We start from the raw sequence: 72089 nt of genomic DNA, 5'->3' as shown, positions 1-72089 counted from the left end.
TTTAAATAATGACAGGGCATTTAACTTTTGATTTAATTTTTTTAATTTGTAGACATTTTCTTTTACTTTTTGAACATGGCAAACGACTGTTGAATGGTCACATAATGCCAAAAAAATTGTTGCAAGATGGAATTGTCCTTGGGCCCTCCCACCCACCCTTATGTTGTTGAAATAGGACATGCACACTTTAACAAACCAATCATTTCAGCGACAGGGCCTACCAAACAACTGTGACTGAAATGATTGGTTTGTTTGGGCCCCCACACCAAAAAAACAATTCATCTCTCCCTGTACAAACTAAACAGGCTCTACTGAGGAAAGATGTCGTCCTCATACTCAACCTCTGATTCCTCTCCCCCTATAGTGTGTACTTCCTCCTCCTCACACATTATCAATTCGTCCTCGCTGGACTCCACAACCACAGGTCCCTCTGTACTATCTGGAGGGCTGTGCTGTACTTCATTGAGGAATTGATTATTAATTTTTATAAACATCATTTTTTCAACGTTGTGAGGAAGCAACCTCCTTCGCCGCTCACTGACCAGGTTCTCCGCTGCACTAAAAACTCTTTCTGAGTACACACTGGAGGGGGGACAACTCAGGTAAAATAGAGCCAGTTTGTACAGGGGCTTCCAAACTGCCTTTTTTTCCTGCCAGTAACAATATGGACTGTCTGACATGTCTATTTGGATGGTGTCAGCAAAATAATCCTCCACCATTTTTTCAATTGTGACAGCATCCAATGCAGCGATAGTAGACATGTCTGCAATGGTTGGCAGGTCCTTCAGTCCGGACCAGATGTTATCAGCATCCCCGCCAGCGGCTCTTTTAGGAAAACTGAGCTTTTTCCTCGCAGCCATAGATGTGGAAGAAAATGAGGGTGGAGCTGTTGGCATGTCAAGGTCCTCTTCAGAGGACAATCTCCTGACCAGAAGGTCTTTGCACCGCTGTAGACTTGTGTCCGCCGGAAACAGAGACACAACATACGCTTTAAACCGAGGATCGAGCACGGTGGCCAGAATGTATTCCTCTGACTTTAAAAGAGTGACCACCCTCGGATCCTGGCAAAGCGTACGAAGGGCTACATCCACAAGAGCTATATGCTTGGTGTAATCGCAATGGTTTACCAGCTCCTCCCTCACTTTCTCTAGCTGCTTCTGCAACAGCCTGATCAGGGGAATGACCTGACTCAAGCTGGCAGTGTCGGAACTGACTTCTCGTGTGGCAAGTTCAAACGGCTGGAGAACCTTGCACAACACGGAAATCAGTCTCCACTGCGCTTGACTCATCCCCACTCCTTTGCCTAAGTCGTAGGTGGCTGTGTAGGCCTGAATGGCCTTTTGCTGCTCCTCCATCCTCTGCAGCATATAGAGGGTGGAGTTCCAGCGCGTCACAACCTCTTGTTTGAGGTGATGGCAGGGCAGGTTCATGCTTTTTAGATGTGCCTCTAGTCTGCGGTATGCACTGGCTGAATGCCGAAAGTATCCAGCAATTTTGCGTGCCACCGCAAGCATCTCCTGCACACCCCTGTCACTCTTGAGGTAATGCTGCACCACCAAATTAATGGTGTGGGCAAAACATGGGACGTGCTGGAAATTGCCCATATTTAATGCCCGCACAATGTTACTGGCATTGTCTGACACCACAAATCCCCATGAGAGTCTAAGTGGGGTAAGCCAGTGGGAGATAATTTCCCTCAGTTTCTCTAATATGTTGTCAGCGTTGTGCCTCTTATTAAAGCCTGTAATACACAATGTTGCCTGCCTTTGCACGAGCAGCCATTTTGTAGATGCTGCTACTGATGCAGCTGTTGCTGCGGAAGGCGATGCATCTACCCAGTGGGCTGTCACAGTCATATAGTCCTTAGTTTGCCCAGAACCACTTGTCCACATGTCCGTGGTTAAGTGGACAGTGGGTACAACCGCATTTTTCAGAGCACTGAGGACACTTGATCGTACTTCTCTGTACATTTTTGGTATCGCCTGCCTAGTGAAGTGGAATCTCGACGGGATTTGGTACCGGGGACACAATACCTCCATCAACCCTCTAAATCCCACTCCACTGATGACGGACACCGGGCGCACGCCTAACACCGACATTGCAGTTACAGCCGCAGTTATACGCTTTGCAATAAGGTGACTACTATCGTATTTTGTGGTCATGGCAAACGACTGTTGGACGGTCAATTGTTTTGTGAAAGACTTAGCGGTCTTACGACTTCCCCTCTGGGAAGATGACCGACTAACAGCAGCAACAGCAGCAGTGGCAGTAGTAGGCGTACCGCTGCAGGATTCCTCTGATAAATCCCGTATTGGAGAGGACTCAGTCTGGCTGCTGACTTGGGCTGCAGGACTGAATCTGATGGAGATCGTGGAGGAAGTTGACGAGGAGGGTGTTGCTGGTGTGTATCCAACTGGACCACGGGATTTAGGTGTCCCTGTACCGATGACGGTCCTAGCCCCAGTTCCTGAACTAACCACTGAACTATGAAGGTTATTCAGGTGTCGTATAAGGGAGGATGTCCCTAGGTGGGCAAGATCCTTACCCCTGCTTATTTGAGCTTTACACAAGCTACATATGGCCATACATTGGTTGTCCGGATTTGGATAAAAATAACTCCAGACCGAAGAGGTGCATTTTTTGGTCTTCTGACCAGGCATGACGATGGGCTTTTTCATCCCATGGACATCAGCTGTTTCTCCCACTGGTGCCTCATTTACAATAACCACATCACCATCCTCATCATCAAGTTCCTCCACAGCGCCAGCTACATCATCAATAGCCTCCTCCCTAGCCACCTCTTCCCGTACAGTGATGGGAAGGTCAGGCTTGACAACCACCAACACCCTTGGACTCGCCTTGGGGATTTGTGATAATTTCTCTTTAGAAGGCAGAGCTGTTTGCTGTTTTGTTGCTGACAGCATAACTCTCTTCAATTTTTTATAGGGGGGGGAGGAGGAGGAGGGCTAAGATCCTTGGGTGAAGCTGGACCACTAGTCATGAACACGGGCCAGGGCCTAAGCCGTTCCTTGCCACTACGTGTCGTAAATGGCATATTGCCAACTTTACGTTTCTCCTCAGATAATTTTAAGTTTCTCTTTTTGCTATTTTTTGAGAACTTGGGCTTTTTGGATTTTACATGCCCTGTAGAGTTGGGCATCGGGCTTGGAAGACGACGTTGATGGCATTTCATCGTCTATGTCATGACTAGTGGCAGCAGCTTCAGCATTAGGAGGAAGGTCTTGATCTTTCCCTACTTTATCCTCCAAATTTTTGCTCTCCATTATATGTAGCACAAGATACTGCAGAATGTGTGAACTTGGTAATATTGCAGTACCAATGGGCTTATACTGCAGGATTGGTTTTGCAAATTTTGTTGTAATTAAAAAAAAAATTAATTAGTTTTTGGAAATTTTTTTTATAACTTTTTTTCAATTTTTTAAACACTTGGGAATATTGGGGAAATAACTATGCCCTTAGAAGCACAGAGCACAGGACACAGGACCACTGGACTGAACAGGACACAGCACACAGGACCCAGCAGCACCACTGAACTCAAAATTGACAGAGCACAGCACACAGCACCACTGGACTGATACTGCAGAACACAGCACAGCACAGCACAGCACAGCACAGAACTAAACAGCACAGCACGAGATCTACCAGGACAGAGGACCACCTAACACACCCTCCCTCTACCCTGATCAATGCCCGAGTGAAGATGGCGACGACTAGCGGGGAATTTATAGGATCCGAGTATCGCGAGATCCAACAGCGGGATTATGACTCCGAGCCTCGGTTTCAAGTTTTCATTTGGCGCCAATACCCGGATCTGTCTCGGATCCGACTCGGATCAGCAACGTTCGGGTGGGCTCGGATTCAGGAAATCCGAGTGCGCTCATCTCTAATACTTACCAACTCAGAGGGGGCGTGACTGGAGGGCGGGACGAGGCCAATTCCATCATTTTGGCCCCGCCCCCCGCGAAACCGTAATTTACGCCGTGGGGCGGGGCCAAAATGACGCGATTGGCCTCGCCCCGCCCCCTCCCGCCCTCCAAAATGGCGTGATTCACCGAGAATCGCGGTGAGATCGGGATGCGGGAGAAATTCCAGCTCGGGAGTCTCCTGGACTTTCCGGGACAGTTGGCAAGTATGATTAAGCGCTCATCAGGTAAACCAAAGCAAGGTGCCCATGTAGCGGTAGGCAGCACAACAAAATAGGAAATAAAGGCAGTTCTGATGATTTCTGACTTTCATTAGTTATACCAGAAACAATGTGAAACAAGCAGTAATTTAATTTAAACCGAGGACATGATAATAATAGTACCATGAGGTGTTTTCACTTAGCCCTCCATGCGTATAAAAATCTGGATACAGCAGGGGGCGCTGTCTACACAAACCCATAAATCTCTGCACCATTGCACAAACAAAGATAGGCTGCTCAGTGTAAATTATATGCTTAGTAAATGCCCTGTAGTGTCATACCACAATTTCCTTTTTCTGCCCAGAGCTAAGATTACACAGCTGCTGCCTCTGCCACATACCCTTCTTCTCCCTACTTATAAATTGAATTCCTATATCAAAATTCATTAGAAATGTATAAAATACAGAGTGTAGCTGTCAGGTTCCTGAAAATAAATTGCACACATATTGCAATTTAATATTAAAATCATAAATCTCAGCTTAGCCGTGGAGATCTTATCATTTTTTTTTCCTTTTTTTTTTTATTTTTTTTAAAGAAAATGCTTATTTTTTTGCAAACACGGCACTCTCGGATGCACAGGGTCAAACTGACAATTATTCAAGATACCTTCAAAATGTCAGGCTGATCGCTGCCAAAAAGACAGCTAGGTATTTACAAGCAATTCCACTCATGTTCTCTAGTTTCTTCAGTAGTCCATCATGAAAATGGCAATTTAATGAAGACAAGTACAGCATGTTCATTTCGTATTCTCTCAACACATCGTGGGAGTTTTTGGGGCTCACTATGTCTATTAATTCTATATCATAACTTAGAGGCTGTTCATTTTTATTAATAATATATTTAAACCTGACTTTGCTTACTGGGCTCTATCTATGTAACCTGGCCTTTAATCATCATCATCATCATCATCAACATTTATTTATATAGCGTCAGCAAAATCCGTAGCGCTTTACAATTGGGGACAAACACTGTAATAAACAAACTGGGTAAAACAGAGAAAGAGGTAAGAATGATCTGTGGCAGAAATAATTCCTCTCTCTCCCCCCATCCTTCTTCTTCGTCACCAATAAACACATCTTATCACACAAAAGTCATGTTATTAAGAGTTAATTCACAGCCATCCCCTGTTAATTTGCTTTTAAGCCTCTAACTTGCACCTGAAAAAATGTATTTAAAATAATATCAATGGATTCTTATGGGCTTGTTCACACCATTGCATTAAAATGTTTGAACATCTTTAATTCGGACAAAGAGAGAAAAGTTGTGGTATATCAGATCATAGACTAATAATCTATCTTTGTCATTTTGTCACCCATGTACCATATAAGGAGGTCCACGTACGTGCCGGTGTGGATGAAAAACAAACTTTGTTGTAAACAAAAAATTTAATTCCGCATTCATAATTTTAGACTGCTGAACAACCTATTTCTCCTGCGCTAACGTGCGCTATCAGTACAATAAATTATACATTAAACCTTCAAGTGTTCTCTGAAAACCCACTTCTTCAGGCAAGCTTATAATATTCCTCAACCAATCAATTCATTGAAAAAAAAATGGAAAATGCGTTAAAAATGCAACTAAAAATCACTCAATAGTTTTCATTAATTTTCCCACTTTTCCCAGCACATAAATGTTAACGAGCCCTTAATGTCCATTTGATAAAGCACAGAAACTTATAGTGAAGGGTTTTGGGGCTTAGCTGAATTTTATATATTAAAGCAATTTCGGATGGTATTATAAATCCTTAGAACTTTCTTCATGTATTCTTCTCTATAGCAGCCCCATTTTCAAGGGACATACTAAAAGTCCTAAAGTACTCGGTTGCCCCCAGGTCTGAATTCATAGTAGTAGACGTATATTAAACACAATATTGCTGGTGGGGTTGACAAGACATAGAAGGAGGTAGCAGACAGCAGCAAGAGGAGCAGGATACAGCCCAAAATACAGGCCTAAGGTCAGGGCAGGATGAGTTCTGAGTGAAGTCAAAAAACCAGCTGAGGTTAGGGCTGGGTTCAGTAGAATAATCAGTAGTACAGGTTAATTTATGGCCGGCAAAGGTCAAGGCTATATCCAGTTAACAGGACAAGGCAGGGCAGGATGAGGTTAATAGGAGAACCAGAAAACAGGCAGTGGTCAAGGACAGGAGACAACTGCAAAATCAAAGGTTACTTCAGATCAGTATTAACAGCACACTCAGGGTAGTATAGGCTATTACCAGATAAATAGGAAGGGTTTGTATTCACAGAGGGACCAATGAGAGGAACCCGGCCTGATTAGATGCACTAGTGCAGCAGGCTATAATGCACAAGATGAACTGCTGCCTCTCAACCAGGCCTGACGCCAGCAGTACACAAAGTTGTTGGTTGCTGTTACTTAGCAACCAGCTTGGAACGAGGCGGCATCTGTTGCAGCCTGATTGGTCTGAGAAGCCAGTTGCCGTTACTAGGCAACCAGAATAATGGCAGAAATAGATGCAACCCAATGACTTGATAGACTTGATAGACTTCCTGCTTCATACGCAGCCACGCCCTGAGGTAGTTTCTACCTCCTCCTCTCTTTCCCATGTCACTCATATTCTCTCAGTTATGATGTTTCATAGGTCATGGACCCGTGTAAAGGGTGCTAAGGGAGACAAAGCCACACAGACTACAATCCCCTACCACAGGTACCCACCTGATCCTGAGGGACAGCTATGGACACACCGTCCCTGCTGCTGCTCACGTCCTGAAACACCCGGGTCTGCTCGTAGTCAGCTGCTCCACAGGCCTCACCCGTGGCCGACCCCTGGCTGATACGCCCACCTACTGGGGGCACGGGACTTTAGGTGCCCTTTCAGATGATTAGAGGAGCTTTGTAAGCCACTCTTACTTAAATATAACTAAGCTACTCACTATCGAGGGACCAAGTGCCCCACTACGTTGAAGGCCGAATGCCTGCCTATGACTATCAGGACCTAATGTCCTCTTTTACCACAGCGGCCTGTCGTCCTTTTAACCACATGGGCCTACTGCCCTACTAACAGCTATATGGGCCTACTGCCCTGCTAACAGGGACCTACTGTCCCTCCTTAACACTAACAAGGGCCTCACGCCCTACTTAGAAAGAGCTATGCTCCCGGCTAAGCACTATGGGACTGACCCCCAACTCTACCTATAGGGCATTTTGCCAACTGTTAGGCCTAATGCCTAATTAACTTGACGGACCTACTGCCCACTATTAACTATGGGGCCTTGTGCCCTTTGGTAACTATGGGGTCTTGTGCCCTTTTTGCTATCTATGGGGCCTTGTGCCCTTTATATCTATGGGACCTTGTGCCCTTTATAACTATGGGGCCTTGTGGCCTGGAGTGACCAGCCCTACTATGGGGCCACCCTAACTGAGGCTCAGGCCTAGCGCCTGTGTGCGGCTTGGGCTTAGTGCCAGCTGTGAGCAGAGTGAGATTTTATTGGAAGTAAAGGTGTATGGGAATGCGGGCGGGGGCCCTGTAGTGGGGGTGCCCACAACGGTCCTACCTTCTTCCGAGGTCTTCAGGAGGCTTCGCCAAGGGTCCCCTAAGCTGCTGCGGCCCTCAATTCTCTGCCGCCGCCGTCCTCAATTCAGCGTCGCCGTCTTCTTTGCTTGACCTCAGCGAGTCTTTAGAGTACAGAGTTGCTTTCAGCCCTAACAAGGGCTCTCTGTCTCCTCTATCTGTCTGCCGTCTTCTGTCTTCTCTGCCGTCTTCTGTCTTCTTTCTCCCGTGCTTCTTCTTCTCATTCCAGTTGCACGCGTCGTCTTCTTCCTCCTTGCTTGCGCCCACAGTTCCACAACGTCCGTCTTTTTCTCTCTCCACCAATGACTGATTAAAATGGCGCAGCCGCGTGTTAGTGGTCACGGCGGCCGCGGGCACCGCCGCGACTCTCTGGGCTTCCCTGCTGGCGTCCCGGCCGTCGCTATGACGACCTGGACGTCACTTCCGGTTTCTGCGCCCCGGTTGCCTGGGCAGCAACCAGGACGCTCTAGGCTCCCTGTCGCTGCGCCCGGCCAGCTGGTTAACAGACGGGCGCGCACGTACAGGGCTAGTTAGGATAAGAGCCAATCATGGCTATTTCAGGTGTTGTAGGAGGCAGTCTATGTTGGGCTATTTATTATGCAGCTGAGCTCTGCATTACTATTGGCCACCAGCACTACTATCAATTAATCTACCGCTGTGGATACTTGTAGGGCTCTATTTTGATTGGCTCCTTGTACTATTTAAGGCAGTGAGGACTGAGCCTCACTGCCGGTTATAGCGTTCTGTTACAGTTCTGCTGCCTGCTCCTGTGCCTATCTTTGGTGTTGAAACCTGTGATTGATTACCCGTGTATGACCTTTGCCTGTTCCTGGATTCTGAACCTGTGCTTCTGACCCTGATCTATTGCCTGTACCCAGATTCTGAACCTCTGCTAGTGACCCTGACTTATCGCCTGTCCCTGGATCCTGAACCTTTGCCTGTGACCTTGACCCTTCTGCCTGTACCTGACATACCCTCTGGTGCTCTGTCCAGTCCGCTGATCTCTGGCCTACCGCTACTCCGTGTGCTACCTCCTGTACCTGTGCGCTGCCCTGTAAGCATAAACTCATACTACTCTGAGTATAAGACCTGGTGGCATCTGAGTACCTGTGAGCATAACCAGTCTCTACAGGAAAAGTCAGCTGCTAAAGGTGAAGACCTCTTCTACCTGTTCTATGAGTTTATGCCGCACTGGTGGCCATAACACCGTGATGGCTTAAATAGCTGCCGACGTCCAAACAGGGCCAATCACGCCAAAATTTAAAAGACCGAGCGGGGAGCCCTGACTGGCTCCCCGTCCCAGCCATTCCGGATGGTGTCTCTGTGGAGCCGCTACAGACTGCAAGGGACCCCCCTTCCCCCCGATGCATCCCATCCAGGTAAATCCCCCACACCAGCTCCGGCCCTCCAACCCGGGTCCGTGGCTGTCACTCTCTCACCACACTTCTCCCCAGCTCATTCCAGCCTTATATTGCTAAACCTGGTGTGTGTCCTCTGGGTTCTCGTGCTAGGGCCACACATTTAGTCTCTGAGAGGTGTGAATACACCAGAGGGGGTGTTACACATAACAATCTTCATACAGATTACAGTGATAATAACAAGGTGTTACATAAAAGACAATTTGAAAGAGACAGTAAGCTGACAGAGTCATTTTACAGCAACATCAGAAAAGGAGAGAATACCACTTAAATTTACAAAAAAATAAAATTCTCTTGGCAGATGAATCCAGTTGTAGAGATTCATCTGCAGGTTTTCCACTTTGACTTTTACACTGGTAAAAGTGATGATCGTATAGTAAATGTGACAAAAAAAAAAGAGCACTGAGAAAATAAATCTTAGCAAACATTTACACAAAGAATGACTGAACAGTCTGCTTGCAGCTAATAATAGATTTCACCTAGAGAGCTAAGTGTATATGATATCATCACTCTTCAATGTGCGCTAATGATTAGTAGGAATTTACTGTGTGCAGCAGCTTCCTTCTTCTGAGTCTATGCAGACTTTGGACTTGAACTTATTTTTTGATTCATCAACCACAAACTTGCCACTGAACTCTGGTTTGGATACTCATATCCAGAGCACCTAAAATATGTGGCAGACAGATCGGATAAAATATTTTCATAGTCAATTCCTATTTTTAAGGAAGTGACTAAGATATGGTCATTGAATTATTTTGTTTTTCTGTGAACTAGTGTAATATGGAGCTAAAATGTCTATGCATTCCCAATGAAGCTGATTTCACCTTTCCATGCAGAATACCCCCCCCCCCCCCCCCCCCGATCAAACCAGGATCGAACATTTTTGCTCCTCATTCTTGAATTGTCTCATCTTTCACCCAGGGGCATACATAGACATTTGTGGGCTCATAGCAGGTTTTGTAAGGGCCCCTATTACCTGCCCAAATGTGAAAAAAACACATATACACAGAGGGCTTTTATATATGGGGTGCCCTACTAAGCTTTAGCCCCGTAAGAGCTGCACAGTAGAATTACAGATATAAATATAAAATATATACGAATGGGGCAGTCTGCTTCCCCTGCAATTCTGTGGCCCTATGCCTGAGCCTACATGGCCTTTCCACAAACCAGTTTAGTTTGTGGTAGGGTCCAGGATTGTCTGTAACATTCACAATGTGATTTGTTTACGTATTCCTGTATTGCTGCTCCTACAACCATTCAAATGTTGTAGTGTGGTTTAGTTCTGTTAGTATCAGTGACAAACAGGGTTAAAGTCCGGTATCCATTCTTTCTTACAATTTGAAGCGTGTCCTGTCTGCAGTGAAGTTCCGTTTTTGCTCTGAATATCAGGGTGTTTCTGTGCTGTATTTGTCATGCTCCTCCAGATTTCTTTCATTCCCCCTGCGGTGTATTCTCGTTACATATAGGAAAAATTGCAAGTCTCGGTGCGGCATGCAAAACCCTACGCGTTTTATTCTAGTACACGACTTTTTCAGGGAAACGCATAGGGTTTTACAATGACCCATTGACTCTTACAATTCTAAGCATCTTGCTCCCATTTGACACCACCGGGCTTCCATCAGCTGAACAACCGGAGTTCAGAGAGTGGACAGGAACAACGAAAAAGAACAAACCTCGATCCCCTGGAACCCTGATGTAGAGGGACAGCAGCTTACTATTGTTGTACAATGCTGATGAGTCTTAACACTGATGTAAGTGCAACCTTTTAAACTTGTAATAAATATATAAGCATCACTTAACTAATGCACTTTCTTTTTTTCCCCATATGTGATGAGAATACACCAAGTAAATGAAACGCGCAGTCTTCAAAACAGCGACGCAATGTAAATGCTCCTAATGCAAATACTAGTGGGCACAGGGTCATTGGAAATAATGGGTTCCATTCGCATACCTATTGTCATGCTTTTACTCACCTTCCAACATTCTCAGCAGTCAGGACAAACATTCTAGCACAGGCCTGGCTAACCTGTGGCTCTCCAGGTGTTGTGAAACTACACATCCCAGCATGCTTTGCCAGTAGGTTACCAACAGATAACTGGCAGGGTATGCTGGGGCTTGTAGTTTCAAAACATCTGGAGAGCCACAAGTTGGCCAGGTCTGTTCTAACAGAAATGTCCCCCCAGGACCAGGACTGTCCCATCTAAGTGGAGGCCGTTGGGAGGTATGATACCACAGTCTATGTTTTCAGCTTTTGTCTGGCCACACCAGACTGGTAAAAGATTATATTTGTTTGGTTTCTATGGGTTAAAGCATACCATTGCTGCTTGCATATGTTAATTATTGACTTGCACATACACTGTATTCCCCAAAACATGTTCCAGACCATCCACAAAATGTTTACATTTATCAGAATATTATAATCCATTCATCGACCCTCTAAAAATAGAACTTTGAATTATATACATTTTTTTAAAATAATATCTGTGTTTGTAATCAGTCATTTTATTAGATTGACTCAATATTGGCAGGCATGCATTTATACACACTTGAGACCATGAACTAGAGGAAATTATGGACTGATACAAAAGGACTCAATGCAAATGGGTCATGATGACAGGTCTGACAGCATAGATAACGGCATTGGAGTGTAACGGCTAAAGCTCGCAGCTATGAATTTAGAAAAAGACAGTGGGGTGCTGTTGAATGTAACGCAGCGGATCAGTACTCAGTGATATAATATCCTCACTGGTGTCTCATGTGGAAAATGTAAAACTTTATAGGCCATACTGAAGCTATGTATCATATATACCCAAAAACTAATGAGTGAGAAACTCATGTGACCCAGCTGTGAATAGAAGATTGGATGCGTAAAGACGATGGAACCCAATAGTCTCCGGATAATGTGGCTGCAAATATAAAATAAAATAGCTAGCTTTAATTAAAGGTATATAACAGCACATTTGTTCAACATAGTAGAAGCACAGTTTGACCAAGTAGAAAATAATTCACTTATCATGTTAAGTGTGTAAGTAGTTTATGCACCTAATTTATGAAAATAAAATAAAAAGAAAATGAAGATTCAACACTTACAAACATTAATAATATAATATTTAGTTATTAAAAAAATCTAATCCTAAAAACGATAAAAACACAAATATAATTAACAACTGTAAGGACCGCACATAACATAATATAAAATAGATATAAAAAAGCAAATGAATGAGAAATGGTTTATAAAATCCAACTGATTATTGTATTAGTTACTAATACAAACAAATGGAAGCGATGGTTTGTTTGTTAACTGTTTAAATATGTAAAACTGTGTGTAGCAAAATCCAGAATGGGTATATATTTGCAAAGTAAAATATAAATTCCATAGATCGATGAATTTTTACGTTTTTTTTTTACAGTGAGTCATAATCATATACTGTACTGTTTTGATGTCTTCAAGGAATTCCCATTACCAGTCAAAAAACAGACTTTTGCATCTGTGGACTTTTCGAAGGTGTGGTGTCCTCAATGTTTTGTTACCAGCACACTTAGCAGGCTGCATGAGACTGCTTCCAGGAAACAGGACAATTGAGGATCATACAATGGTAGGACAGCCCCCATTTGACTTATGAAGTCTGGTGCAGAATTTATTTAGGAAAAAAAAATCTCCAGTTGTGTGGTTCATTGCTGGCACCAAATTAGAATAATAAATAATAGTATTCTATAGTCACTAAAGACTGTAACATGGATATACCGTGGTCCTTTAAGGGTGCAGGACGCGCCACATTTTGTGTACTATAAAATGTTAATTCTTTTTTTAGTACTGCTTTTATAGAAGGTGTGAGGTTAGTACTTTTAAAAATGTTGAACGACATACCTCCTACATATAAACTTTCACATTATATCTATGACGTCCTGGTGCTTTGAGGCCTATTAGGAGAAAGCGCTATATAAATAAAATTATTATTTTTATTATTTTTATTATTATTATTACTAGATTGGTTTGGGTGCTCAGTGGAAGATAGGCCACACACAGAAAAGAAGTCACGTATACAAAAATAGTACTTTACAAACTCATCTGCAGACTGGTATCTGACAAACGTCTTGGGCCCCAATGGACCGAATCATCATCATCATCATTTATTTATATAGCGCCACTAATTCTGCAGCTTTTTAAATCAAAGAAAATGCCGCGTCAGTCATCACGTACACCTGACCTGTAGTGGGTGCAAGTGATACGCCTGAAAACAAGCACACAGATAAGAGAGCCAGGATTTGAATCTGTCTACTTTGGCCCTTACTATTCATGGCCCAGGTTAGTCCGCCCCTTTCTTCCCCTGTTCCACCTCTCAAGTCATAGACATCATCAGCTATTTATATAGCGCCACTAATTCCCCAGCTCTGTACAGAGAACTCACTCACATCAGTCCCTGCCCCATTGGAGCTTACAGTCTAAATTCCCTAATATAGACACACACTCACACACAGACAGAGAGGGAGAGACTAGGGTCAATTTTGATAGCAGCCAAATAACCTACTAGTATGTTTTTGGAGTGCGGGAGGAAACCGGAGCACCCGGAGGAAACTCACGCAAACACAGGGAGAACATACAAACTCCACACAGATAAGGCCATGGTCAGGAATTGAACTCATGACCCCAGTGCTGTGAGGCAGAAGTGCTAACCACTAGGCCACTGGGCTGCCCTCATAGAATAGAGAGATATAGCAACACGTCATCTTTGCAAGTTTTATGTGATTATATGCCTTTAAGAAGTATGGGCTTTTTACTAGTTACTCTAACACAATAAAGCAAATCACTTGATATATGCATCACATGAGCCTTTGAAAATGATGTAGGCTGAACCCGATTGGTCCAGGTAACCATCAGATATTTACTTTCTACCAATATATAGAATAAATATGTTTCTTAGCCACTCTTCCCGGGGCTTCTGACATTAGTTTGCATGCATCCAATCACCTATTATCACTGGATGAGGTGTGTCCACCATCTAAATACAGGGCCCCCTCACTGGTCACGACAGTCTAAAGGTAAAAACTAACTCTAATTTAAAATCCAGCTTCCTTTATCCCCCAACAATGTTTACATTTGCATGTTTTCGAAACTCCGCTCCACATGGCTTTTTGAAGGGGTCACGGCAATCTTTGTCATGCATTTTGTTTTCATTACAATCAGAACTGTATAGCGGAACGGAGGCAGGAATGAGCGCTACTGAGGGTGAAGATATGAAGGTGGAGGGGCCATCACATCTGTGTCTGTGCCATCCTTGTCTTACTCGCTGATTCTCAGCCCTTACCATGGGAATATATTAAGTATAAAACTTAATACATTTTTCTTTCATGTCTTCTTTTTACTTTGTAGAAGAACTATTCTCTTATTCTCTTTTATACCTCCCCCTGTCACAATTTTACAAACCTCCTCCCCCCCCCCCAAAGTCTTGCGCCCTAGGCTTCAGCCTAGTTAGCATATTGCATAGTCAGACCCTTTCTCTGTAGCTTGCAGTATTTCACATTTTCTTTCATCAGGTTTCTTTAATACATGATACACTCAGCGCTTCAACACTCAGGGCTTAATTCAGCTTCGAACGCAGCTTCCGTGCAAATTGCGTTTTTAAAATAAGCTTGGAATTAAGTGTGCCTGTATTTAAATACAAGTGATTCTGAAGATACATTTCCATTTGATTCTGAGTGTAAGAACGCTCTCCCTTAATGGTACATGCCATATACAGACAGACAGAACAGACCGCAGGATACGCACATACATACGTACAATTTCAAGTCCCATCAGAACACATGAAAAAAAAAAATGTATAAAAGACATGACCAACTTACTGTACTGTAATCATTAAGAAAAATATGTGTTTTAAAAAACAACATTTTTTCCACATTATACATAAATTATGGTGTTCTTAATGCGTACTGTACATACAATCCATTTCTCTATTTCCTCTTCTTTGCATACACACGTTCTGTGCTATCTAGTGGCCGGCATACGTGTAGTTATTAGTACACAGACAATGCCATGACAATCATCACTGTCAGTTGGCTCTTACTGTACACTGCCTCCGTTCATCTGCCCCTTCCCTCCTCCGTTCAACTGCCCCTTCCCTCCTACGTTCAACTGCCCCTTCCCTCCTATGTTCATCTGCCCCTTCCCTCCTACGTTCATCTGCCCCTTCCCTCCTCCGTTCATCTGCCCCTTCCCTCCTACATTCAACTGCCCCTTCCCTCCTACATTCATCTGCCCCTTCCCTCCTCCGTTCATCTGCCCCTTCCCTCCTCCGTTCATCTGCCCCTTCCCTCCTCCGTTCAACTGCCCCTTCCCTCCTACGTTCATCTGCCCCTTCCCTCCTATGTTCATCTGCCCCTTCCCTCCTTCCGTTCATCAGTCCCTTCCCTCCTCCGTTCATCTGCCCCTTCCCTCCTCCGTTCATCTGCCCCTTCCCTCCTCTGTTAATCTGCCCCTTCCCTCCTCCGTTCATCTGCCCCTTCCCTCCTTCCGTTCATCTGTTCCTTCCCTCCTACGTTCATCTGCCCCTTCCCTCCTCTGTTCATCTGTCCCTTCCCTCCTTCCGTTCATCTGCCCCTTCCTTCCTCCGTTCAACTGCCCCTTCCCTCCTACGTTCATCTGCCCCTTCCCTCTTCCATTCATCTGCCCCTTCCCTCCTACGTTCATCTGCTCCTTCCCTCCTCCGTTCATCTGCCCCTTCCCTTCTCAGTTCATCTGCCCATTCCCTCCTTTGTTCATCTGCCCCTTCCCTCCTCCGTTCAACTGCCTCTTCCCTCCTACGTTCATCTGCCCCTTCCCTCCTCCGTTCATCTGCCTCTTCCCTTCTCCATTCATCTGCCCCTTCCTTCCTCCGTTCATCTGTCCCTTCCCTCCTCCGTTCATCTGCCCCTTCCCTCTTCCGTTTCGCCCTTCAAATCGTAGGCAGTTGTAAGTGTCATTTCCGTTCGACCAAGAAGTGCATTCATTGGCTTAAGGTCCATTTCTGAGCACTGTGTACATCACCCAGTAGCAGCTCAGTCTCTCCCACCTCGGGGTCCTGAGGGTAACTCAGCAAACCAATGCTTAATAGTTTGTTTTTCTGGGTGCTACATGCTTTAGAGAATGGAGGTTCAGGGAAGGTTTTTAATGTGACACACTGAACATATGTTTGTTTCACTGGCTAGGGAGGGATTCACCTACAGGAGACTCCTTGACGTGTCAAGTGAGCTTAATCCCAATATAGCTATATTGTGCACGAAATTCTCCTTTATGTATATGCTGACACATAGTGATTTATATATTGTTTGTTTGTGAGCGCCGGACAACAACTTTCCTTTGTTTGCACATTGGTCTCAGTTGTCCTTGGCTGCCGTCTCAAATGATTTAATTCAATTGTACACATTTCATTCATTTAAAGAAGCGCGCCTTTACTCTTTCAGCAAACTGGTGTGCCTGCACCTCATCATCAGCTAGTTATATAGCGCCACTAGTTCCTCAGCACACATGAAGGCTTAATAACACTGAAGTAGATGTGGTGCACATGCAGCCGGTGTAGCGGTGTACAGTTACCAGTGATGAAACAACTGGATGCCAGGACATCTATAAATGAACAAACGACAAAGTGGTTTTATGCAAGTACAGTTTTTTTTACCTTTTTTTCTCTGCAATACATAATACTTAATTGCAGGAAGCCAGTTTCTAGTATGCAACTGAATCACTGTCTATCTGTCTCATTACATCGCACTACAGCAGTAATGGACAGTCCACCGCACAGGCTGGATGGCATCTCTCGGCTCAGTGAATGATCCAACCCCAAGCTCTAACTCCAGACCTAACATTGGCCGAAGTCCTAACCCAAAATCTCGAGCTCAAAGATCACAGGTCCTTAAAGTCCCCGACCTTGTCTACCCATATTCAAAAAAATGTAAGAAACCCTCACACAGAATAATTTGTACCTGTAAATTGATCTCCGTGGCAGCACGGTGGCTAAGTGGTTAGAACTTCTGCCTTACAGCACTGGGGTCATGAGTTCAATTCCCAACCATGGCCTTATCTGTGTAGAGTTTGTATGTTCTCCCTGTGTTTGCGTGGCTTTCCTCCGGGTGCTCCGGTTTCCTCCCACACTCCAAAAACATACTGGTAGGTTAATTACCCGCTAACAAATTGACCCTAGTCTGTCTGTGTGTGTGTCTCTGTATTTATGTTAGGGAATTTAGACTGTAAGCCCCAATGGGGCAGGGACTGATGTGAGTGAGTTCTCTGTACAGCGCTGCGGAATTAGTAGCACTTTATAAATAAATGGTAATAATAAATAATAATAAAAATGTGATACACTCCAATGCTTGTGACGAGAGAAGTTAGAAGCCCCAAAAAATTATGTTTGCCCGAATGCAGCTGCATATTCAAAAATCGTGGTTTCTGCTGTAATATTGGCGTTTTGCTCTAATTCACCAGTCTGAACCGATGAATTGTGATTTGCCTCCCAAGTTTTAAAAATTCAATTGTTTCTGCAGTGCGGAGATATATACAAAATAAGGAACGCCCCTAAAAATGCACATTTACCACCCCTTTATTTTTATATAATTTTAATAACCTCACGCTGCAACATGAAAACATGTTTTGCATGGCTCTGTGAAAATAGGCACAGTCTGCACTTAGCAGAGGACTGATTACATCAGTTGGTGCAGACTCGCCATCTTTCCCTGCAAAGGGGAGTTTACACTGTGCCCCTTCGGTCAGTAATTTATTTGCTTTTACATAACACACTTATTGTTATTGTGAAATGCAAAATTATGCATTATCCATTGTTGATGCATTTTCAGATTTGCCTTGCCCTCACCCCCACCTAAAGCAGACTGCCATGAATGAAAGTCAAATAAGGGGTGTTGAGGTGGGCATAAGACAAGTTGGCGGGGGGTTGAGGTGGAATCTGAGCACAAGCAGGGGGAGCATTCTACAAATAGGGGTGCAAAGGGGATTATAATGCAAGTTGGGACCATAAAAGTGGGTAAGGGGACCATGGCATGCCAGCTAGTTTCTCTAACAGGTGAGGGGGTGACATGTTAACAACGATGGGAAACCTCAAAATAGGTGATATAAGGCAGACGAAGTTGTAAACTGCAGTGTATGGCAAAGTGGTCGACCTAAATGTTCTGCTGCTTAAGTTGTAGTTCAGTTTTAAAGTTCAGAGTTAGATTTATCGAACCTTCTAATGTGGAAAGAAAAGGTGTTGCCCATAGCAACCACTCAGATTCTAGCTTTTATTTATCTAGTACATTCTAGAACATGATAGCTAAAAATCTGATTAGTTGCTATGGCTCCACTGTTCCTTTTTAGAACTTTTGATAAATCTACCTATAAGTCTGCTGGGAAAGGAAGGCAGCTGTGGGTTTAACTGTACCTGTGGGGCAAACGGCTAAGCATGCCCCCTGTGGTAAAAATGTCCCTCGCTAGAAGCTTTTGGGGCCCCTTGCAGTTACACCCCAGCATATAAGTAACATATACAGTGACTCTGCTGAGCTGATTAAATGCTTAGAGTTTACATGTAGTCAAATGAAGAATGAAGAATTACGTTTAGTTGTTATTTTCTGTGCAAGTGTTTTCAGTATAACAGAAATCTGAGTGTCTGGGAGGACACTTGCGCGGTTTTCTTTTATAAGACGGGATATCTTCTGACATGATTCAGATTTCATAATAGTCCATCAGAAAAAAATCCCTGAATAAAACTGCTCATTAGTGTGGAAGGATTGATTGCGGATGTGTACCGGCAGGTGGCGCTGCAGGTCTTCTGTTTCTGGCTGCGGTGGATTAGGAACACTGTTCCCTTCCCCCTTCCATGAGTGTGTCCAAACTGCTTCCAGTGTCCTCTCTATGTCAGCCTCCTGCAGAGATGGCAGCCTCACTCCGTGCCCCCCCTAAATAGATCTGCCCTTTCCTACAGCGATAGCGGGCATGTAAAGAGGGATTTTTCCCTGATCACAACTAGTGTCATAGATGCCACAATCTGTGTTCCTCAGTAGCCTCTATACTTCTATAGATAGGCAACCTGTGGCTCTTCAGCTGTTGTGGAACTACTGGTCCCAGCATTCCCTGCCAGCCTCACAACAGCTGGAAAACCACTGGTAGCCTAAGCCTGAAATAGTAAAGAGTGATGGCCAATGTACACCTGTAACTTGAACCGCTAGTGTCGCCAGGTGCAATTACTTGGGCTAAATTAAATCATTGCTGCACACCAGTTATTTTATTCAGCATAGATCATTCCACATGGCAAATAATGGTACACCGATAATTCAATTTACCCATTGTTATTAAAATGCAAGCATTAGTGTGCTGCAATTATTTTAATCATGACACTTTATCACATGTATCATATAAGATTAGGAACAAGAGCATTGTCCTGAATTAGGTGAAGTTAGTAGGTGTTGTGTCACTAATAATTAATATTATACATAGATTGCATAGGCTGTCTCTTGTATTCCATAGCTTGACGTGTTTTCACAGCCATGCTGAGCCCTGTACAATTGACACACTTTCTCCCCTCTAAAAGTCCACTATGTAAATAATTACCTGCAGTGATATGTTATTTCTGAACAAAAGAAGGTCCTATAAGTACTTTGCTTTGTTTGGTGGTTAAAGTGCTGCCATTGTTGTTTTTGCATACAATGTCATGTTTTATACTAATATGTATCATATAATTAATAAGCCCTTTTAGGTAAAGGTCCCAGCACAGCAAATACACATGATTTTCCTGCGGATTTATTGTGATACATTTGTGTCGAGTTTCTAAATAACATAAGTACACTTTGATTATAGTATGAATCTGGGTATGTTATTTATTTATGAAGTTGCTGTTATAATCCAGTGAGCCATTGCCCCATATTGTTGTACTTATTCTACTAGGTAAGCACCCACTGCAGCTCAAATAACAATATGTGACACTCGAGATTCTATATTGGAACTAACAGAAATCGTGTGACCAATTACTGAACTCACATGTTAACTCTTTATATCCCCAGAATAGAGCCGGTTATCACATAGTTAATATGAGTGACTGGCGGAGAGTAAAAATATAATGAAATAAAATAAATGGAGTTTTTAGGCAGTTTGGTGGAAGAATTGAGCACTGCATATCCATCAGTTATAAGAATCTATAAATCAATGTTCTGGCGTATATAGAGATGTAATATCCATATGGTAGGTTGTTGGAATCTTGGTGTGTGGGATCAGCAACTTAATGAGAGAAAATAAACGCGAATGTTCCTTTAAAACATACAGACTATCAGCAGCAGAGATATATTTATCATGTATGAATGATATGCTCTTAAGGATGGGGAACACGTGTGTTTCTGCAAGTCTATTAATACCTTGTGTGTGGTCTTATTATCACATATTAAATATGGATCCATGTACACTAGCAGTGAGCCTGACTGTCAATCATGGGGCTGTCGCTGACGTCAAACACCTATAGTCTGATCTTCCATTATTCTCTTAAATTTTCCATTCTGGAGCAGTTTTCTTTCCTCTTTCAATTTTCTAATCACGTAGAAAAGTCATTGCATATAGTACACCACTATATATAGTCGTTTATATACCACTTAACCAGAAAGGTTTGGAAGTGAACACAATAAGCCATTTATTAAAAAGAAACGTTTATGCAGGAAATAAAAGTTTTTCCTCTAAATGAGTTGGTGGTGAGTCCCTATGGAAAGCAATATTGTAATGTAACGGGATCAAGGTTTATCGGAGTAATCCAGGCAGTTGAACACAACATAAGAACACTCTCCACATCCACTCAGCCTTTGATCTCTGTATATTTTGTGCAACACAAAAATCAGAGGTTATGCTCCATAAATCCAAGCTTTTCATGTATCGTCCCCCACATAGGAGAGGATTAGCAGGCATCTAACTTTTGCCCTTTCTGTGAAGCACTAAAGTCTATATTTGCACTTTGTTAACAACTTTTCCACAGCTCATGAATAGGAGAACAACTTGTAGGATGACCTGTCCTGTACAGAATTCACCTTAGCCCCTCTAATAAAAATACTGTACACTTCTTAGCTTTGTTATTAGCAGGAGCACGTATTGCTCCAATTCAAATTTGCGCAATGCGCAATGATGCGCAAATCGTCATAACGCACACAGACACGCTGCACTAAAAACGCTTAACAATCAATCTGCTGCTAAGCATAATTCTGTTCGTTTAACTGAAACAATATACCAAAATTCACTCCAATCTAACTTCCCCACTCTTATAGCGGAAACAGAAATTTGGATGTGACCCCAGATTCCTATATGCTAGGAATACGCTCTGGGATCATTCTTCGGGGACTATTAATGAGCTCTGTAGTAGAAGTTTGTGTCCAGTCTTGTAAAGCTGTATTAGCGAATAGTGTATAGTGATAGCGTTACATGTTATAGAAATAATAATTAATAATTTGTCAAACAATTCGTAAACAAACAGAAAACTGTTTTCAGTGGGTGCAAATATTAAATTACCCACAGTCATGTTCACAATTCATTACTAGCCAAAATTATATGATTCGCTATTTGCATCTACTTAATTTTTCTGGGAACTGTAATTATTGTATCACAGTGTATAATGATGTTTGTCATTTGACAAACATCACGATTGTTTTAATTACATCCAGGCTTTTGATATACTGCCGTGTATAAGCTGAATACATATTCCCAAAAACATTTTATTGTACAAAATATTATTACTTTTCTGGTAAATAAATTTGTCATTGAACATTTTCTGTACCGGTCTATATTCGTTCATATATTTCTTAGGCAATTCATGTGGTTTCGATGAATCAATGCCGTTTTAATTCAAACACACACCTTGCACCCATTAAATTGCAGCATATATTTTGATTCGATAAGCAGAAATTTCCGATGATTACTAATTAATTTAAAGACAATTGACTGTGAGATATTTTTCCAAACTTTAATCATTTGATTGTTACTAAATGTCCAAACATGAAGTTTTAATCTCGTTTGTTGGTAAACGGTACAAATGCAACAATTAAGTTTTCTTTATTTTATTTGATTCAAACATTTCGTTCAAATATAATTATCTGTCTAACGGTTTCTTATGCTATACATTTTATTATGAAAGCACACGTTCTACCCAGATAAGTACAGATATGTATTCCAAGTGCTTTTAGTAAATAAATAGCATTTATTTTTCTATTATTAGGAAAAGATCGCGTTGCAGAATTAAATCGTCGGACAATGGCAATTTACAAGAACATTTATTTATATGATGTTTAAAAATAAATATCAGAACATAATGTGATTATAGGTAAGTGTATATAAGTAATTTTGTTGGTAGGGGAAAAATTATTAATAGAAGGTGTAATATATGTTTTTTTATTTTAACAAGTCTACTGATGTGATATACAGATTATAGAGGTGACATCCCAAGACATGATCGGTCACTTCATACCGAGAAATATGCAGTATATGTCTCTCACTGCACAATAAGTTGCATATATTAGATGTCACTATAAAACTGTTTCTTGTTACATAGTATAAAACGTTCTGTCGAGTTTGGTTAAATGTAACACTATGCGATTTGTGATTTAATCTACAATGAAATCCTTTTATCATCTTTCAATGATAGACAATATTGCTGAGCTACTTTTTTTTTCTGTATATGTTGGTAATCTAATGTATCAGCTTCACTTTTGGCAAATACTAAGTAATATGATGAAACCCACTCCCACTCTCTAGGGTCAGTCTGTTCTATTATATAAGACGGAAGGATGCTTAACATGTATAATCTGTTCCCTTTATCTGTTTTTGCCTGTTGGAATAAGGCATTTTTTATGGGATAGTTGTCTGTGCAAAAACAGGATCCCCCCCCAAAGTTAGATGGAATTTACCATAAAGAGTTATTGCAGATAGTAGCTAGTTTGGGGCATGTTTTTGAAAGCAGTTCAACAATAATGTGACTATATATCTCATATAGAAGTGAAAAATTACAGACCTCGAGGATAATGTTTTGACTCCAATGAACTAAAAGTAATTCCGAACACAGCACTCCATAAAACATTCTTCTCAAAATACACTCTCATTCTGCTATTATAGTTGGCATGGCACAGAATTAGTTATAAATAGCTTTAGCCAGCCAGCCAGCAAATGATCGGCGTTATAGAGTAGGGGGATTTTTTGCTTTAGCAATGGGAGGTGTATTTCCCAATGCAAAGGCCACTTTAGGTTGTGTGGTGCAGAACAGGAACGGTCCCCTTTAAGATCCAGTTGCTATCCAAACAGAAGTAAACACAGCGAGCCATTAGACAAGCTGTACAGTGAAAGGGCGTGGCCAGCTGTAGTCCAAGGGGCGGGGATAGAATTTTACAACTGCTAACGTTCCAGTGGGAGTGGCCAAAAACTATGTTTGCAGCTGGAGGGCGTGGCCAGGGGAACAAGCCACTCAGGGCTGAAATGTGATGGATCCGAGAGGCTGATCTCAGACTTGCACCAAACTTAGCAAGAGTGAAAGCAGGAGAGAGGAGAGGGGGGATCAGTGAGAACAGGGGACCGGTCTGCAGCTCTACAACCTACAGGACTAGACTTTCCCTTGACACTGCAATCACTGCACTCACTGCTCAGCAGAGCACTGCTTCTGCAGCTTGTCAACCCTGCCACTGGGGCAGGCATGGAGGAGCTTAACTAACTAAACTTTACATGCTGGACCAATGGTGTGGATCTAATGCAAAGGCAGAGTGGTTTAGGATCTGTCCTGGAGACTGTGGAGTGAAGGGGAAGAGCGGACTGTGGTAGGTAAGTCACGAGTGTCTCTCTGAATGATGAAACCTTGCAAAGTTGTAACTGCTCCAGCGTGTGGGAGGCAGGAATACACGGCATGGCCTGAGATTACAGGAAAATGCTTCAATCCACTTCACAGTGTACCCAGGGCATGATACAATCTCCATTTAAATCCACTAACTAAACAGTGCATAGAAGCAGAGTATATTGTGACTAGGCAGAACATACAGTAAGGCCATCCCCATACGGACTTGCAATCCATTCTGCGGTCTGTGTGACAATATCTGGAACGACCCTTGCAGCAAAAAAGGGGTTAATAATTAAAAACGGCAATTAGAACTATTCATTTAATTAGGTAGGAGCTTGGTGTGATGTGCAATTAAACCCAGCGTGACATTTGCTTTGTACCTATATGTTGTTAATCACCTGAGTTAAGATTAGCTAAATATGACACAGTCAGGTCAAAGCGTGGGCGAGAAATGGCATCTATACTTTCATACATTGACACTCTGTATACAGATAACATCTACAGCAGGGATCATGAGAATGAATAACAATGACGCATTATCTAGCAATCTCAGCGAGACTAAGTAGAAAAAAATATTGATTCAATTTACTGATTAATACAAATTATTTTACATGTATTTATAAAGAGATATAGTGTAATGAATCAACATGTGGAGTTGTAGACACGATATGACTTTGCAAAACATATCCCAAAGCACTTGTTGCTGTTCTGTTTGAACGAAGTTCTTAAATTCTCTTAGTTTGTTTATTGGTTGTTGGGCAAGTTTCACTATAAACTGGGAGAATAGCCTTAATTTTACTAATCCAGATCATGTTAATATAGAATATCTGAACACGTTTCAGTATTCTGGAATTCTTTTGCTATTAAAACCAGGAGATTCGAGTTTAATTTACAATAACTTAATTTTAGCAATAACTACTTGCAATAATTGATAAGGAAGTATAGGATATTCTCAGCTGTCACGTATCTGAACTCTGGTAGCAGCAATTATTATCATTTTCCACGTAATTAATTACTAAACATGTTTAACGAACACGTGTATTTACGCATATTCACAATTACCACATAGGATCAAATAGTGTACGGTTTTGGGTTCTAGTTAAATAAATGTATTTAATTACTTAATAAATGTTTTACAAAATATTTTATTTAACAGCTTTATTACTTGGCGTATTTAGCACTTAAACTGAAATCTGCATGCGTTTTTAGTTGTAAAGTGTCAAACATAACATAAACACTAATATCTTGTTTTAGGGCCCAACGAAATAAAATTTACCATTATGCTTAGGGATATTGGAAACCCCCTGACTCAAAACATCCATAACTGAAGTTATTAAAAATAACAACGACACAAATTCTAGGCGTTTTTGTAATATGTTAGGACAAATTAAGTTGTCGCAGAATAAGCAGGACGTGGAGTTTTCTATTTTCAGTAGTGTATTCAGTAATGCATAGCAAAACTTGTTCCTAGCCAGATATCAGTTGTAGCTTGTTAGTATCATTGCAGCTGTTAATCTTTAGAATTTATTTTTATTCTTAGCATTATAAAGACCGCAAATTAGGGCCTATATTTGAATATTACATGGGGAAACAGGCAAGCAGGTTCCAGCACATTTAAATATTTGACCCCAGATCATATAGGTGGTATTTAAATGTTAAGCTCCATGAGTATGTGTTGGATTATGTACTTGTATGTAGACCCTCATTGAGCTGGAAGGTGATTTGTGCTGGGGAGGGGGGTCTATTAGACAAGAGACTCTAGACTCGGGTCAATTGCCTTTTAATAAAACCATTGGTTTGCAATAAACTACACGCTTATCTATAAATCGATAATTTGTCATGGTAGAAAATTTTAACCTCATAAATAAACCCCTTGGTATTCTTACAGTACAATTCCATCGAAGCCTTTCTCTACAACTTGTAAAATGTTTTGTTAGGTGATGTTTTGTGTACAATTATTATCTTAAGACCTAATGATACAGGACAGACCTTTCTATTTAATATCTGCAACTTTGTATTTTATCAGTGGGAAAACAAACATCCCACTATAGCTATCAAGGTCAACATATTTTATCTTGTTCAAAATTATTTAAAAAAAATCCAGTATTTCTAATGTGTGACTCACACAGCATGTTCATAATTGTGTATTAAGAGAATATGCACGTATATATTTTGGAACTATATGTTTTAATATTCAGTATGGGAAGACGTTTAATGTCAATACACCTGTATTTTATTAACGTTTGTCTGTACATAAAAATCGGGCATTTTTATATATCATGGTGTATAAGTGGTGCATACGGCTTCAAATGTATAAATTGGGGACGTCTGAGACCATTTAGGAAGTAATTAATTGTTACACTATAACTTACAATAAACTCCTCCTTTCGCCATAGAAACATTCATTCTGGTGGGGGTATATTGAAGATCATATATCACAGTAGTTAATATTCTGCGGTTTTGTGGTGCATGATATTATATACAATATATATATATATATATATATATATATATATATATATATATATATATATATATATATATATATATATATATATATATATATATTATATAAACTAAATAGTACCCAAGAGGTGCCGGTTTTATAGAAGATAGAGAACAGACTTCCCACAAACATTTACTGTCCCAAAACTGAATTTATATTAATTCTGTCTTTGGATATATTGTTATTGCTATCATTAGGAAAGACAATGTAAATTAGCAATGAGCCGAGTTGCGTGCTGCTGTAAACTACAATTTGCCCAGATCTTATTTTGATGTGTAATATAATCAGGTTTAGACAAACGGTGACGTTCTAGGTGATGTAGCACTAGAAGTTACAGCATGTCCTGCCAGCCAGAGACTGATAGGGCATGCTGAGACTACTAGTTCCACAGCAGCTTGGTAGTCACACTTTGCCTGTCTTTGTAATACATTGTATTGATATCTGGGCTCACAGTGTAAATCAGTCATAGATTGATGACAGCATCCAGCAAGCACTGGCTGGGCCCTGCGTTCTGTGACACTGGCGTCAGGGTCCCTGTGAAGTGACAACTGGACAGATGTACCAGTGACTGGCACTCCTGTGTGGCTTCTTATTCAGGAACCATCTGGGGGGATCTGCTGTAAAGTGGATTTATTCCGAAATCTGCAGGAGGAAAGTGTCTTTTCTCTCCTCCAATTGCCTTGATGAATGAGTTGTTGTTGGATGAAGACAAATAGGGGGGTTCGATATACCCTCCTCCTTTTCCTCCTGTTTGTGTACAGTTTTAACCCATTTGCTGCCAGTATATTTAGCAAGTTATCACCGGCTGTTTGCAGTGCACGGCTTCCATTGGCCCATTCCATAGCCAAGTTCTAATGTGTAGATTCCAACTTGGAACAACTGCAACCAACTTCATATGGATCAATACAGGATTGTGATATTCGTATTACTGATACGTTTATCTGCATTTTCAGCAAACTGGGTTTTAATATGCAAGTGAGGGTTATTTGTACTGAACAGACATTTACATATTTTATTGTAATATATATATATATATATATATATATATATATATATATATATATATATATATATATATATATATATATTACAAGTGTGTGTGTATATATACTTTCATTCTCTATATGCATGCAGTCAGTGGTCATAGTAATGTTTGCAGAAGAGGTGAACAATCTGTGGTTCCCCAACTGTTGTTGACGTCCCAGCGCGTCATGCTGGCACTTGTAGTTCCACAACAGCTGGAGAAGAACAGCTTGATGTTCAGATTAGTAGCTGGTTTATAGACTTCCCCGCTACAAATGATCTCCTTGCTGTCTGGCAGATCTCCCTAGTATTTCTCTCCCTCTCAGTCTGAGCCCAAAAAGCAGAGGCTGTTTCATCCTTTTGGTTCTAATTAGGAGAGGTGAAGTCCTTTGGAAAACATTGTTCTGAGGACCAGTGCTCACTATTACTGCGGCCAAATTAATTCTTCCCACGTCTTGAATCACTTTAGTTTGACTTAAAAATCCGCGAGGAAATGAAATACACATTGTGAATAAATGCCTTTTTTTTTTCCTTCTTCTCCTTTGCCCCATAGGAGTTGAGTGTTGTGTACTCATCGTTATTCTGGAGCGGATCGTTTCCAGACAGCAAGGTGCTGGGTTCTGTGATTTGTAAAGTCTTGGAAGATGGGTAGTAAGACCCTGCCAGCTCCTATCCCCTTGCACCCTTCTCTGCAGCTCACAAACTACTCCTTCCTGCAGGCGGTGAACACCTTCCCAGCAGCTGTGGACCATCTGCAAGGACTCTATGGACTAAGCGCTGTACAGACCATGCACATGAATCACTGGACTTTGGGGTATCCAAACATGCATGGTATCACCAGATCCACCATCACCGAGATGGCAGCTGCTCAAGGTCTGATGGACGCCAGATTTTCCTTCCCGGCTTTGCCCTTCGCCACTCACCTATTTCACCCTAAACAGGGAGCCATCGCCCATATGATCCCAGCCTTGCACAAGGACAGGCCCAGGTTTGACTTTGCCAATTTGGCCATTGCTGCAACCCAAGAAGACCCACCTAAGATGGGCGACCTTTCCAAACTGAGCCCGAGTCTGGGCAGCCCCATTTCAGACATCAGCAAGTTGTCTCCAGACCGCAAACCTTCCAGAGGGAGGTTACCATCCAAAACCAAAAAAGAGTTTATCTGCAAGTTTTGTGGAAGACATTTTACCAAGTCCTACAATTTACTCATCCATGAACGAACACACACAGATGAGCGACCTTACACGTGTGATATCTGCCACAAGGCCTTCAGGAGACAGGACCACCTTAGGGACCACAGGTAAGAGATTGCTGAATAATGTCATTATGCTGGGACGCTTTATAGCTCTTCTATTAGAACTACTGCAGTCTGATTGGCTTAATACAAATGGTGACTTCAGTATTTATTTAGAAGTTGATTTTGTATAATTTGGTGGATTCTCCACCAAAGACGATATCCAGAGTTAATCTAGAATGTTGGGTCCAGAGAGTTAAATCCCCACCCCAAAATAAAAACCACTTAACAAGAAAATACAATTTTAGAATAATATATAGACTTGATAAATGTACATTATCTCCAAGAAATATCTTGGATATCTCCTACAATTCAGCTGTTATTAATGCTGGGACTTGTAGTTTCACAAGTAGAGAAACACTGATTGCCTATTTCTATCTTGGGAAAAACTCCCTATTTTATATCCAACATCTATGTCCTTAAATCTATAGTCTCCTATAATATATCATATGACTGAAAACTATATACGACCAAGCATATCACCCCTATCGTCCATGCCAATTGTTCCTCTAGGACCAGGAAAAATATCAATCATTGTACTTCCTCATTGTGACTGATTACATATGATGTGGGCGGTATCTTGCTGCTTGCTGCGTTAATAGCGAGCGGTAAATCTCTCAGTTTAGCCATCACTACATGAATAATCCATGTCCCGGGATGATTTACGCACAGGGCCCCGGATTTTATTGCCCAGGTGAAGTGAAATTGTTTCAGCAACCTCACACTGAGAATGTATTTACAGGAGCTATTGAGATAAGAGCTTGTGTGAAGGTCGTTGTTTTCATGCAGTTAAGCTGACTGATAAAAGCAGGACAATGTATACTCCAGCACCTTAATCTCTTAGCAGAGGGCAATCAGACTTTGATCAGAATCACTGATCTGTTTTCAAGTAACCCCTTTCTGTGTACTCATATCACAATCACACAGGGGGGAGGATAAAGTTATATGGACCATTGATGTTGCTGTGTTGTTTGTTTACTGTGTTTAAATTCAGATTTTTTTTTTATGATCCATTTGTTTTCGTCCCCAGGTACATTCATTCCAAAGAAAAACCATTCAAGTGTCAGGAGTGTGGAAAGGGCTTCTGTCAATCAAGGACCCTGGCAGTACATAAAACACTACACATGCAGGTGAGATGGGGGCGTGAACTTTACCACATACTGGGGTACAATGAAAATAAACTATCTTAAGCTAATGTGCTGTATCCTATAGTCTGACAAATGGCTTTATTTTCTAAGCTGTACATAACAGGTTGAACCTGATTGGTTGCCATAGGCAACACTTCATTTTCTGCCCCATTCTCTGTAAACAAGTTTCCCTAAATGTACCAATGACAGAGATTGCAAAACATACCATTAATAAGTGTTCTCCAATGTGAATAACATAATAAAAATACATAGAATTAGAATCTGCGATTTTATTGTGTTTTTTTTTTAATTCAGCAGAAATTGTTTCTTTATTGGGAATATTTGACAAGTAACTCCCCCCCCCCCCCCCCCCCCATACATACACACGTTTATACCATTTACCAGAAATCACCACTTATACCAAAGTCCAGCCATTGCCTGTACAATAGAGAAGTGATTATTAAATTTATTAACTGTGACATATAATATTTTTTAAAAAAGAAAAAACGTATTACATTTAGTTTTCAACTATTTGCTGATTAATGTGCTTGTATCAGTCACCAACACATCAGACATGAAATATATTTCATGTGTTGTATTGAAATTTAAAGGGTATCCAGTGACTTAATTGAATGTCAGGCCCTATGACTCATGTTGCCTAATACACTATAGAAAAAAAACAAAAAAAACATATTAACAACATAAGTAGGGAAGGAGAGACGGTGTGAAGGATTAATCCTTTGCTTGCTTCAAATCTGAACAGGAATCACCCCACAAATGCCCCACATGTGGAAGAACATTTAATCAGAGAAGTAATCTGAAAACTCACCTTCTTACCCATACAGACATCAAGCCCTACAATTGTGAGCAGTGCGGGAAAGTATTCAGGAGAAACTGCGACCTGCGACGGCACAGTCTGACTCACAGCCCCAGGCAGGACTACTAGATCCTGGACACACTTGTCCCAACGACACACCCCAGCTTCAGCCCCCAGTACCCCCACTCCGGGACTAGAGAAAGGGGAGAAGTAATAACTTTTATTCAAGGACTTGCTTTCATGGACTGAACTTTACACAAAAAAAAAAATAGCCAGACTGAAGCCTGCTCTTGCCTCTTGTACAGATAAAAAAAAGCTCATTTTAGAGCTCTGTAAATAAGTGTTATTGTTTTTTTTTATTATTATTATTATTAATATTATTATTGTCCATTTTTTTGATGCACAATGGTACAGATTTGTCGGGTGAAATTACCTTTAAAACTGTATTTCAAAAATAAAGATCTAATTTTTTTTCAAATATGTAATTTTTTAAAATTTTATTGTATATCGCACTGTAATTCATTGGCCAATTATTGTACTCTTTCGTTGCCTGTCCTATGCCAGGCAAGGAGAATTGATAGAAGGTTTAACGTTGCAACAAGTGTATCAGGCAATTGTTGTGCTGGAAAGGGATGGACTAGAATTTGTTTGAGTCATCCCTGTCTGGGGGGTCGTGTAGTTCAGCAATGTTCAACTTTGACCATTAATAATGTATTACTGGCAGACGCAAGGAAGGAAGACAAGTGACCCCAGTCAACACAGCGGAGTCAAAATTAGGTCGTGAGACATTAAAAATATCACCCCTAAAGAAAGACCAGTTATATTCCAAAAATTAGAAATCGGCACCTAGAGGTGCCTTTTAGTGGACCACCGTTTGGGTCGTCGTAATCAATCTTATGCCCTTCATTACTCAATAGCTATAAGCTTTTTGGAATATATATATATATATATATATATTTTGTAAAGCATTTAAAACTGAATAGACAGACGTCCGAGCAAGCTGGGACTTGTAGTTCCAATAACTGGAGGTCACATGTTACTCACATCAGGTCGAAAAATTCTGGCGAAGAAGTGGCACAAATGAGAAATAAATATATTAACATAAGAGAGTATTAAATAATGTATTCCAATTTCTTTAGTTTAGATGTTCATAATCAAATAATTATACACCAGTGGAATAAGTTTGTTTAAACGTTGTACAAAGCGCTCAAACAGATAGAACACTGAGTATAATGAACTGTTATTACATTCTAACGAACCGTTGTGTTTGATGCAACTACAGACTGATACAATGTAACAAAGCGGCAGTCCAGTCTCTCACTCCCCCAGCAAGCTCTGATTACATTAACAGAGATATTACTGCAATACGAGAAGGCTTCAACATGGAGATTTAATTTCCACTGCTTTGCAGAACAGATTTTATTTACTCCCTCTGAAACCACTTCTATTAGTCATTTAGTTTATGAAACACATGGACAGAAATCGAGGTAATTACAAATTATATGCATGGGAACCAAGGAAATGAATATGTATGCAGTATTTCTGAGCAAATATTTTAATGGACTTCAAATAAATACCAGAGTGATCAGTTTACACGAAATACACATCACGGTGTGAAGAAGTTATATGTTTTAGGAGGGTTACGAATTAGTTAAAATTATTACGATAATTGTAATAATTAGTTACAATTAATTACAATACCATTTTTAGAATATTGATAGGTTAATGATATGAATGCAGAAAATATAAAGAGTCTTTATTTGGAACACCGACTGGAAACAATTCTGAAATATTAAAATAAAATCAATTTTAGATAAAAATGAAATGAAATAAAGATCTTAACTGACAAATGAGATTCGATTCTTGCGCAAATATATTGCCAAGTTATGTTGCTATATTTTTATGGTATCAAGCTGCATTACCTGTGATATTTCATTAACTAATATATATCTAATAACTGTAATAATGGGAGTTTTGTAATATTGCCGTGAACAGGATATTATACTAATTTCTTTTGTGCGGTGAAATTTACATATTGCAATTGATAGACCATTTTGAAATCTGAGTGTGTTTGTGTATATACCCTATAATGTGTGTATATATTGCTCCACAGTAACGTATATTTTTACCAATATTTTTGTAACATTTATGGAATAGTACAATAGCCTATGCTCATTCAGACACAATGTTTTAAACAATAAAATTACTATTATTGTTTAAAACATTGTATTTCAAAATACATTATATTGCATCATTCTATAAAAGCTTTTAAAGCCGAAAACTTGATACTGAAAATATAAAGTATTTACGTTTTATTTAAAAAAACAAAACAAACCTACTTGTTAACGTTTATGCAGAATTATTGGAACATTTTCAAGTGTTAAAAAAATCGCAAATATGTACTAGAAAAATAAACATGCACGTACAATAGGAGGCTTCTAGCAAAACATGGACCTCTAAGTTCAAAGTTGAAAGTTACAATGTCAGAGCAATGAAGAGCCTGATTGTGTCTCTAGATACATTGTTGCGTTGTTAATGCCAGTAATTGGTGCATCTCGATACATCTGCTGGGATAGTTCTGGGGATCTTGGGTTCACCTGTTTTCCCATGTATAATGTTAAGTGCAGCATTATTTATTAAATCGTTAGTGATTTACCAACTGTTCGTACAAATGCGAATCAGTTGCGCATGATTTATGGCGTGCGTGCCACAGTGCATGTATTCTTATATCGAGGTCACAGTCTACGTTTGTACATTACGTCTATAGTTTCCCGTAATAGCTATTAGAACAGTACAATATTTTATTGGAGATTTTTTTTTTTTTCATTTTATAGTGAGATATATAATGGTTTGATTGATTTTAACTGGTCCCCTATACCTCGTTTTATTATTTATTATTAATTAGTGGGCAATGTTCTTAATGGATATATTTCCCCACAGCTTGTTTGCAGCCAACCAGATCTGTTTAAAAATTTACTTTTATTATTTGTTTGTTTATTGTATTGTCTGTTTGATGCAGACATAGTTCAAACTAACTGGTGTAAATTGTATCCCCTCTCCCTGCACCCACCCCCATGGTCAAAGATTGACCTGTGGAGGGGCGCTGAAGGAAGGTATCCTATTTAGAATTGGTTTGGGGACAGTTCCAATCTTGTTTGTTCCTAAATTTTATGGCCTGAACTAATATTTTTTGTATGCACCCTACAGTGTAACCAACACTTTGACAGCATGGGTGCAGCCATCATCGTCAACATTTATTTATATAGCACTAACATATTCCGTAGCGCTTTACAATTGGGAACAAACACCATAATAAAATGATACTGGGTAATACAGACAGACAGAGAGGTAAGAGGGCCCGGCTCGCAAGCTTACAATCTATGTGCCGTATTCGCAAGCTTACAATCTATGTGCCGTGTTTGCAAGCTTACAATCTATGTGCCATGTTTGCAAGCTTACAATCTATGTGCCATGTTTGCAAGCTTACAATCTATGTGCCATGTTCGTAAGCTTACAATCCATTTTGTGAGCTCAATCCAGGCTAATTGACTGTGAATTAACCACATAATTTCCTGCCCCCTACCACAGCAATGTGACTAGTTTCTCCTGAATTGATTGTCCAATATTGGTTCAGCTTACAAATTGGCTGCCATGTGTTATATATGGGTTCCCAACATTCTACCTGTATTCATTCAACTGGTGCTCACACAATATGTATATGCAAATGGAACAAAGGTATTTGTACAGTATTTTGTGTGACTCCGTTCCCCTGAAATCCAATGGCTACTGTCGCCATTGTGCCTTACAATGAAATATGGGTGGATTGGGGCAATGTGGGTTTGTTATATGACTAACGTTTTATAAAAACCCTTTTATTAATGTGTCCACACATTTCATCTCCCAGTCCAATACTTTCTGCTGTCATCACACTCAGGGGTCATCTAGTTGCAGTACAGTGGGCCACATAATCTTACAGAAGAACAATATCCTTCACACTTATTTATTTGCAATATTTGTGTTCATTTTTATTAGCTGTATTTGCATAATATTTATGTTTCATGTCTGTTTTTAGATACAAAGGTTCCTTATTTGCTTCCCACCCACATCACAGTATTTTATAAATCTGTTGCAACTGTGCATTGTGTCAGCCACCTTTCCTTTTCCACACAGTATATTGCATTTTTTTTTGTATAAGATCTGGTCAAAATTAAACTGGATTGAATTTAAAAAAGGTTCAAAAGGATTCCACATGTGCGCACACAAGATTTTCCTGTCTGTGTGATTACAGTGACAATTACAGCAATCACAGAACAACCTATCTGCATTAAAATAAGATTTTCCAGTTCTCCCAATCTGGATTCCATACAATCTAAATGAAACATTTTGATTTATTTTGATTGTATATCATCTCCACACTAAGATTTATGTGCAGTTTATTATTAATAAAATAATAATAATAATAAAAAAACATTCAAATGATCTAACAAAATGTAGGCAAGTTTAACATGTAACTCTACAGACTGTGCTGCCTTAGACATGTCCTAAATTATTGATGTGCACACGACACACACACACACACACACACACACACATATATTTTGCACACACATATATATGCACACACATATATATGCACACACACATACATACACATATATACATACATATAAATATATATATGTATGTATATATATATATGTGTGTGTGTGTGTAGAATTATCTGTCTGGAAAGTTGTAAAACAGGAAGCTTTAAAATGAAAAAAATAAAATGTTTTCATGGAGATGCAGCTCTTATTTCCAAAAGCTGCATCAAGTGTCTCTATAAGTGCAGGAAATATGTTTTTTCCCCAGATACCTAGTAGAGTGCTGCTCAGAGGACCCTTCCCTAGACCTAACAGAGAGGCTCCTGCACTTTTAGAACTGCTGACACATCAGAATGTATCATACTGAACACTTCCTGCTGACTTCTACCTTATGGAACAATGCCACTGATTGGAGATACCTGGTGAAAAGGAAATACCCCAACACATGTAAGAGTTTTCAGTGTGTCAAAAAAGAGTATCCTAGGGCAGGGGAGCTGACGGGATCTTTGACCAGGAGCAAGAAGTTGGGAGGGAAGGTAAGGGCACATTTGGCCTCATAAATATTACAGTTAAACTACTTATAATATCTGTTTCCGAGCAAAGACCATCTTGGTGTATTTATATAAATCTGTGCTACTGCATCGCACACATTTGAGTTATTTTAGTGTTTCAAACATTACTGTCCACCTTTAACACTTTCAAGAGTGTTTTTAAAAAAAATCTAATATTAAATTCACACTATCAAAATCCCTAAAGCGTTTGAGGTATTTTAAAGACCAAGTGACAACATATGAATTATAAATATAACTAAAATAAATACATAAATAATAAGCCCTAATTTTAGTTAGCTACATTATATATGTTAAATTATATTTTATTTATAAAAAAAAAACAAACTGGTATTAAATAAACTATAGCTAAGTTCAGATACCAGAGTTTGTGTGATGGGTTTGTAATTCTCCTAGGAAACTGAAATGTTCTGTACAGACTACATATCGGTGAGTTCATACATAGGGAGTGATATGACACAAGTATGCATAACATACAATTAAGCATGTGCATTTTTGTCTATATCAGAACCACTTTATAGAGGTGTGGGGTGGCTATAGTTGAACTGGAGATTCAAGGAAACAAATTGTACTTCTTAACAAATCCACAGATGAAAGTCAGAGAATTACTGAAATATAGGAACATTTATGAAAACTGGGGCACAGGTATTTTGAAGTTACCTGTGCATCAATTTCCATAGATATATATGGATGTATTTTATTGTCATTATTTGCATATAAAAATGACATTTGGGGAATCTAGTTATCCTTTCGGTAATGTTTTATTATATCCAAAATATATAGTCTGTTATAAAAATTTTCCATGCAATATATCTCTGGGATGAAAATAGACAACTTGTTGATGGAGCATCTTGTCAGAATCTAGTGTTGACTTTGTTTTTTTTTTCTTGTGCCATACAGCAGGATGTCTGAGAGATCCACTGGACATATTTTAGGATGTCGGCACCTTGTGAAATACCGCACAGTCCTATAGTTCCAACATGTAACTCATCGAGATCTTATGTTTCTCCGAAGAGTGGTCTGTATTGCAGTCCACACCTTACTATGTTGCAGATAAAACTCAACTCTAGGATGACTTCACAGTGACCTGAAGTCTTTATTCTGGGTACATTTTATTTAAAAAGTCACTAATTAAAAAATGCACAAATATATTTTTTTATTTGAATTGCGTAATGTAATCGCAGGCAGTCAGTTGCTCAACTTCCTTGTTTTAATAGATGATTATTTCTATTTTTTCTTTGTGATTTACTCTTATTCACATTTCTGCTCCTCTGGGACTTATGATGGGAAGTTTCTGAAACTGAAGTCCATAGCTCTATTGTTTTATTACTGCTACTTCGTGGTAGTTGTAGCACTTCCTGATTGTAAATGGCTTATAGTGGTTGCCAGGGGAAACCATTTCTCCCAGCCTGGCAGAGAAGTGATAACCAGCTTTACAGTCAGGCAGCAGATGTCAGCAGAATTCAATGTGGATGAGGGAAACTGTTTAACTTAAAAACCAAGGGAAAACACTGTCAGAGTGCCAGTTATAGCTACTGAGAGGTAGCTGTAAGAAAGACAACAGTGGAGATACTGAAACTGCTTCTATTAGAGAACATATAATTGAAGACCTAATTAGTGTGGCAATAAAACTTTATTAAAGGTAGACATGTCATAAGGGCATTTTGCTGTTTCTCTTCTAATAATAATGGATTCTAAAAAAGTTAAATCCCACCTTAACTGGGCAGCACGGTGGTATAGTGGTTAGCACTTCTGCCTTACAGCACTGGGGTCATGAGTTCAATTCCCGACCATGGCCTTATCTGTGTGCAGTTTGTATGTTCTCCCCGTGTCTGCGTGGGTTTCCTCCGGGTGCTCCGGTTTCCTCCCACACTCCAAAAACATACTAGTAGGTTAACTGGCTGTTGGCAAATTGACCCTAGTGTCTGTCTGTATGTGTGTATGTTAGGGACTTTAGACTGTAAGCTCCTATGGGCAGGGACTGATGTGAGTGAGTTCTCTGTACAGCGCTGCGGAATTAGTGGCGCTATATAAATAAATGATGATGATGATTCTATTTATTCAATTTACATCATTAGGTACAATGACTTAGAAATAAGCTTCTCTTGGCTGAATTATCTTTTTGTAACACCATAAGTAGGGTACAATTATCTTTGAGAAGGTCAAATGCTGTTCCCTCTTCTGAGACCAATTACAAACACTGCAATCAGGTCTCCAAATAATCAGCACTGGGAAATGTATAATGTGAATTATTGAATTTGCTGGCCTTATATATATATATATATATATATAAATTAAACATAATCACAATGTTGAAAGCTGGATCAACCTCATCTGTCATAACCATCGGCTGAAAAGATGGTGACTCTTAAACTCTATGGAGATCCTGATCGTGAGTGCCTACACCCTGCAGAACTGGGAGGATGTCGTTCATTACTGAACAAGATTTTTAGTTCAGTTTAAAAATCAAATGAAACGATACGATGATCTTTGGAACAATAATCGTTTATAGGTGCAGTGTACACACTAATGTGATACCCGGCCAAACAGTCGTTTATCGGGTGATTGGCCCAATGATCTTCTGAAAAGCCTGTAGGCTAAGAACTGAAATGCAATACCACAATATATATTGTGTGTAGGTAATTATACTCAGGGTTGAATGTCAAAATGGTCACCAGCTTGCCCAAACCCTCTACGTTTTACAAAACTGTCCAAAAGACCATTTATGTTTTAGTTTTATAGTTAATTGTTTGAGAGGATTCCTGTCTCCATTTCATATCACACATTTCCCCCCAACCCACTCCAGGTGCCCCAGATTAATAATTGGACTTGTGATATATGGTGACCATTTAGACATCCAATTACAACACACAATCTTCAGCCAGATTCCATAAACTGACTGTTGCCTGTAAATATTTCTGCAAAGATAATTGGACTGCTCCTTGATTTGGTTTTGTACCTAGAGATATTTTTGTCCCTCCTGTATCATCATCATCATCAACATTTATTTATATAGCGCCAGCAGATTCCGTAGCACTGTACAATTGTGTCATCTTGATATTTCCTCAATTCCATATAAAGTGATTGGATTTTATAACTGGCTTCATGTTTGCATTCTCATGTGAAATCTCCCACTTAACAGATAGTGGCAACAATATATACCAGTGACTTGAAAGAGCATTCCTAGTGTAAAGAATTGCTTGCAGAATGCAGGTGATTTATCCAGCTAGGAGGTGTGTAAGGAACATAAATTACATTGTTTCAAGAAGAATTCCAATAGATATGTAATCTGGACCATACTCATAAATACAGCATTAAAATACTTTGATCTGCAAGACATATTATATCTAGTAATCCTGCAAATGCTTAATGACTGTGTGGCATTGAACAGAAGGAGTGTGAGAATGGATAGAGATAAGGATCCTGATTAAGAAGCTGTGTCAGTTTCTCTGAGTATGCAAATTCCTGATACCGCTTCATACTAAGCTAGCAGTAAAAATCCCTGAGTAAATGTATACACAGACAGCACAAGCATGGGGCAAGTTTACAATGCAGCAGCTTTGTGTGGGACTTTGAGCAATTTTATGTCTCCTTAGGTGAATGTGTATGGTGTGTGACTCAGTTTTATGTATACATTCAAAGGGCTATATGCAATCATACTTCAGAAGCAATGTCTTCAGGGCCGTAACTTGGGCTATGCGAGAGGGGCGACCACCCAGGGCGCAATGGGGAAGTTCATGAATAATTTAGGTTAACTTGGATAAAATTGAAGGCTAGGGGTGTGGTAGTTTTCCTTCTCGCCCCAGGCGCTAAAGTTTTAAGTTGCGGCTCTGCATGTCTCTAACAATTTCACCAAACATTGAAAGACCCGATGAGCATACCGATGCATGCGTACAGACCTACACAATTTACCTTCAGATCTGCGCTCTTCATCTCTCATAACTATCTGCTGAAAAGTCATTGTTCTATTAGGAAGTTTATAGAAAAAAAATCAACAGATGCGATATGCTTTGGCACACTAAAACATGATCATGGGAGTGTACAGACTCTTGCAATAGCTGAACATTGGTGGTGAATCGTGTGATCTGCATGATAATTAGCGTGTACCCAGGTTTATTTTGAGGTAGTTACTAGAGTTTCCTAGTATAACAACAGTAGGAGAGAAAATGTATATTTTGTTGTTACTTGGCAATGATGTTTTAAAGGAGATAACCACGTATACTTAGCGTTAATCTTGTCTACCCCAGCTAGCAGAATGGCATAGGTCTAATGTCTAGGATCTCTGCCATTTAGGAGATACCCACAGAATTCTTAACTGCTGCTGACACTCATGACAAGAGCACTGATTGGACAGCTGTCACAATCATCCAATCAGCTGCTCTCAACTCAAGATATATCATCCATAATGAAATTGGGTTATGTGGGCACTGGGAAGGTATCTTACCACTAGCAGAGAACTGAACCCATGCTACTTAGGGGTAGTGGGATCTATAGTGCTGCTTGTACTGAATATGAATGAAATATGAGTCAGAGCATGGTATTTTTTTTTTAATAGAACCGAGGGCAACAAAAGGAGATTAAACATATGTTGTTCAGTGTCTCTCAAAGTTTAAATCAAGTACAATATGGTATTTGTGAATTTAGGTAGTGTAAAATTAAAATAATTAGAATTATGTAGAAAAATAATTAAAAATAGCTTGTCTATGATTTTAATCGCAATTATATATATGAGGAAAACAAAAATACAATACATATCTGTTTAAAATTCCCAATACCAATGTAACCAGGTCCTTTTATGTTCCCCCACAAGATTGAGAAAACCTCCCCACTGTCTATGGAAGATAAGTTCAGAGTTCAATGTTCTTGGCTTTCCTGCATTAAGCCCATCAGAGCATAAATAGGAATTAAATAAAATCATGTAAGTGTTTTTGTAAATGTTAAGTAGCAAATATAACTTCTCCTTTACATATCTGTTTCTATGTGTTCACATTTGTCTACACAGTCAGCAGTGGTTCTAGCGGCTCCTCCCAGTGGTACTTTGCAGCAGGTGAACGGTGTGGAAGTAATCCATGGGTTTGTTCTCTGAGCCAGGTGTCAGAATGCCTCACTCGCCTCCATTGTGTTTCTTCTTGGATGATTTTTTTAACAAATCATCATCATAGACAAGATGGGTTATGTAAAAGAAAATGTTTGTAGACAATAGTGTTAAGTTGTGATGCTATTTTTTTTTTTTAAAACTTTATTTATAACAGCAGATAAATATAAAATACAACAGTGCGGGACAAACATATTATCCAAGTACCGGGATTACAAAATGTAACGGCTCAAATAAGGAAAATAAAAAATATATAAAAACATCAAGAAACACATAGATATATTTTTTCTATCCCAGTACATTCCACCTGGGGGATAAAGAACTACAAAATGAATATTGAGGTAGAGAGTCTACCCAAATCCAGAGATGCATCCTGCACTGTTGTACGTATTTAGCGTATATAACAATCTGCCAGAATTTTTTATTTTTTGGGGGGGAAGAAGGGGAAGGAGGGAAGGGAAAGGGACAGACCAGGTTGGGTGTAATGCTATTTTTATATTCTTCATATGTTCAGTAAGACTAACTTTCAATTTCCTAATAGTTCAGCCCACATATTATAGACGACATGGTCGTGGTAATATATAAACCACCCGCTCTGTATTGCATGTAATTCTCTTGATTATTTAAACCTCTGTTTAATAAAATTTGTGTTACTTTGTTTTTTAATTTCATGTTCATTGATCTAGTTATTTTACAATATATGCAATTACTGCAAAGGACAAAACCTGTATTTTTAATTTCTAACCAGGTTTGGTTTCCTACCTTACATGAAATAAAACTAGAGACTAATTCATTTTTAATGTTCAGTATTTTGGTGTATATGATATAGGACGTTCTGGCGAAATGTGTTTGAAGTAAAATTTGGCAACTAAGAATCTTATCCAACGGGCTACTAAAGTGTGTAATAAAACAGACTTCCTCTTTTCCTTCAGAAGAAGTTTTCTATTGTAATAAGAAAGCAGAGTTTGTCTTTCCATTTCTTCAACATCCTCATACAATTTACTAACCATTTTAGTTTCATAGTTACGGTCACAGAATGTTTCTATAAAAGTCTGTACCCTATCTCTGAGTTCTGCTCAGAACAAATCATTTTCATTCTTTTAAAAGTTCTTTCAGTGATGTTTTGTATTTTGCCATTACTGCTGACAGTCACATAATCATTACAATCAACTAGTTTGCTAAATGTACGGGTTCTAACACTATTCTTAATTATGATCAACAAATCTGGATACACTAATTTCTGTTTGCTGTTCTCTTTTGTAAACTCTAAAGTTATCACTGTTACTATAAGTCAGCTATTTGTCTAAATCTGTTTTTGACTCCACCCCGCCACAAATGATGGGGACATCCTCTATATACCTGCTCTAAAATATGAGGGCTGTTTGATGTGAATTTTTAGGTCAAATGATGTTGTATTCCCATTGAGCCATAAAAAGTTTTGCATAATTGAGAGCAAATTTTGTACTCTTGACGGTCTTTTGTGAGTGGTTATAAAGCTTCCCCTCATACTAGAAACAGTCATGATGGAGAAAAATGTACTACTATCAATACAATAACTCTATTTGTGCAGTGTTATATGATGTCTTAGGGGTATATTTACTAAACTGCGGGTTTGAAAAAGTGGAGATGTTGCCTATAGCAGCCAATCAGATGGTTGCCTGAAGAGTGTTACTTGAAAAAAAAGCGATATCCAGCTTATCTGTCTGCAGCTCTCGTAATGCCCGTGACGGCCTTCTGTGTTTTTGACCTAAGTGGCCACAGAGAAATTGTTCAGTGGAACCCATATACGTGGCAAACGACAGGTGTATTTTTCCAAAAACAAGATGTATCTTTGAGATTGACCCCATCCTGTTACGTCACATGACCAATTTTGTCATTGAAGGCAAAAGACACTGATACATCAAGATCACTTCCTCTCAATCACTCGTATGTCTGTATAGTGTGATGGAATAGATAATGTAAGTTGCCATCACTGGTATAGCAGTATTTCACTCTCAGGGCTTCCTCAAATAATGTTTTGTAAAATATGTGACATGAATGGGTAATAAATTTAAGTTACATCAATGTATTATCACACCAGCGCATTCCCACCACCATGGGACTTTCATTCTAAGATATACTTTGACACCAGTACACGTAATGGCATTTACAATTGCAGTCAGCTAGCTTCTGACAGGTTGTTCTCGTACCACCCAGGCAGGTTGTCTGCTCTCTATTTTACCCAATTACCCTCTCAAGACATTATATATAACGGGGGCCCGAACCATGGACTAAATACTTAACAGCTGTCATGTTTGACTACCCCATCATGGCTTCCCAGTTTCCTATTGTGCCCACGTCTGTACTTCTGTTTCTGAGCGTTCCCTAGGTGATATTATCACTGGGGTTATCCTGGGAGAAATGGGTCCAGGCTAACAGATCCCATGCCCGCCAGAAGTGGTATGACTTGCTTAGCCCAAAGGGTGAGTGGCCAGATCCCTTCCAGTTCCGCCACCAATGTATGTGGTAGGATCAGCCCATGTGTGATCATCTTATCAAAATAATAAGGTTATTGTCGGTTCTACAAGTACTTAGTCTAGTACTGAGTGCAAACTAATTCCATTCACCATCACCATTTATTTATATAGCGCCACTAATTCCGCAGCGCTGTACAGAAAACCTACTCACATCAGTCCCTGCCCCATTGGGGCTCACAATCTAAATTCCCTAACATACACACACAGACAGACAGACACACAGACTAGGGTCAATTTGTTAGCAGCCAATTAACTTACCAGTATGTTTTTGGAGTGTGGGAGGAAACCGGAGCACCCGGAGGAAACCCACGCAAACACAGGGAGAACATATAAACTCCTCACAGATAAGGCGATAGTCAGGAATTGAACTCATGACCCCAACGCTGTAAGGCAGAAGTGCTAACCACTTAGCCACCGTGCTGCCCAGTTAAGGTGGGATTTAACTTTTTTAGAATCCATTATTATTAGAAGAGAAACAGCAAAATGCCTTCATGACATGTCTACCTTTAATAAAGTTAATAATGAACTTGTCCTTGTCCTTGGTCCTTCCCCCAACATTTGTAACTAACGTCCTTGTCATCAGACACTATAAAGCCCATGACATTCGGGAAGTGTATCCCTAGATATAACGGAGGAGGGTTATTGGAAAGACTTACCACTGCGATAGTTTTCATACTGCAACAGGTCCTTATCTATTCAATTACATTGTCAATTTCCATTTGAAAAGCTCAAACTTCCTCTCTCCCTATCAGTATGACCAGATCACTTTTCTCTCTGCTGCCAAATGTTTTGGAATAGCCACAAGTAGCTGACTAGGATTTTTTTTTAACAACCAATCTCCTGGATATCACAGAGATTGAAAGCAAAGCAGCAGGACCAACGTGTATATATATATATATATATATATATATATATATATACATACAAGTTAACCCGTGCATGATACTCATGCATTCTAGTCAAATCAAGCTACTTAAGGTCTTAAAAAGGTTCTTGTCATGCATTTGGACCTAGCCCAGGCCTCCTCAGGGGAAGAGCGTTACTTCCCGACGCAAGCGCCCTTTTAAATGTGTGTTCATGAGGTAAAATTACCTCACGAAAATTAGTTTGAGCCCTCAATTCGTAAATTTAGCCTTTACTACCCCTCCCACAGGGGGGGGGGGATGATGGAAGTTAACTGACTTCACTATTCTAATTTTTTTGTCAAATAATGTCAGCATACCAAATTTCAGGTCAATTGTATGAGTCCTTTCTGAGAAAATAGTTTTTTACACACACACACACACTAACACACGCCGCTACACATGTGTGTTCATGAGGTAAAATTACCTCACGAAAATGAGTTTGACCCCTCAACTCGTAAATTTAGCCTTTACTACCCCTCCCACGGGGGGAAGGGGGGATGATGGAAGTTAACTGACTTCTCTTTTCTAATTTTTTTGTCAAATAATGTCAGTATACCAAATTTCAGGTCAATTGGATGAGCCCTTTCTGAGAAAATAGTTTTTTCCACACACACACACACTAACACACGCCGCTAGGCTTTTACTTTTATATATTAGATAATGCTAAGAATTTAGTAGGTCAGTGTATAACTTCGCCCAGCAGGTGGTGCTGCAGCTTGTTTTGTTTTTTTTCACACACACACACACACACACACACACACACACAGACTAACACACGCCACTAGGCTTATATATATTAGATATTAGATAATGCTATGAATTCAGTAGGTCAGTGTATAACTCCACCCAGCAGGTGGCGCTGCAGCTTGTTTGTTTTTTTTCCACACACTGACTAACACACGCAGCTAGGCTTTTATATTATAGATATATACACAGCAGAGTCCCGGGAATAAATCTACAATCTTTAATCTATGATGTGACTGGCTGCTTTGGGGTTATTCTGTCTGTTTTGTTTATCTCCAAATGTCAATTATTAGGCATTTCCTTAGTGATATGCAAATGACATGTCCACAATCACTCTTCTTCCTGTACATCCAAACTGGGGGAATTAACTCAGGTAAGGCACTTTAAATCATCTGCGAAAATATATAAATAGTTCTCTGCAACTAGTAATAAAAAAACACACCTGAACTCACTCCGAAAAGCTTTGCAATGATACAAATAATGGTATAAATAATTTAGCAAATCTAAAAACACACTAAAGTGCACTTACACACAGTGGAATCATTGTAGATTTTGTATAAATATGGAATGTATTGCCTTAGTGATGTTACTGGTTCCTAATGAACTGATGACTGTATTCTCCACAATAATGGTTCAGCAGAGTGGCTGCCACTATTGTTTGCAGGTGACAGATGCAATTACAGTTCAATAAGAAAAAATGTGGTATAATAAAGACAGAATTAATTGCTTTCATGGGATAGTTGATTCTGTTATCTTATGCAAAGGTAGTTGGCTGAGCTACATCCATAGAGATGTCACATACTCCCCCATGTTCCTGATATTGGAGGAACATCCCGATTAGCGGACAGCAAATGGGACGGGGCTTAACTCAAAAGTGGGTGGCTTTTTAACCAAATTTGCCCATTGGTGGGCGGAACGGGGGTCCTGCTTTCAGGATTCTAAGGGGTATATTTACTGAACTGCAGGATTGAAAAAGTGGAGATATTGCCTATAGCAACCAATCAGATTCTAGTTATCATTTATTTAGTGCACTCTACAAAACGACTGCTAGAATCTGATTGGTTGCTGTAGGCAACCTCTCCACTTGTTCAAACCGGCAGTTTAGTAAATATACCCCTAAAAGTTGGAAGGTATGATGTCACATGATGCTTTTATATTGTAAAATCAGTGTTTTTACCCATATGATGTATAGGAACTGAATAAAGTTAAGCTTTCACCATAGCTCCTGACTACATACCTCCCAACCATACCGATTTCAGGGATCTATCCTGCCATCCCGATTGACACAGCTTTGTGGGAAATGTAGGAGGTATGTCTCATTCACTACATGGCAGAGCATCGGTGAAGGGGCACCGCGTGCTCTGGTGCGCACAGCACTGGAGAAATATGGAGGGGAAGGGAGTACTGGGCAGCCTAGCGCTTCAAAAGCACTAGGCACGCTCCCCAGGGATGTGGCCACACCACCATCGTTACGTGGCTAAGACCCCTTTGCCCCGATGCCAGATTTCCAAATGTTAGGCGGAATGTGACTATGAGCACTCAAATGATTTGCGGTAATTTTATTAGTAGTCACATCCTTCTTCTGTAGTGTGAGAAAGCAAACTATCAAATTGATACAAAAATCATTGTGTAACACACACACATATATATATATATATATATATATATATATATATGTATATATATATATATAGATTAGTTGTGCTGAAGAACATTAAGCGAACATATCTACTGAGTTTAACTTAGTATTAATGAAAATAACCTTTTACTTGTTATGGGTTATTAATTTATGTATGAAAGCAGTGTAAATATTACTGTGAACAAAAACTACATGTCTGCATAATTGTACATAAAAGTTCTTGGAGTTTTGCTAATTAGAATATAGAAACCATATAACCCAATCACAAGCAACTGAACATTTTGCACGTGTATAATCGGCCATTTACACCAGCACAAAAACATCCTGGGCCTGATTCAGTAAGCAAAGTAAAGCAAAAAAAAATAGTAACTTTGCACCTTGGCAAAACTATGTTGCATTGGAGGGAGAGCTAAATTTAAAATGTGGGGACATATTTGTGGTTGGCGTAGGGCATGTCCTAGATCAACTTTAAATTTCAGTGTAAAATATCAAGTATTTGTGTGCTACATGAAAAAACAGCCAGTATTTAACTGTAATATAATAAACTAATTTGCACCCCTTGCATTATAACATGGTTTTGTCCAGGAGAAAACTTACTAATTTTTTTGACTTTCTTTCCTTTTGTAGGAAATTTTGGACTATTTCATCGCCTCACACAAGTGAACTGCAAGGTATATACAAATAAACAAATAAATTGTTTACTATTATATGCAAACAGATAATTAAAATAATATGTGTATGGGCATGAGAAGAAAAACATATGTCACGTAAATAACCGCGAGAATAGTGGTGCAGGCGTTAGTTTGTTATGGTCACTCCCATGCTCCATATTTCATTGCTGAACATATGGGCAACTTAGGTCTCTATTTGGTGGTATTTGCCTGGCGGTATATTCATGTAGCATTTGGAACGCAACAGAATAATTTCATTCGTGTGCAGCATCAAGAAACGAATCACTAGAAAGAGATGCAGATAAGTCATACTTGCCAACTCTCCTGGAATGTCCAAGAGACTCCCGAAATCCGGGTACGTCTTCCGGACTCCCGGGAGAGCAAGCAAGTATCCCGCATACCGGAATTTACCTGCCAAAATGACGCGATTCACGGTGAATCGCGTCATTTTGGCCCCGCCCCTCCCGACAAAATAACATTTTGGTCCCAGGGGTGGGGCCAAAATAACACGATTGACCGCGCCCTTCCCCCTCTCACCCTCCAACCACGCCCCCTGCCCAGAATCTCCCGGAATTCACTTGTCAAAGGTAGGCAAGTATGAGATAGGTATAAAGAGATTGATACAGAGATCTACACTATGAGTATTATAAGCCTATTTACATATTATTAACAGGCGAGTAGAAATGTATTATAACATCCACATTTCTACTAATGTCAACATCAGAGATGAAAAAAGTGTATTCAAAATAAACAATAGATAAAATAAATCAGCATATGAAACAAAATAGTCTTTTAAAATATAAATACAATTTTTTAACAAGAAAATCTACATAACAGGCAAAAAATAAAAAAAGTTTTTTAGTTAATAAAATACTTGTGACTCTATACACCAAAAATACTATTATTGTCCCTATATCGTGAATTGTCCCATGAAAAACTCATTTAAGGCCTCATGTAGAGCTGGATGCAATTTACACTTAGAACATTAAGTTTTTACTTAATGTTCCAAGCCGCATCTAGCTATAGATTGCATACATTTTCCATGGATGTATATCAGATGTATATCAGATGATGATGATGCCATGGGTGCCAGGCTGGATCTAAGTGAGCAATAACGATGGTAAAAGATGGTAGAATAGTATTTTTTGTTCAATTAAATTTATTTTTAAAACAGTATGTGCGTGCGTGTCATTGATATTTTTCCCTGGTGCACTACAGTTCCCAGCGGGGCCTAGGTGCCAGGGCATGCTGACACTGGTGGTTTCCCTGACAGCATTGGGTATTCTGGTGCCTCCAGTGCTACAAGTGCCAGCATGCTCAAACACTCAATGGCAGCCTGGGCATGCTGGGTCGGGTAGTGCACCATGTAGATTTTTTTTTTACCTCACACCACGGTACCAGGGTTATTAGAAGATCCCTAGTACATGTCAGCATGGGGCTAGTTATATCTGGGGGGGGGGTACAGGGCCCCATCTAGAGCTGCACAAGAGGGGCCCCTGTGCAGGCAGCAAACGGACGCTGTTATCTTTTCATTATTTCATTTATTTTTACTACTGAAAGGTCCGTGCTCATCATCATCATCAACAGCACGGATCTTGCCCCAGGGAGGAAGTAGCCACAACAGCTCCGTCTCCTATGAGCATGTCTGCGGCTACTTCCCCTCAACATAGTATAAGAGTGTTAACTTGCCCTTACTGTACTATGCTTACTCCTACCCGTCCACGCCCTCCCCCCGTTCCCCCTCTCTAAGCATAGAGAGGTACAAGGGGGAGATAACATCTTTAAAACTGAGATGTATCTTTGCCAACTGCGCACGCGTTGTTTGAAAAAGCGCTTTTTGTTTTTACGAGTTAGTCTGAATCTACATGAGGCCCTCAGTTATTAAGTGCATTTAAAGATCTCTTATTTTTTTTACTAATGAAAATGCAAATAAACATCTTGATGGCAGCACGGTGGCCTAGTGGTTAGCACTTCTGCCTCACAGCACTGGGGTCATGAGTTCGATTCCCGATCATGGCCTAATCTGTGTGGAGTTTGTATGTTCTCCCTGTGTTTGCGTGGGTTTCCTCCGGGTGCTCCGGTTTCCTCCCACACTCCAAAAACATACTGGTAGGTTAATTGGCTGCTATCAAAAATTGACCCTAGTCTCTGGCTGTCTGTCTATCTCCCTCTTTGTCTGTCTATGTGAGTGTGTGTCTATATTAGGGAATTTAGACTGTAAGCTCCAATGGGGCAGGGACTGATGTGAATGAGTTCTCTGTACAGCGCTGCGGAATTAGTGGCGCTATATAAATAAATGATGATGATGATGATGATGATGTATATAAAAAAAATATATTTTATTTTTGTTTTTACAAATGTGCTGTGATAAGGTCTCGAAAATGCATGAAAAAATGAATCAACTGGCACACTTATGGCACCTTACTGCACATCAGGACGTTTGTTGTGTGCAGATGTAGTTTGGCATATCACTTATAATGGCTATTCGCGGCTGTCATATGCGCAAACACTTTGTTTCCATGGAGATAATTGTTAGAGCAGGTTGAAGTGGAGCTAAGAAGCTCGGGGAAAGTTAGGTAGTAAGTAAATCTGTCAATAAGTGTTTTTTTGTTTTTTAAGAATATCTGAAAGCCAAGTGCTGTAAACCACTGATCCTGCAGGTTGCTTGATGTATAGAGCCAGCTCATGCTGGTAATATTCTGTCATGTCCGCTCAGTGAGGCATTTTATTATGTTAACGCCCCCTGACTCAGCGAGCCAGGAAATGGTTATGCAAGTGCTGATCTTAGCCCTTAAGAAGCATGAAAGGTGTTTTGTGGCAGCGGCAAACCAATTATTCTGGATTTCTGTGTGTCAGCTCTGGGATCCATAAATGCCTCTAAACATAACACTTATTGTGCTGTAAGATCAGTAAACGTGAGGGCTGTTCACTAAGGAACTAGCAAAAATCATATGCAGGAAATCTGTGTAAGTCCTTCAAAATGTCTGTGTGAGAGAAGGGAATATTTGGTTTGGGTATTATGTAATCTCCCTATAAATACATACATGTTTATTTATATGTGGCAAGAACAGGGGGGCGTGGTGTGGCACATCGCCTCATTTTGGCCCATGGGGGCCCGGGGTAAACCTTGTCATCAAGGCCACCATCCATCCCCTTTCACTAGGAAGTGGGTGAGATCTGGGAAAAAAAGGTTCACTCTCCCGGGGTATAAAGAGCGATGGATATATATATATATATATATATATATATATATATATATTATATTTATATATTAGATGGCTAGGTATTTTAATAGAGAACAAAACATGTTGGTAGCTTAAAAAAAACAAGACAAAATTTTATGAAAATGCTTGTACTTTCCATGAGTTCAATTCCTGACCATGGCCTTACATACAGGCAGCATGGTGGCTTAGTGGTTAGCACTTCTGCTTTACAGCACTGGGGTCATGAGTTCAATTCCCGACCATGGCCTTATCTGTGTGGAGTTTGTATGTTCTCCCCGTGTTTGTGTGGGTTTCCTCCGGGTGCTCCGGTTTCCTCCCTCACTCCAAAAACATACTGGTAACAAAATTGACCCTAGTCACTCTCTCTCTGTCTGTGTGTGTGTATATTAGGGAATTTAGACTGTAAGCTCCAATGGGGCAGAGACTGGTGTGAGTGAGTTCTCTGTAAAGCGATGCGGAATCAGTGGCGCTACGTAAATAAATGGTGATGATGATGGTAATAATGATTCAATTTTACTACATCCTTTATATACCTTTTTCATTTATATCCCCCAATAGATAATGTGTTCATTAGCAAATCTTTTGCTAATTACCTTCTGATGTAAGCATATATTAAAGTTGTTGCAATCTGCCCACTTGTCCCTGGAGATTTTACTTGACATGTATCAGTGCAGTTTGTAAAGACAGTACGACTTCTCATTTCCCGTCTATCCACTATTTGCAGGCAGCCAAAATAACTGGTGGTTTTTAAAATGCATTTGACAAAGATCAAATCCCTCCTTTTCCATATAATTGTCATCTCCTGCTTGTCCTTTATGTCGCCAGTTTTCTAGGCATAGAAGAACTGGTCGTTAATAAGATCATCAGAATGTTCACAGCTGTACAAAGTATTTCAGGAGTGTGCTAATCATGTGTATGACAGTCACCTATACACTTGTGCGATTATGTTAGGGAGGACAGTGCTGCATGTGACAGAGGCAGTGTCACAATGTGGTGGGGGTAATGGAGAACAGTGCAAAACCACAGACTGAGAATTTGGTAGTGGCAGGAGTAGGGTCTCCCTACAGCATATTGTGGTGTCATATGCGCGTCTATATGAAACAAGGTGCATACAGACAACTTGCTTACTGTCACGACCCGGACCTTCCAGGGTACTTACTGGGGTTCAGCTCACGCTCCTCTTGTTTGCCCAGGCAGCGCCCTGGGTGTCTTTCTTGCCCTGCACCAATGACACTGCTGATGGATGGCAGCTTTCCCCACCCTTAGGTGCCTCCACATTATATGAGGTGCCTGTGGCTGCAAGATGGTGCCAATTTATATGAAGTATTTTGCCCGGTAAGCTGACTCTTGGCTCCCGTGTTTCCCTGGTAATTCCATCTGTTCCAGTGTGTTCCTGGTAATTCCATCTGTTCCAGTGTGTTCCTGGTAATTCCATCTGTTCCAGTGTGATCCTGGTAATTCCATCTGTTCCAGTGTGTTCCTGGCAATTCAATCTGTTCCAATGGGTTTCTGGTAATTAAGTGTGTTCCATTGTGTCCCTCGTAATTCCATTTATTCCAATGTGTTCCTGGTAATTCCATCTGTTCCAATGTATCCCTGGTAATTCCATCTATTCCAATGTGCTCCTGGTAATTCCATCTGTTCCAGTGTGTTCCTGGCAATTCAATCTGTTCCAATGTGTCCCTGGTAAACTCATCTGTTCCAGTGTGTCCCTGGTAATTAAGTGTGTTCCATTATGTCCCTCGTAATTCCATTTATTCCAATGTGTTCCTGGTAATTCCATCTGTTCCAATATGTCCCTGGTAATTAAGTGTGTTCCATTGTGTCCCTCGTAATTCCATTTATTCCAATGTGCTTCTGGTAATTCCATTTATTCCAATGTGTTCCTGGCAATTCAATCTGTTCCAGTGTGTCCCTGGTTATTCCTTCACTTTCAAAGTGTTCTTGGTAATTCCATCTGTTGTAATGTGTCTCTGGTAATTCCATCTGTTCCAATGTGCTCCTGCTAATTCCATCTGTTCCAATGTGTTCCTGGAAATTCAATCTGTTCCATTCTGTCCCTGGTAATTCCATTTATTCCAATGTGTTCCAGGTAATTCCATTTATTGTGTTCCTGGTAATTCCATCTGCTCCATCGTGTCTCTGGTAATTCCATCTATTCCAATGTGCTCCTGCTAATTCCATCTGTTCCAGTGTGTTCCTGGTTATTCCATCTGTTTCAGTTTGTTCTTGATAATTCCATCTGTTCCATTCTGTCCCTGGTAATTCCATTTATTTCAAATTTGCTCCAGGTAATTCCATTTATTGTGTTCCCTGTAATTCCATCTATTCCAATGTGTTCCTGGAAATGTAATCTGTTCCAATGTGTTCCTGGGAATTCCATCTGTTCCCGTGTGTTCCTGGCAACTCAATCTGTTCCAGTGTGTTCCTGGTTAATTCAAACTATTACAGTGTGTTCCTGGTTATTTCATCTGCTTCAGTTTGTTCTTGGCAATTTCATCTGTTCCATTGTGTCCCTGGTAATTCCCTTTATTCCAAAGTGTTCCAGGTAATTCCATCTGTTACAATGTGTTCCTGGTAATTCCATCTGTTACAATGTGTTCCTGGTAATTCCATCTGTTACAATGTGTTCCTGGTAATTCCATCTATTCCAATGTGTCTCTGCTAATTCCATCGGTTTCAATGTGTTCCTGGTAATTCCAAAAATTCCAATGTGTCTCTGGTAATTCCATCAATTCCAATGTGTTCCAGGTAAATCTATTTCAATGTGTCCCTGGTAATTCTATTTGTTCCAGTGTAATCCTGGTATCTGAAGCCATCCGGTGTGCTCCTGGTATCTGTCGCCATCTGCTATGTTCCAGGTATCTGAAGCCATTCGCTGTAATCCTGGTATCTTCAGCAATCTACCATATTCCCGGTGTCTTCAGAAACCTGCTGTATTCCTGATATCATTATCCTGTCTTATGCTCACTCTCGATTCCACTTACCTGCCGATCAGGGGTGGTACCTGTACTGAGAGATGTGACATATGGGGATAGCACCAAAGCCCATACCTCCTTGCGGGAGGTCCATGGTGAATACCTATCTTACGTTAGACTCTGTGCCTCCATTATAGGTAGAGTCAAATCAGACCAACTGTTTGAATCAATAGTTCCTGTGTAATCCTGACAGTTACTGACACACTTTGTGATATCGCCAGTAGTATTGTGGGCCCAAAATAAGCAGAATGCCCGGCAGGGGCAATTGGATAAATGTTGTTTTTTTATAATGTGGATGGAGCAGAAATGACGCGGCCGTGGCATCTGCATATTAGGCATGCTGGGGTTGCCCCCACCCCCATGTACAGCCTAATATAGTGCCACATGCACCCCCTTACCTCTGCTCCTCCCCCTTTTTCTATCACTGTCATAGCCGTGTGCATCCCTCAAGTATGTATGTCTCCATCACCCTTGTGCATCTGTCTCCATCCCCCTGGTGTTTGTCTCTGTCTCCAAATTTGTGTGTGTGCCTGTGTCCATCTGTGTTAAAATGCATAGTGTTGATTCCCCCCCCATATGTAAAACCACCTTTGTGTTACCTTACACCATACTTAGAAACCATGAAATAAAGACACGGACACCGACTTAAGTTTGGAAATAAAAAGGTCCTTTTATTTTGTTATTAATTTTTATTTTTATTTTTATTTTATTTTTATTTTATTTTCTATAAACTATTTTATTTATTTTTATTTTCTTTTATTATTTTATTTCTATAAAAATCTATCAAAATTTCTATCAACAATTTGGACCTTTTTTATATAGGTGGCGAAGAGCAGGGCAGCCAGCTAAACCAACATAAACCAATATTGTGGAAGATCGTCTCTTTTCCACCAACCTGGTTTAAAACCTTATCTATTGGCCGGTACTATCGACTATAAATTAACTCAATACCCTCTGGACTCAAAACTGGTCAAACCCTTTCAAGGCAAAACCTGATACTCCTTACTAGAGCATCAACGAGTCTGATAACGACGAGGGAACCAAGGCTACATTGCCCACTTACGTACCGTATGTTTAACAACCATCTGACTGCCATGCTCTCCCACCACCGCCGTGTGTTCTTATGGACCACGCGGCCCGCCACCTAAAGAAAAAACTAAACCCCTCAACTCCGAAAAAATACTTTCTATAAATAAAACCATTCCTTCTGCCGACAAATGCACCCCATCCGCTCTGAAAAGATGTCTCCTGTCCACCGTTAACCCAGGATGACTTATCACTACCCCTTGCATGCTTTTAACGTTCTGCCTAGCGTACCCGTTAATCTTTTTAACCACCCTTATCAATGTGGCCGGGGGAATAGATGACCTCCAAGACAACCGGGGAATAATATTAGACCAACAAAACTTTATTGAAGGCCATCGGGCGTGTATCTGTGCAAGACCCTCACGAATGTTTATGATTAAATCTAGGGATTTTCCTCTACCCACGTCATTACCTCCCAGATGAATCACAACTATATCGGGGGTACCGTGCTCCTCCATTTCCTTACACAATGTGGGAATCAACTCCGCCCATAACATGCCCCTCTTGCCCAACCACCTGATGTCAACTGGGTGTTTAAAACCGCACCGCCTATCCGCTAATCTGTGCTTCGCTGCCCAAAAAACAAACGAATGCCCCACGACCCATATTCGCGTCGTCGTCACCGTGGAACCTAGGACAAAATAAATATTCTCATCAGATCATACCCATATCTAAAGAACCATAACGACTACCACAAAACGTGTTCTAATTCTGCAGCCTTCTTGCTGGAAATAGCCCCTCCTTACCAGAGGGGCCACCCCCGTTTACTTGAAGTATTTGCCACGGAAGAAAACTTTTCATTAGCTACACCTTTATTCCCCATATGAGGGACACCTGTTCCACTTTTTTAATATTTACTTATTTATTTTTATTTAATTTTATTTATTCTCAAAACTAATTTATTCTAACTCTTAAACAAATGAAAAGGAAAGTTGGTAACCCACATGAAGGTAAAAAACCCCTTATAACCCTGGGAGGCACACACACTAATCAGGCCTTGCCAAGGAAACAAGGGGAGAAAATCCCCTCACGCCCCCGTTCAACACAGCGAGCAGCACAGCCCTGGGTCACCAAGTGATAGAGGAGAAAAAGATAAGATGAAAGCGATAGAGAAAATTGAAGACTTGAGGAGATGCAAGACTGTGCAGTAAGAGCCCTTTCAAGGCTCCTTATAAGGCCGGATGTATTTCTTATATGCCTGTGACCTCCATCTCCCTAGCGCTTGAATCTCGGGGACAGATGCACCCCCAACTGCAGCGGCAGTGGCAGCCCCTATCCTGAAAGAATGAGTACCATAGTCTGCAGGATTTAGACCTATTTCCCCTATCGCCCGTTTCAACAAGGCGTTAAACTGAAATTTAGTTAACGGTGTCTTGTCCATATGAGTTAACCACACACCCTCCCCCGTGGGCCGGAGACTAGCGAATTTATTGGCCATTATGACTGGGCATATAACTGCTCCCTGCTGTTCTGTCATTGTCAACCAATGACCTCGGCCTAACTGGTCCGTTTTTGACTTAACTATCTTGCAGCGCATAACGTTAGGTTGTAAAATCACGTTTCTAGACAGTAAAGCCCCCCCTACGTCATTCTTGGATCTGGCTACTAGCTCGCTAATTCTGAAAGCACCGTGATACGCTACTGAGAAAGCTAACCCGAACAGCAAAGCCTCATAATCATCCATAGCTAGCTTCTGCAAAACCTCGACCAGCCTAGCTAAAATTTGGCCGTCAATAGGCCGGCGAGTGTCACTCTTCATCGGCTGCATTCTAGACCAACCTTTCAAAGCCTTTGATATAATAAATGATTTTGTGGGATCTTGTGTACCATTAAGCCTAGCCATGAATGAAATACCGGCTAAGAGAGACCCCATTCTCGCTTTAGACACCCCTTCGTTATACTGGTTCCACATAAAGCCCGTAATAGAGGGAATCTGACCTGAGATGCTGCTGTTGAAAGACGCCTGGTAACCCAACCAACGTTCCCATGCCCCTTGATAACACCTTCTAGTCGCAGGAGCCAAGGACGCCTCCGCTAGCCACTTTATACCTATCGTATCATCTGCCAAACAGAAGGGGGACACTGTAAGCCCGTTACACGGGCATGCGGGGCCAGAGACCTAAAACGTTGCCAGTCAAAACGAGAAAGAGAGTCTGCTATCTGGTTATCTACACCAGGAACGTGCCGTGCTCGAAAACTAATATCACACTCTAGGCATCTCAATACCAAGACTCGTAACAAGTTAATCGCCGGGCGTGATGAGGCACTCTGCTTGTTAATAGCCTGGACCACACCCAGGTTATCACACCAAAATACCACACTCCTTCCGCGCAACTGATCAGACCACAACTCTAAAGCCACTATTATGGGAAACAACTCCAAAGTTATCAAGTTCCGGACCAACCCCTCATCCTCCCATGACTGCGGCCAAGGGGCCGCACACCACTCTCCCTGGAAAAAAGCACCAAAACCTTTTGAGCCAGATGCGTCTGTATGTAAGTCCAAGGATGTACTGGATACTGGGGGTGTTGGCCATACTCGTATACCGTTGAAAAATGCCAGAAACCGTTTCCATACAACCAAATCCTCCCTAATTTCCTCTGACAGCCGTACTTGGGAATGGGGACTACGGCAACCCGACGTTGCTAGTTGCAATTTTCTACAAAACACTCGGCCCATAGGTATCACCCGACAAGCAAAATTGAAGGATCCTAACAGAGATTGAACCTTCCGTAAGGAGCAGGACGAGGACGACATAACTTCATCAATCAGTGACTGTAATTTAACAATTTTATCAGGGGGTAAACGACAACAACCTTCTATTGTGTCAATTTCTATGCCTAAAAAGGCCAAGCATGTGGCTGGGCCCTCTGTTTTGTCTGCAGCTATTGGTACGCCCATCACCCGGAATAGCGCTTGTGCCGAAAACAAAATGTCTTTACAACAAGGGGAATTGGCTGGGCCTATAAACAGGAAGTCATCCAGATAATGAGCTATTCCGCGGTGTCCAGTTCCCGCCCCGACACACCAGTGGAGGAAGGAACTAAAAGCCTCAAAATATGCGCATGAAACCGAGCAGCCCATTGGCAGGCATAGATCCACATAGTACTCGTTACTAATTTTAAAACCCATAAATTTAAAGGACTCGGGATGCAAAGGGAGGAGGCGAAAAGCGGATTCTATGTCCAATTTAGCCATCATCGCTCCCTTGCCAAACTCCCTAACTAAAGTTAAAGCATCATCGAAAGACTGGTACACCACTGAGCTAATTGTAGGGTCAATCGCATCATTAACCGAGTTGCCCGCTGGGTGAGACAAATGCTGAATTAATCTAAATTTTCCCGGGGCCTTTTTTGGTACTATCCCGACCGGGGAAATGACTAAATCCTGAATGGGGGGGGATGAAAAGGGGCCCGCCATACGTCCCAGTCTTATCTCCTTACCAACCTTCTCTGCCAGAATGTCAGGGTGTAAATATGCGGAACGAAGGTTCCTGGCGGCGGTACCCGTCACCCCACTGTCAATGGGGAGGCGGAAACCGAGGCGAAAACCCTCTCTAAGGAAAGAGGCCTGGGCCGCATCCGGATAAAGAGCTAGCCACCTACAAAGGATAGGGAATATAATGGGAGACACCGCCTTAGATAGCGCTCCCTGCCCCTCCCCGCCCCCTACCGACGCCAACGGTGCCCCTAGGGCAGTCTTTGAGGGGATGACTTCCTCTACAATTGGAGCAGGCGTGTCTGTAACGGCATGCCTCCCCTCTCCCGCATGAGGAGTTGTTAAAAGCAAAGCACCGATTCCTTGAGGACAGGGGAGCACCACGTCTCCCCCCGTACTGAAACCTAGCTGACTGTGGGGGGCCGTACCCCATGTGTACGCCTCCCATCTGGGCTCTGTTCAATCTCATCCAGATTTCTACGTCCTTATAGGCCAGGGGCATATAATGTTGGCCGTGAACTTTCTCTCGGAAAAGCTTATCATACAACCTCCAGGTCCCGGGGCGTTCACAACTATGCATTTCGTTAATTAAATGGAGATATTTCCAAACGTCTATAATTGCATCTGGTCTCGTTTCCAAATAGCAGGCCGAGAAAACACAGTACCCCGTTAGCCAGTTAGAAAAATTTCTATACGCATCCTCACCAACTCCACCTCTTGCGCACGCGGCCGCCAACTCTTTCTGTGTGTCCGCTGTCAGCTCAAATATGTCAACATAATACCCTCTCTTAATCTTATATCTCATGCTGCGTCTAATGCCTATCGACAATGCTGTGTTCTCACACTTCACTAGCGGGCCTCCTGTCGGTGTGGAAGAGGTGGTATCTAACCTGTCCCTGCTCTTCCTCTTAGCTCCCCCAAAATGAGTGTTAAGTATTTTAATCAGCTTGCGCTGACCCTGCCTAGGGGAAGATGAAGCTGACTCTGCACTGGTAGTTGAAATGCTAGAATCAGACATGTATTGTGTATTGCATATAGTAGAGCCCTCATACTCACCGGATGCTCCCAGTGCCTCCTGCTGAACGGCCCCCGGTACGTCCTCATCATCCGATCCACTCTGCCGAGCCTCTTGCTGCGTTGCTGCCTGCACCGACTCTTCTCCCCGCAGCTGAAGACTCGTTGCCCCGCCCTCGTCCACCTGAGTCCCTGCGGAGGACAGCTGCACCTGTGTCGCTGGATGAGAAGACACGTTAGCATGCGGGGAGGACAAACTGTGTGAAACGTGAGGTGTGACCTCTGCCGGGGTGACTAAGGGAGAAGCATTCGAGAGATGACCGTGGAAACCAGCGGGAGGAGGGACCCTTTGACTACGGTCCCGTAGCTGTTCAGGTGGGGGAAGCTGAGGATCCTTACTAGAACACACAGCATAATTATAAAAGGAGGGTCTAGGGTACACGTGAAGGTACTGACCCGACAAGGAAGGATAGGGGGCCGACCACTCACTTCCCCCATCTAGAACGGGCCTAAAATCTTTGGGGGGGTATGGCAGAAACCCTTGGGTGCTAGTGTTGGCAGACCCGGGCTGGTTAAATGGTGCAGGTGTAAAAGACCAGCTGCCAGCTGGGACTGAAGGGCCGGAAGACCGATTTACAGAAGGGACTACGGGGGGGGCCTGATGTGAAATTGCTCCCCAGTTATTAGAAAAACTGACCGGGGCTGGCCCCAACAGCCCGGGGGCCTGGTTGGATGATATACCGGCCCTACCCGAGGATTCCAAGGAAAACAGTAGGGGGGATGAGGTGGGAGGGGGGCTGTCCCTGGAAAGGGGAAAAGGGAGGAGGGGGGGGTACCGCCCGCTAATGCCCCATGGAATGCTGGCAACAGGGGGAGGATATCCTGATGCATATTGATAAGGGGCTGAGCCCCGGGAAGACCGGGAACCTGGTGGCTGTGGAGGGATGGGGAAACGGGAGGGGGGTCAAATATAATGGGGCCCAGGCCCCTATAGGGAGATGGGAGCCCCTGGGGACAGGCAGGGGGGGCTGTCACCTCTGCCCCCACTGCATTATAGACTGTGGACCCCACATCCCTGAGCCCAGCAGCAGGGGCTGGCTGAGGGAACCAGGGCCGGAAGTGACCTGGCGCCGCGGGCGCCGGGGAAGGAGATCCCCTGCCTCTAGCGCGAGCTGCTCCTGTCCTCCTGGAGCCAGCGCCGGTGACAAGCGGCCTAGCCGCCCGCTCCGGCACCTTAGCCCTCCTAGGCCGCCTGATGCGCAGCGGCATCGCTGGAAGCACGCCCCGCCCCCCGCCCAGACCCGCCGGACGGACCCGGCATAACACGCTTGGTTGAAGAGGGGGGGGGAGCGGCAGCCCGGGAAACGGGGGCAGGAGCCTCCGTGGAAGCCACGGAACGGGGAGGGGGAGGAGGAGGAGGGGAAAACCTGGAGGGGACAGACCTGGAACGGCGGGGCCGAGTGGATGACATGGCGCGGAGGGGGGGGGTGGAAGAACAAGGACTGAAAAAAGGGGGAGAAGAAGGAGATATATATAAAGAACAAAAGGAAGAGAAAGAAAGGAGATGGAGAAAAACGAGGGAAATATAATAGAAGACAAGACAGAAAATACAATATAACAGAACTACTTAGCCTGATGCTGCCAGGTATCCGGATCCAGGAAACAGGAAGCTCTCCCTCCTCTGCTGCTGGATATATTCTTTCCACAACCACTCCCACCTTGTTCCAATTGGCTGATTCCGTCCCAGGCTTAACCCCTTGTTGGTAAGTAACATATTCAGCTCACAACACATGCTTTTAAACTCCTTCGGCTTAATGGCCTCTCTCATACATATGTCTGTCACCCTCTGTGTTTGTCTGTATCCCTTCAGCCCTCTTATCACATCTATCCTACCACTTGCTCCCACCACCCACTTTTCCAGTGTGCCTCTCACAACCTACTTTATCTCTTGCTCTTCACCTCTCCTGCCAGCCCCATCTTCTATCACTTCTGCTTTCTATACCCCTTACTTTTCTCCTCCTCTTCTTCAATGGAGTCCTGCGGGCTGTTGATCAGAAGTGATGTGGATGAACCTGAGGATGGCAGGTAAGCACAATATTCTGATTTTAAGAATTTCTGCCCTATAACCCAACTATCACGGGCAATAACCCTGACAGCTGTAAATTTCTCTGGCTTTTACCAGCAAATTGCAACATGCACTAATATTATGTTGGTATTTGTACCGCCGCAATATGTATTCTGTTAACAGATAACATATTAAAGTCATTTAAACATTTGAAAATGCTTTATTTATTGAGGATGGTATTTTTATCATGTATAACGTTTTTAAATGTTTTTGATTTTTCTAAGTAAATTGAATCTATATTTACATTAAACATTTTTTCCACTAAATATTTTTTTTTAAATGTAGTTCTTGTGATGAGTCTTTTATGAAAGACCTTAAATATCATATTTGCAATTACATAGCATGTTTACTTTGTCTAGCAATGCAAGCTTCCTACATGGATGAACTCCACTCCCCTGCCCTGCTCCGGAGAAGCTACAGAGGTGAAGCAGCCAGACCAGAATACAAGGTAGGTGAGCCTTCAATCAATGACACTTTATGGCCATCACCGCTGCATGGCGGCGGACACACTATTTTATGGGCCCCTACCTTTGCATTTCTTCAGTGGGCCCATCCAGCCCCAGCCTGACAATGCCCACTGCTGTTTTTTCCTCCATTTTAACTTGCCATCATTTGCTGACCACACCCCCTCCCCTGGTGCAATTAAGTACAGGAAGGGGGCTCCAAAGCATGTGCTTGCTGCAGGCGCCATGGATCCACGCTACACCTCTGCATATATCGCACTGTTGATACTGATGCTTTTCGTTATGCTGAAAGTATATGCTAACCTCAGATAATGTCTGTTGTGATTCCTGTGTATCCGTACCTCAGTATCCTTACTCCTGTTTCCCTTTTACTAATAAGTAAAAAAATAAATAAATTAGTAGATATTATTATTATTATTATTAATAATATTTATTTATATAGAGCAAGCATATTCCATATCACTTTACAATTGGGAACAACACAGTGATAAACTGTGAGTTTGAAAAGTGGAGATGTTGCCTATAGCAACCAATCAGATTCTAGCTGTCCTTTTGTAGAATGTACTAAATAAAGTTTTGCCTTGAAAGCCATTGCCGTTTTAAATTTGCCCTGCAAAGTCGCCACTGGTTATTACATTTACCCCCAGAAGTATATTGGTGGGCACCATTAACGTTGGGAAAAGGTAATTGCCCTTTTTACCCCTTTATTAAATCAGCCCTAGTTCCATGCTTATTGGGTGAATGGAGCAAGTCATATCTCCAAGTGAGACCTAACTGCTATATATACAGCCACATACAGAGTCATTACAAAGTAATCAATTATTGAGAAATACAGAAAGGGCCTGACTGAGTGTTGAGTTCAAGTTGTGGGAAATCCCAATGTTATAAATAGGACCAGTGCCGCTAAGCGCTCACTTTGTGGGGGAGCTCTTAGGATCTAGTGTTGCGGCATTTAGCAGTTTTTTTATTTTGCAAAGAATCTATGGATGTGTTACAGATGAAGACCCTGAATGTAGGTCAGCAATACAGTGGGTAACTGAGGGTTGTATAGGGGTGTTTTTATTTTAATGAAAATAATTTTTACAATTGTGTCTGTATTTTATTTACATTTACCTTGGTGCACTATAGGTCCCAGCAGCCCGGGGTACCAGGTGCCAGCAGGTCCTGGCAGCAATGGGTATATGTGAGCGGTTGTAGTACTACAAATGCCAGCATGCTCAGACACTTAGGGGCGTATTCAATTGTTAGCGTTAACGCTATCAAACGAGCGCTCAAAAAATCTTAGCGTTAGTACGGTAATTACTCTCGGAATTTCAGCTCGCTGCTCCCTGAGCTGCGAGCTGAAATTTCGCGAGTAAACTACCGTATTAACGCTTTTCGCGCGCAATATTACCGTATAAACGGTAATATTTTTTGAGCGCTCGTATTTTAGCGTTAACGCTAACAATTGAATACGCCCCTTAATGGCAGCCTGGCCATGCATGGGACCTGTAGTACACCAGGGACAAAATGGTTTTGACTATAAAATCTTTAGTATCACCCCACAACCAGCACCCAGGGGTGCTGAAACAGCTCTAGTGCTTTCATCACAGGACTGGGTACAGCTGTAGGGGGGGGGGTCCTGCATTTGTTTTGGGCAGACCCGATCTCCCTAGGGAATCCAGCCCTGTGCTGACCAGCCTGGGGCTGGTTTGGCATTATGGCAGAGAGACCCCACGCTGCGGGTTTCCCTGCTATAGTGCCAACAGCCTAGTGCTGGTAATAATAAAATCAGGGGGGGCCCCATGCTTTTTGTCCTATCGATTAGAATGTGCATCCTAATCTAAGAAGACTCTGGCCAGCTGTTAGGGGACCTGGAGAAGAGCACAGAAATCTGCTTTAGTGATGCTGGCTGCAGTCACTTAACCAATACTGCACGTCAGAAGAAGGGTGGCACCTGACTGAGAGATGCCAGCAATCATCGCTATTCAATGTCCTGGAGTGTTGCTGCTATATCTCTGCAACCGCAAACCGCCCATGAATGAAACTCTTACCACTTGAAAAGGTGGAGCATTAAGTATCAAATGACTACCGCTAGATGCCTCTCCCAGTGCGCCAACAGCCCCTAGCCTCAGTGGTTTGCAAGATGGCGACCCCTTAACAAAAGGTGTTTTGTGTTCGCAAGTTCAGCAAGACTTAATAACGTAATTTCAGTGCAGCGTGCGTTTCCACCAATGCCAGAGCATTTGTCGTTGGTACAGACAGGAAACAGTCTCTTTATTTAAAGGAAAGAGCACAGAGTGACCAAACAGAGGAAAACGCGAGAAGAGTTCAAGACAGTTTTCTGCGTAGCCCGGGCAAGTCCACTCTTGATGCCAGCCGAGAACTTGCGATCCCTCAGACGACTGTCTGGAGTGTGTTAAAGTTTAATCATGAGGCCATACCAGTTGCAACTGGTACAGGCTCTTCATTCAGATGACAGAGGGAAGCGTGTAGAATTTAGTGATACGATGTTACAGAACATAGAAGATGACAGCTTCTTACCACGTTTGATTTTTAGTGATGAAGCAATGTTTCATCTAAGTAGTAAAGTTGAAGAACATGAGCATGATTCCCCGAAAGTGAATGTGTCTTGTGCCATTTCTCAATGAAAGGTTTATGGCCCTTTCTTTTTTGAGGGAAACACAGTTATAGGTCAATCCTATCTCGAAATGCTGCAGAACTGACTCTTTCCACAACTTAATGAAGATTCTGATTACTTAGTTTTTCAGCAAGATGGAATACCACCACATTGGCACCTTCAGGTTCGACGTATTCTAAATGACATACTGCCTAAACGCTGGATAGGTCGCACGGGACCCCAAGACTTGGCACTACACCATTGGACCCAAAATCCACAGACATTACACCCTGTGACTTTTCCATGTGGGAATACTTCAAAAACCGTGTTTTTGTGCCACCATTAGCGACTAATCTGAATGACCTCAAAAACAAAATCACAACAGCGGTGAATTCACTGGAAGAAAACACTCTGAGAGGCACAGTATGAGGAAAAAAGAGGGGGAGAGAGGCACAGTATTATGAAAATGGGGGGTAGAGAGGCACAGTATGATGAAAAAAGGGGGGGGGAGAGAGGCACAGTATAAGGAAAAAAGAGGGGGAGAGAGGCACAGTATGAGAAAAAAGGGGGGGGGAGAGAGGCACAGTATGAGGAAAAAGTCGGGAGAGAGGCACAGTATGATGAAAAAGGGGGGCGAGAGGCACAGTATGATGAAAAGGGGGGGGAGAGGCACAGTATGATGAAAAGGGGGGGGGAGAGGCACAGTATGATGAAAAAGCGGGGGGAGAGAAAGGCACGATATAAGGAAAAAAGGGGGGGGGGCAGCAGAAAGGTATTGAGTGATGAAGGACGGTGGTAGCATGGAACAGTGTTAGAGAGGGGGGGCAGGATGCCACAGTGATGGAGAGGGGGACAGGATGGCACAGTGATAGAGAGGGGGGGCAGCATGGCACAGTTATGAAAAAGAGGGGGGCAGAATAGCACATTGATGAAGGCGAGGGGGGAGCAGCATCGCACAGTGTGATGAAGGGGGCCCAGGTGAAGGGGTGAAAAGTGATATGGAGGGCGCAGTGTGCTCATAAGGGGGCACAGCGTCGTGATGATGAAGAGGCACAGTAATGTGTGTGTGATGGCACAGGGGGCTTGTGGTAATGTGTGTGTGATGGCACAGGGGGCTTGTGGCAATGTAGTGTGAGGTAGGTGGTGGCTAATTAATGGGTGCAATTTTGTTTGTGGGGTGATGGTGGGGCAATTTAATAGTGGGGACTATTAATTTAAGATGGGGTGGTTTGGGGACTATTGAATGTGGGGTGATTTTGGGGAGAATGAGGTCTCTTTAATAAATGTGCTTATGATTTATTTAATGGCAGTGATGGTTGCGGGAAATAGGTATATTTCTGAAATGTAAATACTATTAATTTATTGCTGGGGCTGTTTGTAGGGAGGGGAATAGGTTTATTTATTAAATGTGAATAGACCATGCGCCTTGACTCTGTCAGTACCAAACCTGACTGACAAACAGGAATCCTATTTCCTCAATTTGAACTGTGACAACCAGACCCAATTAACATTTCATAGATGTTGATCAGAGCTGGGTAAAATAAGGTCAGTCGATGATCTTGATCTTTTAGCATGTACTGCTATCACAAACAATTTGAGTCCCGTAGGATTATGCTCAGGCTGGATCTAATCAAGGTTGTGACTGCTGCACAGTAAATATACTGAAATATGATATGTGTTAATATGCCTGAAATTATTTAACTGTTAGAGTTAGAGATAGCTGTCAGGCTAAGTTGGTGGCAAAATGGACAATATTCCACCCATATGCAGAGCATATGCGCAAGATTTATCTGCCTCCACATTAGCAGCATATGCGCCTGGATTACATCAGTTATCTTCAGCTGAATGAGCCACATTTGCGTAAACACGCCTTTACTGTACTGTAATGTGTAATTACTAGATGAACACAATTATTTTACTTTGAAACTTGCTGGCGATTGCGTGTATGTTGCTTTGTATATTGTGCAGTGTAGTGGGTGGAGCATAAAAATGGTCTATAGTGGCATAAAAGTTAAATCCCACCTTAACTGGGCATCATGGTGGCTTAGTGGTTAGCACTTCTGCCTCTGCCGCACTGGGGTCATGAGTTCAATTCCCGACATGGCCTTATCTGTGAGGAGTTTGTATGTTCTCCCAGTGTTTGCGTGGTTTTACTCGGGTGCTCCGGTTTCCTCCCTCACTCCAAAAACATACTGGTAGGTTAATTGGCTGCTATCAAATTGACCCTAGTCTGTGTGTGTTAGAGGATTTATACTGTAAGCTCCAATAGGGCAGGGACTGAAGTGAGTGAGTTCTCTGTAGAGCGCTGCAGAATTAATGACGCTATATAAGTAGATAATGATGATGATGATGATGAATGGTTTCACGAGGAGATAAAGTTGGTAAAGAGAAAAAACAATGGTGCTGTAAGCCACCAAATTAGGTAAGAAGACTTATTAATTCTTTTACAAGAGTTAGGAAAAAGTCTGCAATATGAATATGAGAATACATTCTTTTAAGGGAGATGTTTAAAGTATGCTGCACATCTATCCACAATTGCTATCACACTCTATTTCACAGGTCACTCCCAGACCGTTGTACATAAATTTGCCATGTGGTTGTAATTATTACCACATTTGTGCTCATCATTTTGTGCATGGCTTGTACATTACGTTTGCATGATTGTATATCTGGCTTTTGGATCACACTGTCCATATTATACGTACAGCAGTATCTGTTCTATGTGGAACAACAGTACTTTATTATTTCCATGCCTGGACGTTATTAGCTAATTGTTATGAATTCTGTATGAATGTAGGGTGGCTAATTGAGTGTTTTATTGGAACGTATCACCTGACTAGTCAACAGAAGGGTAAATGTTCTGCCTGAATTCCTGCTGCTGCTTTGTTCTTACAAATGTAGGACGTTGTAATGTAATTGTAATGTGGACTCCATAACGGCATGCATCTATGCAAAAGTTATGTTCAGTCTCCTCGTACTGCCAATTCACTTGTGAGGCCACTGAACAACATCTTGTTACACAAGACTGGTCAAGTTCTAACGTCATTTTGGACCGTGTCAGGTCCGAGAGTCAGATTTAGGAACCATATTCTAATTTTTGTTCCCTTTCCATTGTTTCTAGGTCTGCCTCTGACCTCTGCCTCAATTCACCTCTCATTACCTCCTCCAAAACTTCTGCTGTGCTGCCCCCATTCTTTGTTACTCCCTACCCCGCTTCACTCGACTCTCCCCCATCCTTCAGTCCTTCAAACGCTCACTCAAAACTCACTGTTTCAAGCTCGCCTATCCTACCAATCCCTGACCATCTTATCCATCACCTCCTCTTCCTCGCCTGTCATCTCCATTTTCTCCCAGCTAGTCCTACTGTCTCTCACCAGCCCTACCTCTAGAATGTAAGCTCTCAAGGACAGGGTTCTTTCTACCTATTGTCCCTTGTCTGTCTGCTGTCTGACTCCCTCGTACGTCCTGTCATGTATTTTGCTGCACTCTGTGTGAGTCCCCGTAGCATTACTCACACTCATCTGTGCTGCTTATGAGTATTACCTCATCTATTTGTTAGTTGTTTCTGTATCCGACGCTACAGAACCTGAGGCGCCTTATAAATAAATAAATAATAACAATCTAGACCGGCGGTTCCCAAACTGTGCGCCGCGGCTCCCAGGGGTGCCGCGGCGCTGTCACTGGGGTGCTGCGGGCCAGCCATAGAAAAAAAGAAAGAACACAGAAACTTACCAATCAGCCGGGTGCCGGGACCCAGCAGCCTCCTCTCTCCCGCAGCTGTCACTGAATATCGACGTCAGTGACAGCTGCAGGAGAGAGGTGGCTGTCGCGCGGCAGAGGAGTGAGAGGGATAGTGACAGCGGGGCAGAGGAGTGTGACAGCGGGGCAGAGGAGTGTGACAGCGGGCAGAGGAGTGTGACAGCGGGGCAAAGGAGTGTGACAGCTGGGCAGAGGAGGGGCACAGCGGGGCAGAGGAGTGTGACAGCAGGGCAGAGGAGGGGCACAGTGGGGCAGAGGAGGGGCACAGCGAGGCAGAGGAGGGGCACAGCGGGGCAGAGGAGGGGCACAGTGTGAGAGGGACAGTGGAGGGGGACAGCGTGAGAGGGGCAGTGGAGGGGGACAGCGTGAGAGGGGCAGTGGAGGGGGACACAGCGTGAGAGGGGCAGTGGAGGGGGACACAGCGTGAGAGGGGCAGTGGAGGGGGACACAGCGTAGGAGGGGACAGTGTGAGAGAGGGCAGAGGAGGAGGACAGCGTGAGAGAAGGCAGAGGAGGAGGACAGCGTGAGAGAGGGCAGAGGAGGAGGAGAAGAGCGTGAGAGAGGGCAGAGGAGGGGGACAGCGTGACAGAGGGCAGAGGAGGGGGACAGTGTGACAGAGGGCAGAGGAGGGGACAGCGTGACAGAGGGCAGAGGAGGGGGACAGCGTGACAGAGTGCTGAGGAGGGGAACAGCATTAGAGAGGGCAGAGGAGGGGGGGCATCGTAAGAGAGGGCAGAGGAGGGGGGGCATCGTGAGAGAGGGCAGAGGAGTGGGGACATCGTGAGAGAGGGCAGAGGAGTGGGGACATCGTGAGAGAGGGCAGAGGAGGCAGCGTGAGAGAGGGCAGTGTTTGGATGCAGAGGGGGCAGTGTGTCTGGATGCAGAGGGGGCAGTGTGTCTGGATGCAGAGGGGACAGAGTGCCTGAGGGCAGAGTGTCTGGATGCAGAGGGGGCATTTTTGCATACAACTAAATAAGTATTTCTGTCCTGACCTAAATACTTATTACAATTTTTTGACCCAACTACTTCTAAAACAGGACTGCTAAATAATTATTTTGGAGGGGTGCCTTGAAAAAATTTGGAGACTCTAAGGGTGCCGCGAACTGCAAAAGTTTGGGAACCACTGATCTAGAGCCTTCTGCACTGGATCTTCTTCCCATTTGCTCAGTGGGCGGGTAGTTTCCACTTCCCCCGCATGACAGGAAGTGAGCTGTCATTGAGCGGAATGCAAATAATATCTGCAAAAAAAGGATCCATTTTTTGTCACTTTGGTCATTCGGAAGTGTTGCAGGCAATGACTAGTACATTTGAAAAAAAGGAATATGAAAACAGAGATTTATAGCTGATATTTTCTAAAATCATGTAATGTTCGAGGTGATATGAGTGAGGGGAGATCACTAAAAATTGTGGTCTGTGAATCCCTCTGCTTTCAGAGTAGCGTAACAATTCTGTTTTATCAAAACTTGAACCTGACTTTTCAGCAAAAGCTTCATCCCCTCTGTGTGAATGTAAAGTTAAAATTCAGCAGTGAGCCCTTAAGTAAATAAGATGTTGGTCAAAGAAAAATGTTTTTGGATTAAAAAGAACATGCTTTAGAAAAAAACTATCTGCAAAAACACAGAAACCTAAAGTATGAATGGAAGGGTTAACACTTCATAAATCATTTATACATACACATTTATTTTTCTTAAAGGACATTTCTGCAAATCTTCCTTATCTACCTGACACATATATACCTGCTGATTACATGATGATTAAAAATAAATTCACTTTATGTGTGGCTTCAAAACAATTCACAGGGCAACAGAGAACCAATTTATCTGTATGTTAATTCAGAACAATTGTATTACTGGTAATATCTGTTTCTCATGGTTCTATCATGGGAAGATTCCTGGGCAGACTCCACGTGGAATTACTTCTCTGAGAAGAACAGAGACAATATATTATACAGACAAGACATCCAGTACATTTGATTCTATTGTTTTGCAGAGGATATTGACTTTTTGTTAATTACAAGCTAGGTTAAGGCATTTTATATTAATTTGTAAAACCACCCCTAAACAAAGATGGGAATTTGCTGAGGAAGTACGGATGAGCTTTATTAATATGATATTTTATGAGTACTTGTTGAACCCACACTATCCCACAGGAGCAAATTAAATGAAATTTGTTTGTAGTCTGACTCTTCCATTTTTTATTTGTAGCCAAAATAAATTCAACATTCATAACAAAAACAGTAATATGGGAGCAAAACAATATTGTGTAACACGCACCACAATAAAGTATTTTAAAGGAGATATCTTGTTTTAGAGGTTGTTTTCTCGTTCAATTGTGCCCCCCGTTCATGATCTGATGGAAATTCCTTCCTCCCAAACCCCCAGAACAAAGTTCTTTATGTGTGGTACCCATGACTTGGCAGATAATTCAAAATTATGACTTATTTATGTAACAAGTGTGAGACTTGAATGGACATGTGTTCAATCAGGTGCTGCACTAGATAGGTAATGTACTTGCTGGCAATTGAGTTGGATATAAAAACGTAAGCTCAACGCGTTTCAACATTTTGTTTTTATTTGCATTTGGGAGGTCATTGCATGTAGCTCCATTGGCCTAGAAGTCTTTAACTTGTGTAAAACACATAGAATGGAGCAAGACGTGTTCAGGAAACCACAATGCAACACTAATATAACGCACCTAAAGACAAGTAAAGAAAACAAAGTGAAGTGTCATCTCCATTTACATGCATTGCACTAGCATTACGAATGATAGTAAACTATTGTAATTTAACACCAGTGCGTATGAGGCCTTACACACTTTCCATCCATTGCACAGACTGCAATGGGCAGCAGTGTTGTCGCTAATCTGGAGCGCCTCATCCTGGGATAAGTGTCTAGAAGCAGATAAGAAAGAAGCACTAACTGGGACTGGGGCTATTATGGAGAATGTGTGAACATCGCCTTTAAGATATTTTCAGTTTATGTTAACATAAAGGAGAACTCCAGGAAACATTTTCTTTTATCTCTGAACAGGTAATATTTGTATCATTAACCAGGAGATACCTCTCCAGGCTCACCTCCTAGATACGTTTAAATATAAGTGTCCCTGTAACTACAAAAATTAAAAGCATCGCTGAATGCACCATAGAAGACAATATTGTATTTATATATCTATAGCAGAAACCAGAATGAGTGAAAATCAGCACAGTTCTCATCAGGAGAATTAATGAAACTGATGAACATTCAGAGTCAGAGAAACGCGTCAGGACTTGATATTTGCTGGGACACTGCAGGTCTCACCCCAGGAGCTGCTTTGGCTGTATTACAGTGGATATGTGCTACCATATCTTAAAGAGGCAAGGAACCAAGCCTTTATATAGCAGTGGTGAGAAGCCTTAAATGATTTGTTCCATGTTGCTTCAGAACTAATTTTCCAGTGGGATATAGACTGTTCCTCTATCCACACCACATTAACATGGAACAATTTACATTTTTTATGACTTCCTAAAGGATTCAACTTTATTGAGACTTTGTGTCCCTTAAATGCTAATGACTGTCATGGTGCTGGTTACTCCCAGGAGAGAACCATTTGACTGCAGTAGCTATTAGAAACACACCACGACCAACCAAGCCGCTTATCTAGAGAGGATGGGTAGTGAGGTACAAAACTGAAGTTGATGGATTGGAGAAGGTAGAATCGTGAGGGACAAAGTCAAAGTTGATGGGTTGGAGAAGATAGAATCGTGAGGGATAAAGCCAAAGTTGATGGGTTGGAGAAGGTAGAATCGTGAGGGACAAAGCCGAAGTTGGTGGGTTGGAGAAGGTAGAATCGTGAGGGACAAAGCCAAAGTTGGTGGGTTGGAGAAGGTAGAATCGTGAGGGATAAAGCCAAAGTTGATGGGTTGGAGAAGGTAGTATCGTGAGGGACAAAAAGCCAAAGTTGATAAACAGGCCAACAAAACAAATCT

At 41.7% G+C, this 72089-nt stretch overlaps 1 protein-coding gene across 3 annotated transcripts; it reads left to right on the top strand.

The window, feature by feature from the left end:
• Window positions 1-23591: 23591 nt before the first annotated feature.
• On the top strand, window positions 23592-31173 carry OSR2 (odd-skipped related transciption factor 2). Of its 3 annotated transcripts, none has more exons than XM_075213872.1 (4): window positions 23592-23932; window positions 28032-28778; window positions 29803-29902; window positions 30663-31173. In XM_075213872.1, exons 2-4 carry the CDS (start codon window positions 28123-28125, stop codon window positions 30843-30845), a joined length of 939 nt encoding a protein of 312 aa, XP_075069973.1. In that variant the 5' UTR covers window positions 23592-23932; window positions 28032-28122; the 3' UTR covers window positions 30846-31173. The 3 variants fall into 3 exon arrangements, with proteins under 3 accessions (XP_075069973.1, XP_075069972.1, XP_075069974.1); XM_075213871.1 differs by having other exon boundaries at window positions 23592-23936; XM_075213873.1 differs by having other exon boundaries at window positions 23594-23936; window positions 30745-31170.
• Window positions 31174-72089: the final 40916 nt, after the last annotated feature.

Source organism: Mixophyes fleayi, chromosome 5, assembly GCF_038048845.1.
Source record: "Mixophyes fleayi isolate aMixFle1 chromosome 5, aMixFle1.hap1, whole genome shotgun sequence".
Classification (NCBI taxonomy): Eukaryota; Metazoa; Chordata; class Amphibia; order Anura; family Limnodynastidae; genus Mixophyes; species Mixophyes fleayi.
Note: the sequence above shows the minus strand (reverse complement) of the source record. Positions and strands in the feature narration are given on the sequence as shown.

Bases quoted from the DNA above. Each gene is read 5' to 3' on its own strand.
- OSR2 (XM_075213872.1), top strand. From the start codon at position 28,123: ATGGGTAGTAAGACCCTGCCAGCTCCTATCCCCTTGCACCCTTCTCTG. The intron at 28,779-29,802 runs GTAAGAGATTGC...TTTCGTCCCCAG, and splicing joins GACCACCTTAGGGACCACAG to GTACATTCATTCCAAAGAAA. The intron at 29,903-30,662 runs GTGAGATGGGGG...AAATCTGAACAG, and splicing joins ATAAAACACTACACATGCAG to GAATCACCCCACAAATGCCC.